Source organism: Ranitomeya variabilis, chromosome 2 (genome assembly GCF_051348905.1).
Source record: "Ranitomeya variabilis isolate aRanVar5 chromosome 2, aRanVar5.hap1, whole genome shotgun sequence".
NCBI lineage: Eukaryota > Metazoa > Chordata > Amphibia > Anura > Dendrobatidae > Ranitomeya > Ranitomeya variabilis.
The window spans coordinates 240,722,700-240,794,788 of NC_135233.1; the positions used below are offsets into that span (position 1 = coordinate 240,722,700).

The 72,089-nt window shown below is 44.2% G+C and overlaps 1 protein-coding gene across 1 annotated transcript; it reads left to right on the forward strand.

Annotated features, from left to right (window-relative positions):
- Positions 1-25,362: 25,362 nt before the first annotated feature.
- Positions 25,363-55,281, forward strand: ZBTB34 (zinc finger and BTB domain containing 34). The gene is made up of 2 exons (XM_077284300.1): positions 25,363-26,342; positions 48,521-55,281. Exon 2 carries the CDS (start codon positions 48,541-48,543, stop codon positions 50,008-50,010), a length of 1,470 nt encoding a protein of 489 aa, XP_077140415.1. The 5' UTR covers positions 25,363-26,342; positions 48,521-48,540; the 3' UTR covers positions 50,011-55,281.
- Positions 55,282-72,089: the final 16,808 nt, after the last annotated feature.

A 72,089-nucleotide genomic window follows, 5' to 3' on the forward strand; every position in this document is an offset into this window, starting at 1 on the left:
CGGCCACCGGGGGAGCCCAGAATCCAAATTCACAACACATCCCCCTGCTTAATTCGCACCAAATTATACGCCCCACGAAGATCAATCTTAGAGAACCACTTAGCCCCCCTTATGCGAGCAAACAAATCAGTCAGCAAAGGCAACGGATACTGATATTTGACTGTAATTTTATTCAGGAGTCGATAATCAATACAAGGCCTCAGAGAGCCATCCTTTTTAGAGACAAAGAAAAAACCGGCTCCTAAAGGTGATGAAGAAGGACGAATATGTCCCTTTTCCAGGGACTCCTTAATATACTCGCGCATAGCAGCATGTTCAGGTACAGATAGGTTAAACAAACGACCCTTTGGAAATTTACTGCCAGGAATCAGATCTATGGCGCAATCACAATCCCTGTGAGGAGGGAGTAAACCAATTTTAGGCTCTTCAAAAATATCACGATAATCAGACAAAAATGCCGGAATCTCAGATGGAATAGATGACGAAATGGACACCAAAGGAGTGTCCCCATGAGCCCCCCGACATCCCCAGCTTAACACAGACATAGCTTTCCAGTCAAGGACTGGGTTATGAGACTGTAACCATGGTAATCCAAGCACCAAAACATCATGTAAATTGTACAACACAAGGAAGCGAATCACCTCCTGATGGTCTGGAGTCATACGCATAGTCACTTGCGTCCAGAACTGTGGTTTATTACAAGCCAAAGGTGTAGAATCAATACCCTTCAGAGGTATAGGGACTTCCAGAGGCTCTAAATCAAACCCACAGCGCCTGGCAAAGGACCAGTCCATAAGACTCAGAGCGGCGCCAGAGTCCACATAGGCATCCACGGTAATAACTGATAATGAACAAATCAAGGTTACAGACAAAATAAATTTGGACTGTAAAGTGCCAATTGAAATAGACTTGTCAACCTTCCTAGTACGTTTAGAGCATGCCGATATATAACATGAGCAGAATCACCACAATAGAAGCATAACCCATTTTTACGCCTATAATTCTGCCGCTCGCTTCTGGACATAATTCTGTCACATTGCATTTTCTCTGGCGTCTCTTCAGAAGATACCGCCAAATGGTGCACGGGTTTGCGCTCCCGCAAACGCCGATCAATCTGAATTGCCATTGTCATGGACTCATTCAGACCTGTAGGCGCAGGGAAACCGACCATAACATCTTTAACGGCATCAGAAAGGCCCTCTCTGAATTTTGCCGCTAAGGCGCACTCATTCCACTGAGTAAGCACAGACCATTTACGAAATCTTTGGCAGTACATCTCAGCTTCATCTTGCCCTTGAGATAGGGCTATCAAAGCTTTTTCAGCTTGAATCTCCAAATTAGGTTCCTCATAAAGCAACCCTAAAGCCAGGAAAAAACGCATCCACATTGAGCAACGCAGGATCCCCTGGTGCCAATGAAAATGCCCAATTTTGAGGGTCACCTCGCAGCAAAGAAATTACAATCTTAACCTGCTGGACAGGATCTCCTGAGGAGTGAGGTCTGAGAGAAAGGAACAATTTACAATTATATTTGAAATTCAGAAACCGAGATCTATCTCCGGAAAACACCTCTGGTGTAGGGATTTTAGGTTCAGAAATAGGAGTATGCATAACAAAATCTTGTAAATTTTGAACCTTCGTAGCAAGATTATTTAAACCTGCAGCCAAACTCTGAGGATCCATCATTAAACAGGTGAGCTCAGAGCCATTCAAGGATTATAAGGAGAGAAAGGCAAAGGCAGTAATTAGAGCTGAAATACAACTGATTCAACTATGGAGCAAGCATAGGGAAAAAGAAAAAAAAAAAAAAAAATTTACAGACTTCTTTTTTCTCTCCTTTCTTCTGCCAATAAGTTTAACACTGGCCGGTCATACTGTCATGGTTCCCAATGGCAAGGGAACGTAAGAAACATATAAATAACGAACGAGCTCTCGGGTGATGGAAACTCGAGTTGACCATGAGCTAAATCTACCACACAACTAATAGTAGCCAGGGAGCATACCTACGGCTTCCTAAATGCCACGCGCCAGCCGGAGGACTAACTACGCCTGGTAGAGGAAGAAACAGACCTGGCTTACCTCTAGGGAAATACCCCAAAAGATGATAGCAGCCCCCCACATGTAATAACGGTGAATTAAGAGGAAAAGACATACACAGTATGAAAGTAGATTTAGCAAAGAGAGGTCCACTTACTAGATAGCAGAAGGATACAAAAGAGGACTTCACGGTCAACTGAAAACCCTTTCAAAAACCATCCTGAAATTACTTTAAGACTCCTGTGTCAACTCATGACACAGGAGTGGCAATTTCAGCCCGCAAGAGCTTCCAGCTACAGAGAATTCCAAAAACTGCAAACTGGACAAAAGATACAAAACAAAAGGACAAAGTCCACTTAGCTGATCAGCAGACTAGTAGCAGGAACATGCAACCGAAGGCTCTGGTTACAATGATGACCGGCAAGGAAATGACTGGAGAGCAAGGCTAAATAGGAAACTCCCAAACGCTGATGGAAGCAGGTGAACAGAAGCAGCAAAGTGCAAACAAGTCACCAATACCACCAGCAACCACCAGGGGAGCCCAAAAAGCGGATACACAACAGTAGGGTAGCTGTAGTCCGGCCGGCTGGGAGGCAATAGGAGATCCCTCTCCCAGGTGAGGTCCGTAAGCCTTTCCTACTTGCGCTGTTTAGTTGGTTAGGTCCCTGCCGCTTGAAGCTCAGTGCAAGTCCCCTCTCTCCTGTCCTAAGACAGATGTCTGTACGATAGGCAGTTCGAGCCTGTTTATAGGATCTTAGATGACCCGGCTCTTAAGGTCACTGCTTCACCTCAGACTTGTTACAGGCAATTGACATATAGTACTATGCCCTCCGGTTCTGTCGCGCGTCCTGTAGAACAGCACGACCTTGGGCTCCCGGTACTCGTTCTGCGCTCTGGCTCCCAGGGTGTCCTTTCGCTGTTCTCCTGCTGAGCCTCTTCCTCCTCTGTGCTTCTTCACTCTATGCTCCTCCACAATTCAACTCTCCTTCTGCTTCTCTTTCCAGGGGTAGCAGCTCCCTCGTGGCTGCTCGGCTCCCACGTCTGCTCCAGACTTCCTTCTACTCTCCTCTCCTCTCTCAGACTCACTACAAACTGACTGGCTCCTCCTCCAGACTAGGATACATAAAGTGTAAGGAAGCTCCCCTGAATCCGGGTCCTGAGCTCCCCCTCCTGGCCTAGATTCAAATGTGTTGAATGTGAGTGCCTTACCTGATAGAGAGAATCTCCCTTGCCTCCAAGCGTGACATCACCCTCCCCAAAAGGAAGGCAACATCACTGCAACAACAGGTTCACTGGGGTGTTGCAATAATAATGGTTAAAAGATAGAGTGGTCCATTCGGACCAGTCTGGCTTTATGCCTAATAAGTCCACTGTGGTCAATTTAAGAAGACTATATTTAAATATGCAAATCCCAGCTGAAAATACGGGTAAAAGAGTGGTGGTATCTCTAGATGTACACAAAGCTTTTGATAGTGTGGAATGGAGTTACCTGTGGTCCGTGCTGGATCGCTTAGGGCAGAGATCCCCAACGTTTCTGACCTTGAGAGCCACATTCAGCTCAGAGAGAGGGTCGGGAGCCACATCCAGTCTTGAGAGAGGGTCGCGAGCCACATTCAGCTCCCGCCCCCTCACAATAGTGGCAACCAAAGCCCCCATTACAGGCATAATGGTTAACCAAAGCTTTTCCACAAAAATCACGCCAAAGTAGTATACTAAGATCCATGGGTTCCCACAATACCCCCATTCAGTATTCTCCTATAAAGCACTCCCAAGAAACTGTCACATCCAGCTTCAAATATCTCCCCTGACAGGTGGTATCATCTTGTCTCCAGCGTACCATACTTAAATCATCTCAAAAACCCTAAGACCAGTATATGTGCCTCCAGATCTGCTCTTCTGTGCAGGGCTGCTCACAAAATTTACCATTTTCAGATTTGCTCTTCATACCTGTTTGCTAGAACTGGAGCTAATTCACCAAGCTGACAGACAGCCGCGAGCCACAATTCATGGGACCGCAAGCCACATGTGGCTCCCGAGCTACAGGTTGGGGACCCCTGGCTTAGGGTTTGGGCCAGTGTTTTGTTCGTGGGTGAGGCTGCTGTATTCCTCTCCAAAGGCTAAAATCAGAGTCAATAATAAACTCAGTTTTCCGCTGTCCAGAGGCATGAGACAGGGGTGTCGGTTGTCTCCGATGCTTTTTACCCTTGCTTTGTAGCCATTAGCTGCTAAAATAAGAGAAACTCAGGAGGTAAAAGGATTTATATATGGGTCAGTGGAAGAGAATGTGGCCCTCTATGCCGATGATATCCTGCTATTCTTGGGGGATTCGGGAAATCTTTGAGAAACGTAGTGGAATTGAGGGCTTTGGACAGATTTCGGGACTGAAGATCAATTGGGATACGTCGTGGGGAGGTGGAAACATATACCAAATTAAAGGTAGTTCAAAAATGTAAATACTTGGGGATCCACGTAGCTATTCCGCTAACTAGATTTGGGGAATTTAATTTAAGCCTGTTACTACAGAGACTACATATTAAAATTTCAGTTTGTGGAATAGGTTGCATCTGTCGGTGGTGGGTAGAATGAACCTCCTTAAAATGATTGTAATGCCGCAGTTATTATATATATTACATAATTCCACTATTTGGCTTCCATTGTGCAGGTTCCGTAGGATAAAGTCATTATTTGGTGATTTAGTGTGGGTGGGAAGAGTCCGAGACATAAGCAGGAAACACTGCAGAAGCCGAAGAATGAAGGGGGCTAGCACTCCCAAATCCCTAGATATATTTTGTATCTGCTCAATGTCAGCACCTTAAGGGATATGGGGAGATGTTAGGGGAAAAACGGGTAGCTAGTAGTTTGAGGTATTTAATTAAGTCATTGCCATTGAGTATGGATCTGGAGGTGGGACTATTCCAAAAGTTTGGGTCGCAGTATCATACTATTAATCTTATTCAGAAAGTATGGCAGAAAATTAAGCATATTAGGGGGTAACGGGTTTCACTAAGTTCTCGCCTATTTGGGATAACAGTTATCTCCAGGACTTTAGCCATGTGAAGGGGTTTAGTGATGGAAGGAGATGGGCATTAGGCTGTTAGGCCAATTGATTTTTCAGGGGAAGTTTAAATCATATGAGAGGCTACAAGAAGAATTTTTTTTCCCAGGGTTGAATCTTTATCAGTACAGAAGAGTCCAACATGCGTTTCAGTCCCAATGTAGAAGAGGACCCATAGAGATACAAACGGATATCCTGCTAGAGTTTGTTCTTAAAGATAGCGGTACAAAGAGGGCAATATTGGTAGTATATGGGGACCTGTTACACGCTTTTCTGAGAGATCATCCTATCAACTCTAAAAGGAAGTGGGAGACAGATGTGGGGGAGATAGATGATGATAGCTGGGATTCTATCCTAGAGTATATACCTAAGTTATCTATGAGTGAACCTGGGAGATTGTCACAATTATATGTGATCCATAGGGTGTATCGCACCCCTGATATGTTGTTCAGAGCGGGGCGCAAAGTCCAACTCAGACTGCCCAAGGTGTTCACAATCTCAGGCAGGTATGCTACATATGCTCTGGAGTTGTCCTAGTCTGTCAGCCTTTCGGATTGTAGTGCTGAAATGTATTGGAGTGGTGTATGGATGTGTGGTCCCTAGAGATCTGTTAGTATGTATTTTGGGGTACGTAGAGGAAATAACAACGGACAGTACTACTAAAATTGCAATTGCTAGAATATTGTTTGTCGCAAGGAAACTGATTGCAAAATACTGGATTAGTGAAGAGCCTCTGTCCAGACGGGAATTTGTTACTCAAACGGACCATTTAATTCTATTGGAAAGAAGAACAAGATGGAGATGTTCCACAAAATATGGCAGCCGTGGTTGGACAGTAATTTTTAAGGTTATACCAGTTTATTAAACTGTGGTGTTATGTTTATGGTTAACGCACTGAAGCATTAACTATGGTTACTATATCGTTTGCTCCTGGACTGGTCTCCAAAGGGAAAGGGAAGGGTTGGTTAGGGGTAATGTACTGAACTTTGCAAAAAGGAAAATGTAAAAGTAATATGGATCTTTGTTATTAGTTTCTAATGCTTTATGTTTAATAACAATTTATCTGATTTAAAGAAGAAAAAAGGAAGAACAAGAGGCACTCGACACTTTGGAAGAACTACATCATGAACAACAACCAACGGATCAAGATAAGTTTCCCATGCATCTGTTATAGATCAACCAAATGCCCTACCGTGACAAAAACATCTTTGAATGTGTAAAGAGTGACAACCTCACTCCAAAACAATGATGGGCCTTGTATGAACTTCAAAATTTAAAGATGTTGTGACTGAGCCATCTGACAAAGTGGACAATGCTGTCCTACGGCCGGCTAAAATGAATGAAAGAGAAATGCAAGGTGTGTTATAAAAGACAGACCTTTAACCCCATCTCTAAATTTAAGAGTGAATTTCAGGTTATTGTGTGTAGAGTATTTGAGAACGGGACTTTTTCCAAGAAAGAAACACTCTCCCAGTGTATGATCCAATGGTAGTCACCATATATTTACTTCCTAAACTGCATCAATACTTACTAAATCTTCCCCATGTCCGAACCCAACAGCCTTTGTAAAAGCCTATGCAAATGGATTGACCATATTTTCAAACCATTGGTTGAAGTTCTGCAAAATCTTGCCTTAAAGATACCTCGCTACATAAACGTGATGGCTTCCAACTAGAGGATATGGCCGTTATCACTTGTGATGTTGAGTTACCTTGCACCTCAATTCGACATGATGGACTTACAGCAGGTAATTACTTTCTATTTATCAGCAACTATGATTCTGGTCTTTGTAATTTTCTTTTCGAAGCCCTTATATTTGCTCTCTCTCTCTCATAATTTTTTTCTTCAAAGAGACCTTTTATTTCCAGCTCCAGCTCACGGCTATGGGGGCAGTCTACGTGCCATCATACGCCAACTTGTTCTTGGGACACTGGAAGAGGAGAATCTTCCTCATTAACCCTATTCAATATATCAATAAAGTCCTCCATTGATAACACTATATTGACGACATCATCTTCATTTGGCAGGATCCCAGACATGAATTGAATTTCTTCATACGATAACTGTTAACCATTGTAACATCAGAGAAAAAAACAAGCGTAGTTTCCGGCACAACCAACTGGATTAAAACTGTAAGTTTATTGATTCAAATTAAAAGTCCATAACAGTTAAAAATCTCAACACCTTACTCATTTCTGGCATACTAAGACGCCATTAATCATACGATAGCATGTAATGTAAATAAGCAAGTATGTATAGAAACAAGGGACCCATGACCATTGGGACAGATAGATTTCATTGGAGAAACGCAGCTGTGTTTGTCTATATATATAATTGTCTAAGGGGTACTTCCGTCTTTCTGTCGGCAACTTCCATCACGGATATTCATTCGCTGATTGGTCTCGCCAGCTGCCTGTCATGGCTGCCGCAACCAATCAGCGATGGGCACAGTCTGATTAGTCCCTCCCTACTCCCCTGCAGTCAGTGCCCTGCGCCCACTCCATACTCCCCGCAGTCACGGCTCACACAGGGTTAATGCCAGCGGTAACGGACCGCGTTATGCCGCGGGTAACTCACTCCGTTACTGCCGCTATTAACCCTGTGTGACCAAGTTTTTACTATTGAGGCTGCCTATGCAGCCTCAATAGTAAAAACATCTAATGTTAAAAATAATTAAAAAAAAATAACAAATCATTATATACTCACCTTCCGCCGCCTTTCCAACGCTCCGGTGACCGGTCCATGCAAGCGGCAGGTTCCGGTGCTAAGGTTGGTGTGCGACAAGGACCTGCCATGATGTCACAGTCATGTGACCGCGACGTCATCACAGGCCCTGCACGCCTGCGCGAGAAGGACCTGCCATGACGTCACAGTCATGTGACCGCGACGTCATCGCAGGCCCTGCGCGCCTGCGCGAGAAGGACCTGCCGTGACTCATGTGACCGCGACGTCATCACACCCTCAGACCGGAAGCTGCCACCTGAACCAAACACAGGCGACAGAACTACAAGGGGCCCCTTTGGAAGGTGAGTATATGTTTATTTTTTAACCTGTGACATACGTGACTGGGCAATATACTACGTGGCTGGGCAATATACTACGTGGCTCTGTGCTGTATACTACATTGCTGTGCAATATACTACGTGGCTCTGTGCTGTATACTACGTCACTGGGCAATATACTAAGTCACTGGGCAATATACTACGTCACTGGGCAATATACTACGTCGCTGGGCAATATACTACGTCGCTGGGCAATATACTACGTCACTGGGCAATATACTACGTCACTGGGCAATATACTACGTAACTGGTCAATATACTACGTGGCTGGGCAATATACTACGTCACTGGGCAATATACTACGTCACTGGGCAATATACTACGTCACTGGGCAATATACTACGTAACTGGGCAAAATACTACGTGGCTCTGTGCTGTATACTACGTCGCTGTGCAATATACTACGTGGCTCTGTGCTGTATACTACGTGGCTCTGTGCTGTATACTACGTAACTGGGCAATATACTACGTGGCTGTGCAATATACTATGTAACTGGGCAATATATATTACGTGGCTTGTTGTGTATCCGCTTTTTGGGCTCCCCTGGTGGTTGCTGGTGGCACTGGTGACTTGTTTGCACTTTGCTTTTTCTGTTCACCTGCTTCCATCAGTGTTTGGGAGTTTCCTATTTAGCCTTGCTCTCCAGTCATTTCCTTGCCGGTCATCATTGTAACCAGAGCCTTCGGTTGCATGTTCCTGCTACTAGTCTGCTGATCAGCTAAGTGGACTTTGTCCTTTTGCTTTGTACCTTTTGTCCAGTTTGCAGTTTTTGTAATTCTCTGTAGCTGGAAGCTCTTGCGGGCTGAAATTGCCACTCCTGTGTCATGAGTTGACACAGGAGTCTTAAAGTAATTTCAGGATGGTTTTTGAAAGGGTTTTCAGTTGACCGTGAAGTCCTCTTTTGTATCCTTCTGCTATCTAGTAAGTGGACCTCTCTTTGCTAAATCTACTTTCATACTGTGTATGTCTTTTCCTCTTAATTCACCGTTATTACATGTGGGGGGCTGCTATCATCTTTTGGGGTATTTCCCTAGAGGTAAGCCAGGTCTGTTTCTTCCTCTACCAGGCGTAGTTAGTCCTCCGGCTGGCGCGTGGCATAAAGGAAGCCGTAGGTATGCTCCCTGGCTACTGTTAGTTGTGTGGTAGATTTAGCTCACGGTCAACTCGAGTTTCCATCACCCGAGAGCTCGTTCGTTACTTATATGTTTCTTACGTTCCCTTGCCATTGGGAACCATGACAGTATGACCGGCCATGTGTTAAACTTATTGGCAGAAGAAAGGAGAGAAAAAAGAAGTCTGTAAATTTTTTTTTTTTCCCTTTTTCCTCTATGCTTGCTCCATAGTTGGATCTGTTGTATTTCAGCTTTAATTACAGCCTTTGCCTTTCTCTCCTTATAATCCTTGAATGGCTCTGAGCTCACCTGTTTAAAGATGGATCCTCAGAGTTTGGCTGCAGGTTTAAATAATCTTGCTACGAAGGTTCAAAATTTACAAGATTTTGTTATACATGCTCCTATTTCTGAACCTAAAATCCCTACACCTGAGGTGTTTTCCGGAGATAGATCTCGGTTTTTGAATTTCAAATATAATTGTAAATTATTCCTTTCTCTCAGACCTCACTCCTCAGGAGATCCTGTCCAGCAGGTTAAGATTGTAATCTCTTTGCTGCGAGGTGACCCTCAAAATTGGGCATTTTCATTGGCACCAGGGGATCCTGCGTTGCTCAATGTGGATGCGTTTTTCCTGGCGTTAGGGTTGCTTTATGAGGAACCTAATTTGGAGATTCAAGCTGAAAAAGCTTTGATAGCCCTATCTCAAGGGCAAGATGAAGCGGAGATATACTGCCAAAAATTTCGTAGGTGGTCTGTGCTTACTCAGTGGAATGAGTGCGCCTTAGCGGCAAATTTCAGAGAGGGCCTTTCTGATGCCGTTAAAGATGTTATGGTCGGGTTCCCTGCGCCTACAGGTCTGAATGAGTCCATGACAATGGCAATTCAGATTGATCGGCGTTTGCGGGAGCGCAAACCCGTGCACCATTTGGCGGTATCTTCTGAAGAGACGCCAGAGAAAATGCAATGTGACAGAGTTATGTCCAGAAGCGAGCGGCAGAATTATAGGCGTAAAAATGGGTTATGCTTCTATTGTGGTGATTCTGCTCATGTTATATCGGCATGCTCTAAGCGTACTAGGAAGGTTGACAAGTCCATTTCAATTGGCACTTTACAGTCCAAATTTATTTTGTCTGTAACCTTGATTTGTTCATTATCAGTTATTACCGTGGATGCCTATGTGGACTCTGGCGCCGCTCTGAGTCTTATGGACTGGTCCTTTGCCAGGCGCTGTGGGTTTGATTTAGAGCCTCTGGAAGTCCCTATACCTCTGAAGGGTATTGATTCTACACCTTTGGCTTGTAATAAACCACAGTTCTGGACGCAAGTGACTATGCGTATGACTCCAGACCATCAGGAGGTGATTCGCTTCCTTGTGTTGTACAATTTACATGATGTTTTGGTGCTTGGATTACCATGGTTACAGTCTCATAACCCAGTCCTTGACTGGAAGGCTATGTCTGTGTTAAGCTGGGGATGTCGGGGGGCTCATGGGGACACTTCTATGGTGTCCATTTCGTCATCTATTCCATCTGAGATTCCGGCATTTTTGTCTGATTATCGTGATATTTTTGAAGAGCCTAAGATTGGTTCACTCCCTCCTCACAGGGATTGTGATTGCGCCATAGATCTGATTCCTGGCAGTAAATTTCCAAAGGGTCGTTTGTTTAACCTATCTGTACCTGAACATGCTGCTATGCGCGAGTATATTAAGGAGTCCCTGGAAAAGGGACATATTCGTCCTTCTTCATCACCTTTAGGAGCCGGTTTTTTCTTTGTCTCTAAAAAGGATGGCTCTCTGAGGCCTTGTATTGATTATCGTCTCCTGAATAAAATTACAGTCAAATATCAGTATCCGTTGCCTTTGCTGACTGATTTGTTTGCTCGCATAAGGGGGGCTAAGTGGTTCTCTAAGATTGATCTTCGTGGGGCGTATAATTTGGTGCGAATTAAGCAGGGGGATGAGTGGAAGACCGCATTTAATACGCCTGAGGGCCATTTTGAGTATTTGGTAATGCCTTTCGGCCTTTCTAATGCACCTTCTGTCTTTCAGTCCTTAATGCATGATATTTTCCGTGAATATTTGGATAAATTTATGATTGTGTACTTGGATGATATTTTGATTTTTTCTGATGACTGGGAGTCTCATGTTCAGCAGGTCAGGAGGGTTTTTCAGGTTTTGCGGGAGAATTCTTTGTGTGTAAAGGGTTCAAAGTGTGTTTTTGGGGTTCAAAAAATTTCATTTTTGGGGTATATTTTTTCCCCTTCTTCTATTGAGATGGACCCTGTCAAGGTTCGGGCTATTTACGACTGGACGCAGCCTACTTCTCTGAAGAGTCTCCAGAAATTCTTGGGCTTTGCTAATTTTTATCGTCGATTTATAGCTGGTTTTTCTGGCGTTGCTAAACCTCTGACGGATTTGACTAAAAAGGGTGCTGATGTTGCCAATTGGTCCCCTGCTGCCGTGGAGGCCTTTCGGGAGCTTAAGCGCCGCTTTTTGTCTGCCCCTGTGTTGCGCCAGCCTGATGTTTCTCTTCCCTTTCAGGTTGAGGTCGATGCTTCCGAGATCGGAGCGGGGGCGGTTTTGTCGCAGAAAAGTTCCGACTGCTCAGTGATGAGACCTTGTGCGTTCTTTTCGCGAAAATTTTCGGCCGCCGAGCGAAACTATGATGTTGGTAATCGGGAGCTTTTGGCCATGAAGTGGGCATTTGAGGAGTGGCGTCATTGGCTTGAGGGTGCCAGACATCAGGTGGTAGTTTTGACTGATCACAAGAATTTAATTTATTTGGAGTCTGCCAGGCGCCTGAATCCTAGACAGGCACGTTGGTCGTTGTTCTTTTCCCGGTTTAATTTTGTGGTCTCGTACTTACCGGGTTCTAGGAATGTGAAAGCAGATGCTCTTTCTAGGAGTTTTGAGCCTGACTCTCCTGGGAATTCTGAACCTGCTGGTGTCCTTAAGGATGGAGTGGTTTTGTCTGCTGTCTCTCCAGATTTGCGACGTGCTTTGCAAGAATTTCAGGCGGATAGACCTGATCGTTGTCCGTCTGGTAGACTGTTTGTTCCTGACGAGTGGACCACTAGAGTCATCTCGGAAGTTCATTCTTCTACTCTGGCAGGTCATCCGGGAATTTTTGGCACCAGAGATTTGGTGGCTAGATCCTTCTGGTGGCCTTCCCTGTCTCGAGATGTGCTTGTTTTTGTGCAGTCTTGCGATGTGTGTGCTCGGGCCAAGCCTTGTTGTTCTAGGGCTAGTGGGTTGTTGTTGCCCTTGCCTATTCCGAAGAGGCCTTGGACGCACATCTCTATGGACTTTATCTCGGATCTCCCTGTTTCTCAGAAGATGTCTGTCATCTGGGTGGTGTGTGACCGTTTTTCTAAAATGGTTCATTTGGTGCCATTGCCTAAGTTGCCTTCCTCATCTGAGTTGGTCCCTCTGTTTTTTCAAAATGTGGTTCGCTTGCATGGTATTCCGGAAAACATCGTTTCTGACAGGGGTACCCAGTTCGTGTCTAGATTTTGGCGGGCAGTCTGTGCCAGGTTGGGCATTGATTTGTCCTTTTCGTCTGCATTCCATCCTCAGACCAATGGCCAGACGGAGCGAACTAATCAAACTTTGGAGACTTATTTGAGGTGTTTTGTGTCTGCGGATCAGGATGATTGGGTTGCCTTTCTGCCGTTGGCGGAGTTTGCTCTTAATAATCGGGCTAGTTCTGCCACTTTGGTTTCTACTTTCTTTTGCAATTCAGGGTTTCATCCGCGTTTTTCATCTGGTCAGGTTGAATCTTCGGATTGTCCTGGAGTGGATGCGGTGGTGGATCGGTTGCATCGGATTTGGGGACAAGTGGTGGATAATTTGGAATTGTCCCAGGAGAGGACTCAGCAGTTTGCTAACCGTCGTCGTCGTGTTGGTCCCCACCTTCGCGTTGGGGACTTGGTGTGGTTGTCTTCCCGTTTTGTCCCTATGAGGGTTTCTTCTCCCAAATTTAAGCCTCGGTTCATCGGTCCTTATAGGATTTTGGAGTTTCTTAACCCTGTTTCCTTTCGTTTGGACCTCCCGGCATCTTTCGCTATCCATAATGTGTTCCATCGGTCGTTGTTGCGGAGATATGAGGTACCGGTGGTTCCTTCTACTGAACCTCCTGCTCCTGTGCTGGTGGAGGGTGAATTGGAGTATGTCGTAGAGAAGATCTTGGACTCCCGTATTTCCAGACGGAGACTTCAATATCTGGTTAAATGGAAAGGCTATGGTCAGGAAGATAATTCTTGGGTAACTGCCTCTGATGTTCATGCCTCGGATTTGGTTCGTGCCTTTCATAGGGCTCATCCAGATCGCCCTGGCAGTTCTTGTGAGGGTTCGGTGCCCCCTCCTTAAGGGGAGGGTACTGTTGTGTATCCGCTTTTTGGGCTCCCCTGGTGGTTGCTGGTGGTACTGGTGACTTGTTTGCACTTTGCTTTTTCTGTTCACCTGCTTCCATCAGCGTTTGGGAGTTTCCTATTTAGCCTTGCTCTCCAGTCATTTCCTTGCCGGTCATCATTGTAACCAGAGCCTTCGGTTGCATGTTCCTGCTACTAGTCTGCTGATCAGCTAAGTGGACTTTGTCCTTTTGTTTTGTACCTTTTGTCCAGTTTGCAGTTTTTGTAATTCTCTGTAGCTGGAAGCTCTTGCGGGCTGAAATTGCCACTCCTGTGTCATGAGTTGACACAGGAGTCTTAAAGTAATTTCAGGATGGTTTTTGAAAGGGTTTTCAGTTGACCGTGAAGTCCTCTTTTGTATCCTTCTGCTATCTAGTAAGTGGACCTCTCTTTGCTAAATCTACTTTCATACTGTGTATGTCTTTTCCTCTTAATTCACCGTTATTACATGTGGGGGGCTGCTATCATCTTTTGGGGTATTTCCCTAGAGGTAAGCCAGGTCTGTTTCTTCCTCTACCAGGCGTAGTTAGTCCTCCGGCTGGCGTGTGGCATATAGGAAGCCGTAGGTATGCTCCCTGGCTACTGTTAGTTGTGTGGTAGATTTAGCTCACGGTCAACTCGAGTTTCCATCACCCGAGAGCTCGTTCGTTACTTATATGTTTCTTACGTTCCCTTGCCATTGGGAACCATGACAGTGGCTGTGCAATATACTACGTAACTGGGTAATATACTACGTGGCTGTGCAATATACGTCACTGGGCAATATACTACGTCACTGGGCAATATACACTCACTGGCCACTTTATTAGGTACACCTGTCCAACTTCTTGTTAACACTTAATTTCTAATCAGCCAATCACATGGCGGCAACTCAGTGCATTTAGGCATGTAGACATGGTCAAGACAATCTCCTGCAGTTCAAACCGAGCATCAGTATGGGGAAGAAAGGTGATTTGAGTGCCTTTGAACGTGGCATGGTTGTTGGTGCCAGAAGGGCTGGTCTGAGTATTTCAGAAACTGCTGATCTACTGGGATTTTCACGCACAACCATCTCTAGGGTTTACAGAGAATGGTCCGAAAAAGAAAAAAAATCCAGTGAGCGGCAGTTCTGTGGGCGGAAATGCCTTGTTGATGCCAGAGGTCAGAGGAGAATGGGCAGACTGGTTCGAGCTGATAGAAAGGCAACAGTGACTCAAATCGCCACCCGTTACAACCAAGGTAGGCCTAAGAGCATCTCTGAACGCACAGTGCGTCGAACTTTGAGGCAGATGGGCTACAGCAGCAGAAGACCACACCGGGTACCACTCCTTTCAGCTAAGAACAGGAAACTGAGGCTACAATTTGTACAAGCTCATCGAAATTGGACAGTAGAAGATTGGAAAAACGTTGCTTGGTCTGATGAGTCTCGATTTCTGCTGCGACATTCGGATGGTAGGGTCAGAATTTGGCGTAAACAACATGAAAGCATGGATCCATCCTGCCTTGTATGGAGCATCTTTGGGATGTGCAGCCGACAAATCTGCGGCAACTGTGTGATGCCATCATGTCAATATGGACCAAAATCTCTGAGGAATGCTTCCAGCACCTTGTTGAATCTATGCCACGAAGAATTGAGGCAGTTCTGAAGGCAAAAGGGGGTCCAACCCGTTACTAGCATGGTGTACCTAATAAAGTGGCCGGTGAGTGTACTACGTCACTGGGCAATATACTACGTGGCTGTGCAATATACTACGTCACTGGGCAATATACTACATGGCTGGGCAATATACTATGTCACTGGGCAATATACTACGTCGCTGGGCAATATACTACGTGGCTGTGCAATATACGTCACTGGGCAATATACTACGTCACTGGGCAATATACTTCGTGGCTGTGCAATATACTACGTCGCTGGGCAATATACTACATCACTGGGCAATATACTACGTGGACATGCATATTCTAGAATACCCGATGCGTTAGAATCGGGCCACCATCTAGTTCTCATATATTAATGCAATAGAGAAAAGTACCATACATTTGTTAATGCACTTAGGAAAAATGCAATGCATAAATGTTAATATAAAACATGATACAATCATGACATTAATGATTTATCAGAACCAAAAGCACATACTCCAAAACATATGCATTCAGGTCTTAAATAGTGTATACCATGACATTAGCTTTTCCCTACCCAAGATTGTTGTATCAAGTGAGTCAAATGAACATTGATTTCTGAGATCTCAAGATTTCTGTTGACCCACAAGGTTTTCTTTAAAAAATAGACTTAACCCCTTCATGACCGGAGTTTTTTTTCAGTTTTGCGTTTATCACTCCCCTCCTTCCCAGAGCCATAACTTTTTTATTTTTCAGTCAATATGGCCATGTGAGGGCTTATTTTTTGCAGGACGAGTTGTACTTTTGAACAACATCATTGGTTTTAGCATGTCATGTATTTGAAAACGGGAAAAAATTTCCAAGTGCGGTAAAATTGCAAAAAAAGTGCAATCCCACACTTGTTTTTTGTTTTGCTTTTTTGCTAGGTTCACTAAATGCTAAAATTAAACTGCCATTAGGATTCTCCAGGTCATTACGAGTTCATAGACTTCTAACATGTCTGGGTTTTTTTTTATCTAAGTGGTGAAAAAAAAATCCAAAGTTTGCTAAAAAAAGAAAAACATTGTGCCATTTTCCAATACCCGTAGCGTCTCCACTTTTCATGATCTCGGGTTAGTTGAGGGCTTATTTCTTGCATGCCGAGCTGACATTTTAATGACACCACTTTTGTGCAGATACGTTCTTTTCATCACCCGTTATTGCATTTTAATGCAATGTCGCGGCGACCAAAAAACGTTATTCTGGTATTTCCATTTTTTTTTTTCTCGCTATGCTGTTTAGCGATCAGGTTAATCCTTTTTTTTTTATTGATAGATCGGGCAATTCTGAACTCGGCGATACCAAATATGTGTATGTTTGATTTTTCTTTTTTTTTTTTTTTTTTGAATGGGGCGAAAGGGGGGTGATTTAAACTTTTATATATTATTTTTAAAACTTTTTTTTATTTTTTGCATGCTTCAAAAGCCTCCATGGGAGGCTAGAAGCTGCCACAACTTGATCGGCGCTGCCACAACTTGATCGGCTCTGCCACAACTTGATCGGCTCTGCCACAACTTGATCGGCTCTGCTACATAGAGGCGATGCTCAGATCGCCTCTATGTAGCAGAATTACTGCATTGCTATGAGTGGCGACCACAGGGTGGCGCTCATAGAAATCCGGCATCAACAACCATAGAGGTCTCAAGGGGACCTCTGGTTGTTATGCCGACGAACCGATGACCCCCGATCACGTAACGGGGGTCAGCGGTGCGCGTATTTCCTGCCCGATGGCCGGAACTGTGCATTAAATGCTGCTGTCAGAGTTTGACAGCGGCATTTAACTAGTTAATAGGTGCAGGTGGATTGCGATTCCACCCGCTCCTATTGCGTACTGTAGTGTGCAGGCATCGGGAAAGGTCAAAGAGGCCCAGCGCCTACGCACTGCAGTACTTTACTCTGCCCTTAACAGGGCAGACAAGTACGCCTGTGCAGGAGCGAGATGTCGGGGAGCGATGAAGAAGCAGGAGGGAGCATCGAAAGAAAATGGGAGGCGCCGGATCCGAACCTGCAACACCCATCGGACCAGACGGCTCCCCCCCCCCCCCCCTCCTCGTGAGCATAATAAAACTTATTTTTCTTATCTTGCAGGTCGGACTGGGGGCTTATCTACAGCATTATGGAATGCTGTAGATAAGCCCTGAAAGGCATTGGCTGTATCTTATATCGGCCAAAACTGCTGACAGGTTCGCTTTAAGCTGCGGGCATACGTTGCAGATATGGTGCTTTTTTTTCTGCTTGGATATGTTACAAAACTTGATGCCAGCAAAATGATGAGAAGCCTGAAGTGTCATGATCAGACTGAGTATTTTGAATTTTTGACTTGCATATGTATTTTAGGCAAGAAAAGTAAAAAAATTTAACATTTTAAAATTTTACTCAACGTGTGCACATAGCTTAAGCATAAGTTACACGTTGTGCTTTTTTTATGCCAAGTTTAAGCTGTGTTTAAGCGGCTTACCTAAAGGCAGATTTTGCTTAGTTTTTGCTGCATTTTTTCCTTAGGTTTTGCTGCATTTTTGTCAGGATACATTTGTCTCTTGTGCATGCTCATTAATGTTTAGTGCATAAAAAAAATCTGATTCATCTTCATCAGGTTTTGGCACCAAAAACGCCGCAAAACCTGATACCTGTTTTTTGCACTACCCATTGCTTTCAGTGGGTGAAAAATGGAGCAAAAATGCTGAAAGAAGTGACACGCTGCATTTTGCAAAAAACAAGCTTTTTTGACTAAAGAGTCAAGAAATAAAAAAACAAGGTGTGTGCATGAGATTTCTGAAATCTCATTGACTTTGCTGGTAATGTGAAACACAGCTGAAAATTTGCTGGGAAAAATACTCTCTATCATAAAACTGCCAACTGACATCTCACTCGGCAGCTTATCTTTAGAAGAATCCAAAATTGGTCATAACCAACCTACCTCTCCCCCGTCAGTCAGCTGGCACCCCCATAAACATCATAGTGTTGTCTGAACCCGTCTATATCAGCAGGTCCAGCCGACATTAGTCTAATGTGTTTGGTAGCCTTCAGAGTAGGTCATCCTGGGGATTGTACTATGTATAGTGGTCAGTTGTGTTGGGAGTTGTAGTGTTCTGTATATAAAAAGTATAACAGGATTGCATACCTCCCAACTTTTGAAGATGTGAAAGAGGGACAAAGTTTGCGGCGTGCAACGCGCGCCGCGGCAATTTTTAGGTCACGCCTCTGACCACACCCATTCATAACTAGCCACACCCATATCCACGTCCCAACCACACCCATGTAGCACTGCTGATCACACTGTTTCATAAATAATAATTATAAACAAAAAAATATGGCCACACAGTGCTCCATACTGTATAATGGCCACACATGATGCTCCATACTGTATAATGGCCACACATGATGCTCCATACTGTATAATGGCCACACATGATGCTCCATACTGTATAATGGCCCCACATGATGCTCCATACTGTATAATGGCCACACATGATGCTCCATACTGTATAATGGCCCTACATGATGATCCATAATGTATAATGGCCCCACATGATGCTCCATCTATATATATAATTGTCTAAGGGTTTAATTGTCTGTCTGTCCTTGAAATCCCGCGTCTCTGATTGGTCGAGGCCGCCTGGGCCTCGACCAATCAGCGACGGGCACAGTCTCTGATTGGTCGAGGCCAGCCGGCCTCGACCAATCAGCGACGGGCACAGTCTGCCGCGAATTCTGGAATCATCGTCAATTGCCGCCATTGTGTAGGGTGTGTGCCTGGGTCTCCCTGTATGAGCGGCATCTCCCTGTGTTTCTATCTTAGAATGGGTCACGGATATTCATTGGTCACGGCCTCTGTCTGTCATGGAATACAAGTCGCTAATTGGTCGTGGCAAAACGCCCACGACCATTGCCACGACCAATCAGCGACGCGCACAATCCGGAAGAAAATGGCCGCTCCTTACTCCCCGCACTCAGTGCCCGGCACCTGCATACACCCGCTCACACAGGGTGAATGCCGGTGGTAACGGACCGCGTTATGCCGCGGGTAACGCACTCCGTTACCGCCGCTAATAACCCTGTGTGACCAAGTTTTTACTATTGACGCAGCCTATGCAGCATCAATAGTAACAACATCTAATGTTAAAAATAATTTAAAAAATAAAAAATCATTAGATACTCACCTTCCGCCGCCTTTCCCGATCCTCGCGATGCTCCGGCCGGTCCATGCAAGCGGCACGTTCCGGTGGCAAGGATGGTCTGGGAGAAGGACCTGCCATGACGTCACGGTCATGTGACCGCGACGTCATCACAGGTCCTGCGCGCCTGTGCGAAAAGGACCTGCCATGACGTCATGGTCACGTGACCACGACGTCATCACACCCTGTGACCGGAAGCTGCCGTCTGCACCCCACACAGGCGATAGAAATACAAAGCGCCTGCGGAAGGTAAGTATGTTTATTTTTTTAACCTGTGACATACGTGGCTGGGCAATATACTACGTAGCTGGGCAATATACTACGTGACTGCCCAATATACTACGTGGCTGGGCAATATACTACGTGGCTCTGTGCTGTATACGTCACTTGGCAATATACTATGTCGCTGGGCAATATACTACGTGGCTGGGCAATATACTACGTGGCTGGGCAATATACTACGTGGCTCTGTGCTGTATACTACGTCGCTGGGCAATATACTACGTGGCTCTGCTGTATACTACGTCGCTGGGCAATATACTACGTGGCTGGGCAATATACTACGTGGCTGGGCAATATACTACGTAGCTGGGCAATATACTACGTAGCTGGGCAATATACTATGTGGCTCTGTGCTGTATACTACGTCACTGGGCAATATACATCGCTGGGCAATATACGTCGCTGGGCAACATACTACGTGGCTGGGCAATATACTCCGTGGCTGGGCAATATACTACGTGGCTGGGCAATATACTATGTGGCTGGGCAATATACTACGTCGCTGCGCAATATACTACGTAGCTGGGCAATATACTACGTGGCTGGGCAATATACTACGTGGCTGGGCAATATACTACGTCACTGGGCAATATACTACGTGGACATACATATTCTAGAATACCCGATGCGTTAGAATCGGGCCCCACATGATGCTCCATACTGTATAATGGCTCCACATGATGCTCCATACTGTACAATGGCCCCACATGATGCTCCATACTGTATATTGGCCGCACATGATGCTCCATATTGTATAATGGCCACACATGATGCTCCATACTGTATAATGGCCACACAGTGCTCCATACTGTATATTGGCCCCACATGATGCTCCATACTGTATAATGGCCCCACATGATGCTCCATACTGTATAATGGCCCCACATGATGCTCCATACTGTATAATGGCCACACATGATGCTCCATACTGTATAATGGCCGCACATGATGCTCATTACTGTATAATGGCTGCACATGATGCTCCATACTGTATAATGACTGCACATGATGCTCCATACTGTATAATGACCACACATGATGCTCTATACTGTATATTGGCCGCACATGATACTTCGTACCGTATAATGGCCACACATAGCTACTCCTACACACGCGGCTGCGCTCCGTACACACGCGCTCCATACACCTCGTACACACGTGGCTCCGCTCCGTACACCTCGTACACATTTAGCTCCGCTTCATACACCTCATACACACATGACTCCGCTCCGTACACCTCATACACACGGCTCCGCTCCGTACACCTCGTACACACACGGCTCCGCTCCATACATCTCGTATTCATTCAGCTCATCTCCATACACCTCATACACACACGGCTCCGCTCTATACACCTCATACACACACGGCTCCGCTCCATACACCTCGTACACATTCAGCTCCGCTCCATACACCTCGTACACACACGGCTCCGCTCCATACACCTCGTACACACACGGCTCCGCTCCATACACCTCATACACACACGGCTCCGCTCCATACACATCGTACACATTCAGCTCCGCTCCATACACCTCATACACACACGGCACCGCTCCATACACCTCATACACACACGGCTCCGCTCCATACACCTCATACACACACGGCTCCGCTCCATACACCTCATACACACACGGCTCCGCTCCATACACCTCGTACACATTCAACTCCGCTCCATACACCTCGTACACACATGGCTCCGCTCCATATACCTCATACACACACGGCTCCGCTCCATACACCTCGTACACACACGGCTCCTCTCCATACACCTCATACACACACGGCTCCGCTCCGTAAACCTTGTACACATTCAGCTCCGCTCCGTACACCTTGTACACACACCGCTCCGTATACCTCGTACACACACGACTCCGCTCCATACATCTCGTATTCATTCAGCTCATCTCCATACACCTCATACACACACGGCTCCGCTCCATACACCTCGTACACACACGGCTCCTCTCCATACACCTCATACACACACGGCTCCGCTCCGTAAACCTTGTACACATTCAGCTCCGCTCCGTACACCTTGTACACACACCGCTCCGTACACCTCGTACACACACGACTCCGCTCCATACATCTCGTATTCATTCAGCTCATCTCCATACACCTCATACACACACGGCTCCGCTCCATACACCTTGTACTCATTCAGCTCCGCTCCATACACCTCGTACACACATGGCTCCACTCCATACACCTCACACACACACGGCTCCGCTCCATACACCTCACACACACACACACAGCTCCGCTCCATACACCTCGCACACACACGGCTCCGCTCCATACACCTCACACACACACGGCTCCGCTCCATACACCTCACACACACACACGGCTCCGCTCCATACACCTCATGGCTCCGCTCCATACACCTCATACACACACGGCTCTGCTCCATACACCTCGCACACACACGGCTCCGCTCCATACACCTCGCACACACACGGCTCCGCTCCATACACCTCATGGCTCCGCTCCATACACCTCATACACACACTGCTCCGCTCCATACACCTCGCACACACATGGCTCTGCTACATCCACACTGTACACCTCCTGACCCCACACACGGCAGCTTACCTCCTGCAGTACCATGTGGCAAGTTGGCAACCAGCACAGCCGAGTCCTGCAATCCACGGAGGGTCCCGATCATGTGACCCCTGACTCCTCCCCTCCTGTAACCTCATCACAGGTCCTGTGCGCAGAAAGCAGGCAGCCATACGGAAGGGTAAGGGCCCGGGGCACGGCTTAACACAAGGGGGCGTGTCGGCTGCTTCTAATCTCCTGCTGTCTGCGGGATCAGAGCGTCCCGCGCTGGGCAGCGGGGCAAAGGCTGTAAACCGGGACAGTCCCGCACAATGAGGGATGGTTGGGAGCTATGGGATTGTACAGGAGTCCGGTCATGTTGGGAGTTGTAGTATTCTTTTTGTACGGTTCAATAGATCTTTCTTCTGGTTAGGCCGGGGTCACATTTGCGAGTGCAATGCGAGAAACACACGCAAGTCTCTCGCATTAATACCCAGCTGCCACCGGCACTTGGGACCAGAGTGTGCGGCTGTATGTATTTCTATGCAGCTCAACGCTCCGGTCCCGAGTGCCGACGCCAGTGCCAGGTATTAAGGCGAGAGACTCGTGTGAGATTCTCGCATTGCACTCGCAAGTGTGACCCCGGCCTAATTTGTAGTGTTATATGTATAGTGCATAATATTTCATTATGTTTAAAACCAGTGGACAAGACATGTTGAGAGTTGTAGTGCCCTATGTATACAGTTGTCCTATCATGTTTGTGGCAGGATGTATTCCGTGATTCAGATTCTGATAAGAAAGCTATTTCATTTATCTGTAATGACTTTCCACACCTGACTTGTCCTCACTTCACCTACAGTGTATACCGGCTCTCATTAGCTTATGTGTGTCGCAAGCAGAAAGATCCTGACTAATTAAACAGTGTTTTAATTATATGCCAGGGCCAAAGTATATACTTCTGCTGCCAAATACTCCACAGAGATGCTAACTTGGCAAACACAGGATTACTATGTGATGCACTACAGTCCACAAACATCACAAGCGTTTTGCAATATTCCACGATGTTCTCGAGTCGACACATTGCAGAGCCTTCACCCAAAGTCCAAAAATGTTTGTCAAAGCACCTAACTGTAAAAGCTGAGTAACGTGAGCTCTGTAATCAGGATCTGACTGCGAGCTATTGATTATACTGGTATCAAACAGCCTCCCAATGGCTACAAACTGGGAGAAACTAACTAAAGATCAGCAGCGCTCATGTTGTCTGTCCAGCGTGTTAACCCAAACTATGCAATTCCAGTGAATTGAGGTAATGGGTCATCATAGTCTGTCATCCCTTGGGGGTGCCTTCTGTAGTACACATCTAGTCAGACCTTAAGTATCACCATCTTCCAGCCACGACTCGTCTTGTCGCGATCATCACTGCAGCCCTGAAAATAACAAGCTCACATATATTATATATATATATATACATGTATCTCCCCCGGACTGCGCTCCTGACTACAGATATGGACCCACCATTAATGTGCTATTATCCATGCACCAGTCAATATATAAAGTGATATGCAGCACTGTGTCCCCCATTAACTATAATCTCTGCCGCCCAATGAATACAAATTATTCACTCTCTGTGTCTCTCCCCAATTAACTTTAAGGCTATGTGCACACACTATGTTTTTGTTATTGAATATATGCAAGGTTTTACAGTGAAAGCAAAGTGAATGTGATCCCTGAAGTCTCATGCACACGCTGCTTATTTTCCCTTGCAGATTTACAGCAAATTAAAATCTGCATAATGTCAATTATTGTAGTGTATTTCACTCTTACTAATGAGTGGGGAAAATACGCAACAAAAACATGGCAAAAATTTGTAAAAAAATATAATTTTACATGTTTTTCCTGCCAACACATTAGGATATGCAGCAGAATTTTCTCCTGCAAATCCTGAATGTGTGCACATAGCCCTAATCCCTGTCCTGTGTCCCCCCCCATTTATTAAAAGTTTTTGATAGCATCATAATGAATTTGGGGGTGGGAGAAGATGTTATCAGGTACTTAACAGCCTCCATCACCTCCCAATTCATTACAAGTCCCTGACAGCGTCTTCTCCCACCTTTCTTTCATTACAAAGTGTCCTATGCACCTTACCCCCTCCTCTCCCAATCCCCAACAAATTTTAAGTCACTGATAGCTTCCTCCTCCTTCCATCCTACAATTCATTATGAAGCTATCAGATACTTGGCACCCTCCTTCACCACCCAATTCATTTTACATCCATATCTAACGTCCTTCTCCCCCTACCCCTGTTCATAAGTCTATTATAAGTCCCCCTTACTCCTGTTCTAATCCCCCTCATCCCATCACTGTCCTCTCTCCCACATCCCATCACTGTCCTCTCCCCCACATACCATCATTGTGTTCTAACCTCACATCCTATCACTGTCCTCTCCCCCCACTCCCTTCATTGTCCTCTCCCCCACATACCATCATTGTGTTCTAACCTCACATCCTCTCCCCCACTCCCTTCATTGTTCTCTTCCCCACATACCATCATTGTGTTCTAACCTCTCATCCTATCATTGTCCTCTACCCCCACTTCCTTCATTGTCCTCTCCCCCACTTCCTTCATTGTCCTCTTCCCCCACCTTCCAATCCCCCTCATAATCCTCTTCCCCAGTGCATTGAAATTAAGAAACAAAAACACTCACCTCTCCGTTCATTGCTCCAAGGCATCGCTACTTCTTTCTTCTTTGCTGGCAACTTTCTAAATGACATACGCTGCATATGATGAGGGAAATCTAGCCTCCAGAGCTGGGGCCCCCGGAGCCTTGGGCTCCAACCCACAGGCAAGATTGCCCTCATTATTACCGCCCTGCAAGGGTCCCCCTCCAGCTATGGGCTCCGATGCAGATGCACTTGCTATATGTCCGCCCCTGACTCAGATGACATCTGAGTGCAGTCCGATGTTTTACACGCACCCACAGACTTGAATGGGTGTGCGTGCTCCGATTTGCGCAGCCATTTAGAGTATTATGCTATTCTTTTCTCAGGCTTAATCGTTAAGAAAAAAATTCTAGATCTGCACTGCTCCATAGTATAACACTGGGCCCAGTGTAATCTGATAGAACATCTGGGTTATACCCTAGTGGGAGCGAGCCCTAAAGGTATCTATGGAAACTGTAGAACAGCGCCATTATGGCCGTACCTTTACCATGAAACATCGTGAATGACAGGTTCTCTGTAAAACGTACACATATACATATTTACAAGTGTGTGCCGTGTTACTAGCCACAAACTGCCCCACACTTCTGACAGGATTGGGACGGTGGCAGCCCATCCTGTTAGGTGACCGCCGGGTGACTTCTCCGGACGCCGCACGGCTTGGAGGTGATTTTTTCATTTGATATGAGGGAATTTCGCATTTAAGGTGCTGTCCATTACCTGACAGCAGACAGATGGGCTTTCCTACTGCCAGCTGTGTGAAAATGAAAAATGTTGGCAGCCAGAAGGGGTTAACGATTTAACAGATCAACGGTGTGGCTCTCCAGTGGTTGTGAAACTGCAACTACAATTCCCAGCATGCCCTGACAGCCTGCTATGCTAGGAGTGGTAGTGTCACAGCAGCTGGAGAGCCCCAGGTTGGGTCTACACTATAGCTACACCTGGACACGTGACCACCATCATGGCTGCCCCCATTGTAAATGAAACCCATTTTAGAACACACACGCATACACCAAACTGCCAAGTATAACATGACCTCCATCACTGCTCGCGTAACGGAATCTCCATAAAGTTGTTCGGAAAAAAAATGACTCGCGAATTCCCTTGGTAGTGGTGACGAGGCGTGACCCGCAGAGCTGGGTGTGGCCTCCAGCGAGCGCGATGCCGACCCGGAAGTGGCCGCTGGGCGAGACCTGAGAGCGTTTCCGGCAGCTGAGGAGAGAGGAGCGCCGCGTTAGGCCCCGGCACAGGCCGAGCTCTCCGGAGCTATGTGAAGAGGAGAGAAACGGCTTATTCCCGGCAGGTGAGACCGAAACCAAACGTCAGGGAAAGGTAGAAGGGTCCCTGCGACATCTCCTCCCGGGGGCTCACCCCTCCCCCACTTTTCTTATGTGTCTAGCTGCCGGCGCCGCGTATTGAAATCCTACTATATCGCCCTCCGGTGGACACCCTCCGCTACTGCAGGCCACTTACAGAAAAGCACGGGGTTCCCCAAAGTTCCCCATTCTCTGCTACAACAGTGCTAGCTACCGCTAAACTTGTCCTCCTTCTACAGCCAGTGCCACTTACTAGAGTCCTGGGCTTGCATTTGCCCTCATTATCTTGTTTTATACCCAGTCCTATAGACCCTTCCCCCATGTCCCTATAAGTCCCCTTTCATCAGACACACCCTGTAGTTACACACTATTCCACTTTCAGCAGGACAGCTTCAGTGATGTCTGAATTCTGCATGCTGCTAGTAGGGCTTGCTTTTAATCCATCCATAGACTTGTCCACTGAAATGAGCAATTTTGCTTTTTTAAAGACATGCTTATCCTACAATATACTGATGTTTCATCTCAGATTATTTTTTTGATACCTATAGGGTGATCGCACGTCAAAGGGAAATCTCACGTATGTGTCAGCCCTAGAGCGCCACAACCTGTACAGATATTTGCCCAATCACTTTGCAGTCTAAATTATGTATGTAATTGGTCATATTACAGCAGCGCTGGGGTTCTGGGATCAAATCCCACCAAGGACAACATCTGCACGGAGTTTGTATGTTCTCCCTGTGTCTGTGTGGGTTTCCTCCGGATTTCTCCCACATTTCAAAGACATACTGATAGGGAATCTATATTGTGAGCCCCAATGGGGACAGTGATGATAATGTAAAGTGCTGCAGAATATATGATGGTGCTATATAAGCAAAGAATAATAAATATTGATATCTGCCAAGAAACTGATGGGAACTGGTGCTATCCTAACAAAATATTTGTTTATGTAGCGCTGCGTTACTCAGGCATGTTTCCAGCCCGATTGACAGTACGTTATCACTTGCTTAAATTCCCCTGATGCAAAATAGTGGGGTCGAAATATCCTTAATAGAGTTGTTTGGTCTCTATACTGTTTTGTTATTGTCGGCAGCACATCCTGTTATATGGGACAATGTGCTGCTGACAACCCATTAAGGATGCTGTCTTACATACACATTATAGATCCTCTTTTAAAAGATCCTTGAGGGCTGTGTCATGCATTTCAGGGTTTTGTCCAGGCCACTCTGGAAGTTGTAGTTTCATAACATCTGGAAGTTCACAGATTGGAGATTGATAGACTGACATATTACCCCAGGCTGGTGCTGCGCTAATATTTATCCTGTTCACACGTCTCACAAAGGAGTTACTGTCTCAACAACAATTTCCATGCGATTGCTGCTACTTCTGTCCTGCTTGACTGTACACAGCATGTATAAAAGGAAAAGAATCCAGCTCAACGATGCAGTGAAAGATCCGTAGCTTTATTTCACTTCAAAATAGCGTGTGAGGACAAAACATCAGCACATTAAAACCAAGATCAACGCGTTTCCGGTGACTGAGCACCCTTAATCATGATTAAGGGTGCTCAGTCACCGGAAACGCGTTGATCTTGGTTTTAATGTGCTGATGTTTTGTCCTCACACGCTATTTTGAAGTGAAATAAAGCTACGGATCTTTCACTGCATCGTTGAGCTGGATTCTTTTCCTTTTATGTTTGCCTACGCCCTGACACAGCGGTTCCGTGCTCCGAGCCTCCGGGAATGTCGATATGGTGAGCTGGACTTTGTTTTTTCTTACACAGCATGTATGCATTCACACTCTGTTTTGCAATTTCATTTCCATACCACAAGTGGATAGTCGTATTGTAGTGTCGCTCTGCTGTAATTTCACACACTGGAAGGAAACCTTGGTTTAGAGTGTACTTAAAGGAGTTGTCCACTTTAAAAATAGTAAACGCATTAAACGCTGAGGATTCGCTGATAAAAGCAGAAGAGATTTATATTGCGCCGCACTGTATAAAGCCCCCGCAGTTGGCTTTACTTTCTGGAAGGCACTGAACCTGGGTAGGGGTGGGGACACCCAATGATATGCTAAAACCATGTGACTGACGCAAACTTCTGTGTATGGATTTGGAAAGGGGCATATTCAGGTACTTTTTGAAGCATAATATCAGTGATTAATGCAAATGCATTATCTGATTTTTGGCAACCTGTCTGATGGAAATTCACCTTGTTCAGGAAAACTTATGGACGCGTCATTCATGATGGTGGTTCATAGCCTTTGTAATTGTTTGCGCCTGCTCCCAAGAAGCTGACTTTGGGCCAACGCTTAGCACCTCCGATCACAACCATTGTTTGTGTCTATATTATTAATCATCCCCGTGAGGGTGAATTCACAGGCAGCAGATTGATTACAGGAATTTGTGCAAAAGTCCTGTCCCTATGTGTCTGTATGAAAGCTTGCATAAATTAATACACTACTCAGATGTATGTAATGGACTTTTATGCACATAGACCAGTGCAAAAAATAACAAGATTCCATATGTTTTAGGCCTATTGCCTATGTCCCATTACATTTCCTTTCACATTTTTTTAAAGGCCATTTGGAAAATGGCAGCAAACTGTTTGCTCAGGTCAACTGCTCCCCTTTCCTCTAAATGTGTGTTCGATCATTTTATTTGCTTCACAGTTAAACAGTTTCAAACACAACAGTCATAAGTAGCAGCGTTAACAATAATATAATGATTAAAGCAAAATAAAACAATCCTGCTCGTGAGAGCTTACAATCTACAGTGAGGTGGGGGAGATACAAAGCACAGGTGTGTATTTACAATGATGGTCCAGCCATCTTCAGGGGGTTGGGGATAGATGGAGATAGTGAATGGGCTACACACACACACTTACGCATAAAATTACTTTGATTAGGGAACATGATAGACCGCTCTGAACAAATGTGTTTTGAGGGAGCGCCTAAAACTGTGCAAGTTGTGGTTGGTCCTAATTTCTTGGGGTAGAGCATTCCAGAGGACTGGCGCTGCGCTGGAGAAGTCTTGGAGTCGGGAGTGGGAGGTACGGATTACTGCAGAGGTTAGTCAAAAGTCGTTTACAGAGCCCAATGATCGGCTTGACTAATAGACAGAAATGAGGGAGGAGATGTAAGGGGGTGCCGCACTGTGGAGAGCTTTGTGGGTAAGAACAAGTACTTTGATTTGGATCCTATAATGAATGGGCAGCCAGTCCGAGTAATGATTAGCCAGGTGGACAACCCTGGCTGCTGCATTAAGGATAGACTGGAGAGGGGAAAGTTGAGTAACGGGGGAGGCCAATTAATAGAGCGTTATATTAATCCAGGTGGGAGTGGATCAGGACGCCTGTGAGGGTTTTTGTTTCCATGGTGAGAAAAGGGCCGATTCTAGAGATATTCTTTAGGTGTAAGCGGCACGAGCGGGCAAGAGATTGTATATGGGGAGTGAAGGAGAGATCGGAGTCAAATATAACACCCAGACAGCGCGCCTGCTGCCGGGGTATTATTATGGTGCCACCCACGGAGAGGGAAATGTCAGATTTAGAGAGGTTAGTAGATGGCGGGAATAGAACAAGTTCTGTTTTGGAAAGGTTGAGAATTCTGCACACAAGCTTTTTTCATTTTGTAACTTCGTAGTAAAACGTATTTATTTTTCCTAGATGTGGCAAGAGGGGGCTACATTGGATGAAATCTCCCATGTGAGGGGCTGCACCATTATTATTATTATTATTACTACGGTATTATTTATTTATTTATATAGCACCATTAATTCCATGGATGGTGCTGTACATGTGAAAAGGGGTTACATACAGGGTTATAGATATCGTTACAGTAAACAAATTTACAATGACAGACTGGTACAGAGGGCAGAGGACCCTGTCCTTGCAGACTTACATTCTTTGGGATAATGGGGAAGAGACAGGAGGTCGGTGTGCTGCAGCTCTGGTGGTGGTGAGGCGGCAGCCCGGTTGGTTGGTGAGACGGCAGCTCCGGTGGTTAGTGAGGTGGCAGCTCTGGCGGTGGCGACACGGCTGCTCGGGTGGTTGGTGACGTGGCTGCAGCTCGGGTGGTTGGTGAGGCGGCAGCTCGGGTGGTTGGTGAGGTGGCAGAATGGTTACCCCGAGGCAGTGAATTTCAGGTGCGGGAGAGAGCGTGATGCCGTTTACCATAATAGATAGATCAGGTAGGGGGGATATGCGAGATGGAGGAAAGATGATGAATTCTTGTCTACATTGAGTTTTAGGAAGCGAGAGATGAAGGAGGAGGATATGGCTGACACCATGCACCATGATATTGGCTCACAAAATGTCTGATGTGGTGAGGTTTTTTTTTTTGTTTTGCTTTTTTTTGTTTTCAGCATTAGCAAAACTGCCTAAAAATTGTTTTGGGTCATTTAACATTGAGAAGGTAGTAATGCCGCGAATAGCTAAACAATGGCTTGTGGCTCCAGTCTTAAGGTGCACATACTTGGCTCGATATATCTGGGTCGTCATTGTTCCTGGTAATGAGATGGTCCACCAAAACACGACGCATCAGTCGCACGACGGATGCGACGTGTGGCCATACATCGCAATGCGTCGCTAATGCAAGCCTATGGAGAAAAACCGCATCCTGCGGGCAACTTTGCAAGATGCATTTTTTTCTCCAAAACGACGCATTGCAACGTACAGCAAGCAACGCTAGTGTGAAAGTAGCCTTAGCCAGCCTGGCTACCTTTGAAATGCCAGATAGTTGAGCGTGAAAGTTCCTCCCCCCACCACCACCAAAAAGACAAAAATAAACTTTCTATCAGATCTCCGATCATTTCCTACTGATAGTTTTTACTTTAACTGCACCCATCCATCCATTATTTTTGTTACCTTTCGGGCAGTAGGTCGTGCTCTGTTATTTGGTGCACGTTTCCAGGCGGCTATTACACTTTCATCTTGGGTGCGCGTTCTCAGCCACTGTGCTCATTTGATCCATGTGCTCTTTGAAGTTTATCCTTTTACTTCTTTTACTTCAAAGTAGCTTTTGCATTTAGTATAGCTGTTTACCAGACGTGTGCTACTTCGACCACATGTGCCGAGTGTTTGTGCTGGGTGGGGAATAGTTTGAAGATCGTTGTATGGCCCCATCTGAGAATTGATAACATGCTCTGTAGCGTTCCTCGTTTTTTTGTTTTGTTTTGGTTTTTTTTAAGATAGTTGGCCTTCCACAGGCACATGTGGTTGCTCAAGAAATGTACTTAGTACCTCCAACCCATCCCCCATCCTTGGAATTTCAGCTCCCTGGTATGAAGGATTGTTGTTCCCCTGCTGGGAGTGTAGCACCTTTTACACTAACCTTCCCCCACAGTTGGTGACACTATTTGCATCCAAGGACACACATGGTAATCATGTGGTTTGTGAATTGGCAGATTGGTTGGCCTTTCTCTATCGCCTAAATATCCAATACCCTTGTGCTTATGTTAGTCATCCAGATAGCTGTGGGGACCTTAGATATTTGTCCACAGACTGTCCCTATGCTTAATAGGTGTTAAAAGGGTATTCTTATTTCATGTGCCATCACTCTGGTGTGGTCTAACCCTGGACCCTCTCCAATCATGATACTAAAGGGGTTGCAGTGCTGATTCAGCCATGTGACAGTGCTTTTACCTGCACAGCTGCACTCTTGGCTTCCTGGCTGTGTGGGGAACTGCAGCTGCATTCACTTGAAAGGAGGATTTTCTGGATCGGTGGGGTACCAGATGTTCAACTCATAAAATGATGTCAGATCCCTTCACTTTGAGACGAACATACTCCAGTCTTACCAGGATTTCTAAGTCATGTCAGTCCTCATGATATTGTTAGACTATGTCCGTCTGTCCTTATGAAGATTCCTACATTAAGGGGCCCATACACATTTCATAAGTTAGCTGAACCTATTTTGTTAGGTTTAGTAGACCATCTAATTGGATAGGGGCTCCCGGCTCTGCGTCAAGATTATGATGGAATTTCTATGTCCGATTATTTGATTTTCAGGGAGATAAGTCACTTTATCTTTCCCTCCCATTGAAAACAAAGCCAACAGCAATCTAATGTGTTTGGCTAGGTTTTTGTGATCTTCCTTTAGCCGCTCTTTACAGTGATTTTGGGTGGCGAGCATTTACACCACAGAGATGCTTGAAGACATAAGACCGACTCACACATTTGATCCTTGCAATCAACTGTACATTGTATCCGTAAACCTGATGCTTGTTCAGTCGCTACTACGTGGTCCTTGATGAGAATAGCCCTGGGAACAATCAGGCAGCCTATTTAGCCTTCAGCTTTATGGAACCTGTTTTAAGGTCCTTTTGATCTTAAGTGTTCTTCAGCACCTTAAATTCACTTTTTTTTTCCCTAAAGGAATTGGCTACCTTTGTCCTACTGCACTTAAAGCATCCGCATTAACCCCTTCATGACCCAGCCTATTTTGACCTTAATGACCTGGCCGTTTTTTGCAAATCTGACCAGTGTCCCTTTATGAGGTAATAACTCAGGAACGCTTCAACGGATCCTAGCGATTCTGAGATTGTTTTTTTCGTGACATATTGGGCTTCATGTTAGTGGTAAATTTAGGTCGATAATTTTTCCGTTTATTTGTGAAAAAAATGGAAATTTGGCTAAAATTTTGAAGATTTTAAAATTTTGAATTTTTATTCTGTTAAACGAGAGAGTTATGTGACACAAAATAGTTAATAAATAACATTACCCACATGTCTACTTTACATCAGCACAGTTTTGGAAACAAAATTTTTTTTTGCTAGGAAGTTATAAGGGTTAAAATTTGTCCTGAGTATGCTGGTACCCCATATGTGGGGGTAAACCACTGTTTGGGCGCAGGTTGGGGCTTGGAAGGGAGTGAGCACCATTTGACTTTTTGAACGCAAGATTGGCTGGAATCAATGGTGGCGCCATGTTGCGTTTGGAGACCCCTGATGTGCCTAAACAGTGGAAACCCCTCAATTCTAACTCCAACACTAACCCCAACATACCCCTAACCACAACCCTAATCCCAACCTTAATCCTAATCCCAACCCTAACCACAACCCTAACCCCAACACACCCCTAATCCTAACACTAATCCCAACCCTAACCCCAACACACCCCTAACCACAGCCTAATCTTAACCCTAATTCCAACCCCAGCCCTAATTCCAACCCCAGCCCTAATTCCAACCCTAACCCTAAGGCTATGTGCCCACGTTACGGATTCGTGTGAGATTTTTCCGCACCATTTTTGAAAAATCCGCAAGTAAAAGGCACTGCGTTTTACCTGCGGATTTACAGCGGATTTACAGTGGTTTTTGTGCGGATTTCACCTGTGGATTCCTATTAAGGAACAGGTGTAAAACGCTGCGGAATCCGCACAAAGAATTGACGACATGCTGCGGAAAATACAACACCGCGTTTCCGCGCAGTATTTTCCGCACCATGGGCACAGCGGATTTGGTTTTCCATAGGTTTACTTGGTACTGTAAACCTGATGGAAAACTGCTACGAATCAGCAGCGGCCAATCCGCTGCGGATCCACAGCCAAATCCGCACCGTGTGCACATAGCCTAATTCTAACCCTAACCCTAGTTCTAGCCCTAACCCTAGTGGAAAAAAATATATATATATTTTCTTTATTTTATTATTGTCCCTACCTATGGGGGTGATAAAGGGGGGGTTTATTTATTATTTTTTTTATTTTGATCGCTGTGATAGAACCTATCACAGCGATCAAAATGTACCTGTAACGAATCTGCCGGTCGGCAGATTCGGCGGGCGCACTGCGTATGCGCCCGCCATTTTGGAAGATGGCGGCGCCCATGGAGGAGACGGACGGACACCGGGAGGGACACCGGAGCTCGGTAAGTATGCGGGGGTGGGATCTGACAGCGGGGGGGTAGATTGGAGCACGGGCGGAGCGGACAGGAGGACGGAGGGCAGCGGAGGACAGCAGATGACAGGACGGAGGGGAGGAGATCGGTGGCGGGGGCAGATCGCGGTCTCCAGCCATGGCTGAAGCTATTGCAGCATCGGCCATGGCTGGATTGTAATATTTCACCAATTTTCATTGGTGACCCCCCCCCCCCCCCCTGGGCTCAAGTACCACTCCCCCTGTCCCTGCAGGTCGGGTGAAATTACAGTTAACCCTTTCACCCGGCCTGCAGGAGCGCGATCCGACCATGACGCATATGCTGTGTCACAGGCCGGATTGGCACAGGTTTTCATGACGCGTACACTGCATCAAAGGTCGGGAAGGGGTTAACATGTTAGAACTGCAGTCAGAGGCGCAATACTGTTCACTGTACATCTCAGGAATGTCGTCACAGTGTAGTAGTTTTAGGCTATGTGCACACGTTGCGGATTAGGCTTAGGAATTTCTGGTGCGTATTCTCTCTCCTGGCAGAAAACGCACCTGCGGTTTTTTGTGCGGTTCCGCAGCATTTTTTTGTGCGTTTTTGCTGCGGTTTTCTTGTGGATTTGCTGCGTTTTTTACCCGTGCGGTTTTCTATAATGGAATGGGTACAAAAACGCTGCAGATTCACAAAAAAGTGACATGCTACTTCTTTTAAACCGCAGCGTTTCCGCAGCGGATTTTCCGCAAAGTGTGCACAGCATTTTTTTTTTCTCATTGATTTACATTGTACTGTAAATCAATTGCGTTTCTGCACTGCAAAAAACGCTGTGGATCCGCAGAGAATCCAAAACGTGTGCACATACCCTTAAGCGTACTAGAATCTCTTTGTGATAAGTCCACAGTTTTAGGCACAAATCCATGAGTGGCTGTGCAGTTTTCAGGATTAAAACATGATTTTACTGTTAAAATGTTGCTCCCCAGGTGTGGTTTTGCCCTCTTGCTTGCTCCATATTTTGAAAATGTCTTCAGTCACATAGGAATAAGCCTTATCTGCTAGTGCAGCTTTTATTGGGAATGTCTGAAGTCTTTACAAGAAATAACGTCCTTTTTGTCCACAGGTGGTGTCTAATATTGTATCTCTCTTTAGTGACTGATCCAAGATCCTTACAGCCTATGCTGTAATACAGATGTGTTCCCAAGTAATCCATAGGTTTAATAGACAACCTTACACAGCAAAAAATGGCAAAAGTGTTAATTCAGCTCAACACTCCTGTCACAGAGATAACTATCCCAGGAAACTTCCATCATAGACAGACTGTGGTCTGGGTGTGGTGCACAGGTTATGCACTAGTCTGACTTCCAGGTCAAATAGCTCTCAATGGTCCAATAGGGGGTGTTCCCCAGCCCTAAAGGAAATGTGTCAGAAACACACATGCTATTCCACATTTGGATTTTTCATGGATCTTCAATAACGATGATATTTTAAGGATCCCTGTCTGGGATAACGGCACGGGGGAATGCGCCGAATCCACCAATTTGTCAAGGAGAACACCGTAGATCACGCAGATCCTACTGCTGCCACCAATTTGTCAGGGGATGCAGCACTGCGGTCCAATCACGCTATTGTCTGACAATTGGTGGAAGATGCTGTGACTGTCTCCACCACTAGGCTAGTTATTGGGGAACTCACAGTGAGCGTGTAGTACGGGTGCCAGAAGCCATACAGGCATAGTCCAATCCTCCAATTATTAAAAAAAATATTGAAGTCATCATACCATTTGAGAAAAATAGAAATAGTGGTTTAATATAGCATAGGGGCTCAGCGACATTTCGGTACAGCTGAGAACCTTATTAAAATGTATATATTACAGATACACACCGATACGATCACTACCTGCCACCATTAATTGTTTATACAGATGGATTGGACATCAGTTATGGGTAGTATATGGTTTTAAGGGTATGGTTTACAGAGTATGAAGAACGGAGCTATTACATTTTATACATTCAATCTGGAAAGGTAGCCTGTGTGTGTGTGTGTATATATACACAGACACCCACCCACACAGACAACCACCCACCCACGCAGATACCCACCCACCCACACAGACGCCCACCCACACCCACAGACAGACGCCCACCCACGGCACACAAAAAAATAGAAAAAAGTGGGCTTTTAATGCCTGAACGGTGTGGCAATGTTTCGGATATGGTATCCTTTTTCAAGCTTTTAAGGCATTCAAAGCCCACTTTTTTTCTATTTTTTGTGTGTGCTGTATTCCTTTTTTATTCTTATGATTGAAGCCATTGGACCATTGGTTTGGGAAGCTTTGCACCACTATTGCGGTAGTATTGATGCTGTTCCTATTTTGTTATATATATAGATAGAGATATATATATATATATATATATATATATATATATATATATATATATATATATATATATATATATACCGTATATACTCGAGTATAAGCTGAGATTTTCAGCCCACTTTTTTGGACTGAAAGTGACCCTGTCGGCTTATACTCGAGTCAGGGTCGGCGGGTGAGGGGGAGTGGTGCGGTGACATACTTACCTGCTCCTGGCGCTGTCCCTGCATGTCCCATGGTCTCCAGGTAGCTCTTCCTGTGTTCGGCGGTCACGTGGTACCGCTCATTAAAGTAATGAATATGCATGCATATTCATTACTGTAATGAGCGGTACATGACCGCTGAACAAGGAAGATGCCGCCGGCTCTCGGAGACCATCTGACAGTGAGACACTGCCAGGGACTGTGCCCGGGAGCAGGTGAGTATATCGGGGGAGGTGAGCATTGTGCAATAGTCACCTTCCTCGTTCCACCGCTGCGCGCTGCTCTGTCTTCCGTCCTCTGGCTGTGACTATTCAGATCAGAGGGCGCGATGACGCGATTAGTGTGCGCGCCGCCCTCTGCCTGAACAGTCAGTGCAGAGGATGGAAGACAGAGCAGCGCATGGAACGAGGAAGGTGACTATCGCTGGTGCCGGGGGCCTGAGCGAAGAGAGGTGAGTATGTGATTTTTTATTTTTTTTTAATCGCAGCAACAGCAAATGGGGCATAATGTGTGGAGCATCTCATGGGGCCATAATGTGTGGAGCATCTCATGGGGCCATAATGTGTGGAGCATCTCATGGGGCCATAATGTGTGGAACATCATATGGGGCCACAATGTATGGAGCATCTCATGGGGCCACAATGTGTGGAGCATTTTATGGGGCCATAATGTGTGGAGCATCTTATGGGGCCATAATGTGTGGAGCATCGTATGGGGCCACAATGTGTGGAGCATCGTATGGGGCCACAATGTGTGGAGCATCTTATGGGTCCATAATGTTTGGAGCATCTTATGGGGCATAATGTGTGGAGTATCTCATGGGTTATAATGTGTGGAGCATCTCATGGGGCCACAATGTATGGAGCATCTCATGGGGCCACAATGTATGGAGCATCTCATGGGGCCTCAATGTATGGAGCATCTTATGGGGCCATAATGTATGGAGTATCTTATGGGGCATAATGTGTGGAGTATCTCATGGGGCATAATGTGTGGAGTATCTCATGGGGCATAATGTGTGGGGCATCTCATGGGGCCACAATGTATGGAGCATCTCATGGGGCCACAATGTATGGAGCATCTATTGGGGCCTCAATGTATGGAGCATCTTATGGGGCCGTAATGTATGGAGTATCTTATGGGGCATAATGTGTTGAGCATCTTATGGGGCATAATGTGTTGAGCATCTTATGGGGCATAATGTGTGGAGCATCTTATGGGGCATAATGTGCGGAGCATCTTATTGGGCCATAATATGTGGAGCATCTTATGGGGCCATTATTAACCTTTGTGCAGCATTATATGGGGCATATTTTAATATGGAGCATTATATGGAGCGTATTTTGTATGGAGCATCTTATGGGGCCCATCATGAACAGTATGAAGCATTATATGGGGCTCCTGATTCAATATGGATATTCAAAAACACTTAAACTACTGATGTCTCAATTAATTTTACTTTTATTGGTATCTATTTTTATTTTTGACATTTACCGGTAGCTGCTGCATTTTCCACCCTAGGCTTATACTCGAGTCATTAAGTTTTCTCAGTTTTTTGTGGCAAAATTAGGGGGGGTCGGCTTATACTCGGGTCGGCTTATACTCGAGTAGTTACGGTATATACTAGATGGTGGCCCGATTCTAACGTGTCGGGTATTCTAGAATATGTATGTATGTATATAGCAGCCACACAGTATATAGCACAGGCCACGTAGTATATAGGAGCCATGTAGTATATAGCAGACAAATACTACGTGGCCTGTGCTATATACTATGTGGCTGCTATATACATACATATTGTAGAATACCCGATGCGCTAATACAGCCCAAACAGTATATAACAGCCCACGCAGTATATAGCAGCCACGCAGTATATAACACAGGTGACGTAGTATATAACACAGCCCACGCAGTATATAACATTGCCCACATAGTATGTAGCGCAGCCCACGCAGTGTGCAGCAGCCCCCACGCAGTGTGCAGCAGCCCCCACGCAGTGTGCAGCAGCCCCCACGCAGTGTGCAGCAGCCCCCACGCAGTGTGCAGCAGCCCCCACGCAGTGTGCAGCAGCCCCCACGCAGTGTGCAGCAGCCCCCACGCAGTGTGCAGCAGCCCCCACGCAGTGTGCAGCAGCCCCCACGCAGTGTGCAGCAGCCCCCACGCAGTGTGCAGCAGCCCCCACGCAGTGTGCAGCAGCCCCCACGCAGTGTGCAGCAGCCCCCACGCAGTGTGCAGCAGCCCCCACGCAGTGTGCAGCAGCCCCCACGCAGTGTGCAGCAGCCCCCACGCAGTGTGCAGCAGCCCCCACGCAGTGTGCAGCAGTGTGGGGCACCATATCCCTGTTAAAAAAAATAATAATAATAATTAAAATAAAAAATAATAATAATAATAATAATAATAATTTTATTTATATAGCGCCAACATATTCCGCAGCGCTTTACAACTTATAGAGGGGACTTCTACAGACAACAGACATTACAGCATAACAGAAATCACAGTTCAAAACAGATACCAGGAGGAATGAGGGCCCTGCTGCTCGCAAGCTTACAATCTATGAGGAAAAGGGGAGACACAAGAGGTGGATGGTAACAATTGCTTTAGTTATTTGGACCAGCCATAGTGTAAGGCTCGGGTTACCGTGGAGACTCACCCTAAGGCTCGGGTGTTCATGTAAAGCTGCATGAACCAGTTAACTGCCTAAGTATGTAACAGTACAGACACAGAGGCTATTAACTGCATAAAGTGTATGAGAACATGATGGAGGAACGTGATTATGTTGTTGTTTTTTATTAATAGGCCACACAGGGATAATTAGGTTAATGCGTTGAGGCGGTAGGCCAATCTGAACAAATGAGTTATATACTCACCCGCAGGGATCCAGCGAAGTCCTGGCAATGCGCGCCCGCCGCCATCTTCCGTTCCCAGGATGCATTGCGAAATTACCCAGAAGACTTAGCGGTCTCGTTAGACCGCTAAGTCTTCTGGGTAATTTCGCAATGGATCTCTGGGAACGGAAGATGGCGGCGGGCGCGAACGCATCGTCCGACGATGGAAGGTGAGAATAGCCGTTTTTTTGTTTTTTTTATTATTATTTTTAACATTACATCTTTTTACTATTGATGCCGCATAGGGAGCATCAATAGTAAAAAGTTGGGGACACACAGGGTTAATAGCAGCGGTAACGGAGTGCATTACCCGCACCATAACGCGGTCCGTTACCGCTGGTATTAACCCCGTGTTTGTGGTGACTGGAGGGGAGTATGCTGGCGCCGGGCAGTGACTGCAGGGGAGTAGGGAGGGACTAATCGGACTGTGCCCGTCGCTGCATAATATGAGAGAGAAAAAACGTGTTGTATACAATCACATCATCTAAAAGGGATAACAAAAGGAAAGTACTAAACCTATGTGCAAAAACTAATAGAATTATAGCAAGCTCTACCTTCCAGCATTAACAAGACCAAAACTGATTTTTATTAGATTAAGGTTACATCCACATACCTCCCTTGGTGAGCTCATATGGGGGCTTATCATGGAATGTGTGAGGTCTTTCAGAATTTGATGAGATATCCAATTTTCAGGATATCTTCGCCCCTATAAATACCTGGCTGACGTTATCGTTGTCATGTTTCCTATCACAATTTTACCTTTCTATAGAGATGGCACATGGCATGGATAGCATCATCCATCTTTTTCGATATTAATAAGTTGGAGGCATTCGGCTAGCCTAACAATTATGTGAATGAATGTGTTATGTTTGTCCCTTCGCTATGCCACCAAAAATATGTCTCGCATAAATATCGGATCAATGCAAAGCCCAATATTCAACAGTGGTTCCAGAGATAGAGATAATTCCTTTGAACAGAGGAAGCCTATGTTCTTCTCTGCCTCTGAGTATACGAATCCCAGACTTGCTGATTCTCAGCAGATCCCTTTTGTAATTACGTATTCACGGCAGGAGGTCCTACTTCAATGGAGGTTGAAGTGTTCGCTCTTTCTGACTTCCCCAGTTATAATTAAACCCATATGTTGAATGTAAGGGTGATATGTAACCTCTCCAGAGATGTCTTCATGGATTTTACAATTTTTCTGTATGTCACCTCCCCCTTTTAGAGGTGGTATGGGAGACTGACTTACAAATCATCTCCCAAGCCCCTCTTACAGCACAACCTCCCTGGATCCCACAATACCCTTTCCTTCTTGGACTTAGTGATGGGCTTCTATGGGTAGCTGAGTCTGAAACTCCTGGTTTCAGGTAGCCAGAAGTGACGTTATGGCCCTAACTTTATGGAAACCCTCCGGGACCTGTTTTGAGTCAGTAACTGGTCCTGTTATCTCACTGAATGATGAGGAGCCAGAAGGCAGTGTTGTTACCGGTGTTCTGGGAACTCCTACTGCGGATAACAGCTATGTTGGCTGTCTCCGCGAGGGATAACAACACTTTCCCGGTCCTGACAGGCTGTGGGTACCACTTTTCCATCACCCTCACAGGCTGTAGGTAACATTCTTCCCTCAGACAAGCTGTGGGACTCACTTTCTCGCAACCATGACAGTCTGTGGGTAATGCTCTTTCCCATCACCCTGACAGGTGGTGAGTAATGCTTTCCCATCACCCTGACAGTCCCTGCCTTCCCTGATACTTCAGGAGCAGTGCTAATAATGGGATCGCTACTGCAGGCCATGTCACAGTCCTTTGGGACACTGGTCAGCTGCACTTAACCACCTACTTCATGATCCCTGTGCCTACTCCCATTACCCAGCGCACTGATGCTCTCTCCTTTTAGGGGATCCTCAGCAACATCACCCACATCATTACATAGCTGATTTTTCCTGTACAATGAAACACATTATCATCATGTATAACATTGAAATCCACATTATCGACATTTGAATCAGATGAAATGCCAGATCTGGGAGGTTTGTTGGAAGCATATTGAGCGATCAACTGTCCCAGATCAGTCCCCAATAAAACATGTGGGGAGATTCTCGGAAGCCCTCACTTTACTCAACCCCCTCCCGGCACCCCAGTCTAGGAAAGCCCGGGCCATTGGTAAAGGTCATCGAACACTTCCGGTGACAGAGTCTTCCCATGGATATGTTCTTCAAGGAACACAAATTCAGGGTGGATGAGGGTTCGTTCTCCACCGGTGTCCTTGAGCCCTACAGTTACTGTCTCCCACAGGAATAGGTTGCAAGCTTTTATGGTCCCTCCCAACCGTCCCACCCACAAAAAAGGACTGCCAGATCAGGCCCCTGGGCCTCTGATGTGGAGTTTATCCTCTGTCTGTCTGGGCATTTGATGCTATTATGTCAAGGTCAGTCGCAAGTATAGCACTGGTGGAAATCAGATGCAGGTTGGGTGCTTGAACATGGGGCAAGACCGCTCGGGTACCGGCTGGCAGGGGCATTGGTAGAGCAAAACAAGAAAAAAATCCAGCTTCCAAAAATAATCCAATTTATTGAGAGTAAAATGCAAAGTCCAAAAAACGTGGTGAACAAGAGAGTGAGTAGCAGCAGGCTACGCGTTTCGAACAGTGTGTTCTTTTTCAAAGCTTTGAAACTGCACGGTATCTGAGCTTCCCCACAGCACATGCCTAGCAGGTGAGCTGGTTTCATTTTTTTTTTCTTTCTTCAGGGGCATTGGTAGTCTGCTTACCCCCTTTCCTGCTGGCACCTCAGGTTTATGGTTTGTGTCATAGGTATCGGTGGCCTTTGCTCCTCATTTGGCTCTATGTCCTTCACGGACTGTAGCACCGTCACAAGCCAAAGATGAAGAAATTGATCCTACCCCATCAGGTCCTTTAAGCCCTTGAAGGTGGCAACTGATAGTCCCTGGATCAACTGCTCGAATATGATTGAGTCCACCACATAACTGTAGCAGTCGAAGCACTTTGAAGGGTCCTGAACTTTTTTCGGGACGCTTCAGGATTCTGTTGATATTTCTTAATCAGGTCCTGTTTAATGGCCTCAAATTTTCCATCTTGTTCTTGAGGGAGGGCAGCGAACACCTCCAGAACTTTTGACTCATAGCCCTGGGGTTAACTATTGAGCCCACTGGTCATCAGGCAACTGGTACTGTCTGGAGACCTTTTCACACTGCTTCAAAAATGTGTCCAGGTCCTTGTCCATGACAGGAAAATGCTCAGTATGGGGTGTAAGTGTGTTGGCATTACTAGACTCGCTATTCAGTGGGATATTGTTCCTTCCTGGAGTCAGATTAACGCCAGCTGGTGGTCTCTCTCAGCTTGTCGCTCTCGCTCGCCTTGGGCCTGTCTCTCAGCTAATTCACGGTTTGCGTTATTGTAGCACAAGCTGCATCCACATTTGAGTTATATCATCCCATTTGCTGCTGAATGAATGGCAAGCAAGAGTCCATTCCACTCTGGGAGCTATGGCTGCTGCTGGCCCTCTGTCAGACAGTTTTGGAACCGGATCCACAACTGGGGCAACCTGGTGCTCCATTGGTCTTGGGCTCTGATGCCACATTGTGTTGGTACCTTGCATCATCCTCAACCATTTGGTTTTGTCTTTTTTTTTATTTATTTTTTAATTGGTTTTGTCTGACCAATAAAGACCTCGTTTATCGCTTAAACTGATCAGCACAACTTTCTCGTTCTTATAAGCAGCTGTCATCTTAGCAGTCACTCGCCAAATAAAAGATAGAACAGAAAAAAGGAGGAGGCAAGGTTGTAATTGCTACACATACAGTTTTGTCCCAGGTTTACTTAAATACTGGGTCTGATCCACAAAAGTCCTCACAGAATCCTTGCAGGGATCATTCAGGTTTTTGACAGGAATGATTGCTCTAACCGGATCACTAATGCTCTCTGATCCCACCACTTGCCACCAATTTGTCAGGAAGAACACCAAAGAGATTACGCAAAACCCACCGCTGCCACCAACTTGTCAGGGAGTGCAACTCCATCCTGGTACGGTCACTGCCATCTCCACAGTAACAAGAGGGACTACTAGCTACCCAGGGCTGTGGAGTCTGAGTCAGTGTCCATTATGGTGGAGTTGGAGTCGGTATAAAATGGACCCACTCCGACTCCTAAAATATATATATAAAAAAAAATTGGGCTTAGTAGTTCAGTGCAGGGTGTGCTATAAGTGTTTTCATAATAATTTGGAAAAGTTCTGAAAAGTTCTGTTCCTGATTTAAGGATCTGGGCTTTTAGTTGAGATGAATCTGTGCTGCACTTCATGTACATGTTCAGTAGTGACCAGCGCTGTGGAGTCGGAGTGAGGGAAATTGAGGCGTCTTGAGTCGGTGGTTTGGCTTACCGACTCCACAGTTCTACAGCTGCCGCCATCAGTCGTTTATACAGGTTAATTGGTCACCCGTTACAGGTAGTGTATGTCATCAGGGGTATGGTTTACAGAGCTATTAATTTTTATAATTTAATCTGCAAAGATAGGCAATTTTTTTTAAAAAAAGAAAAAAATGAAAAACAAAATGCAGGAACAGGTAATTACAATGGAGGTTGAAGTGTCCGCTCTTTCTCACATCTCCAGATATAATTAATCATATATGTTCAATGTGAGGATATGTCCCCTCTCCAGAGATGTCTTTATGAATTTTATTTTTGCTCTAGGACATTGATATATTCTGTTATTTGGCTCACAGTTGAATATCTTGTTTGGTAGTATTAGTGTACGGAAATGGTTACGCTCGTTAAATGGGATCAGTAGATGGTTCAACCTTTCATCAGCTGTGTCGCCAGCTGACTTCTCACTGCTCCCTGACTGACTTCTTCTACCTGCTTCGATCCCTTAGGGTATGTGTCCATGTTCAGGTTTGCTTCAGGCTTTGGTCAGGATTTTATGCAGGTAAAATCCTGACCAAAAATGCACCTGAGGTCACTGGCAGGTCACCTGCATTGTTCCTGCGTGTTTTGCTCATTGTAGCAACATGCTGCGTTCTGAAAAAACGCAACGCATGTGCATTTTTGCGGGAAAAACGCATGCGTTTTTTAATGCACAGTGGAGACGGGATTTCATTAAATCCCCTCCACTATGCTGTAACATCTGGACGCTGCGTTTTTGACGCTGCGGCTCAGCGCTGCGTCAAAAACACAGCGTTTCCTGAACGTGGACACATACCCTTAGAGTGTCTAGATAGGGAGATACCTCTTGGTCACCTGGACTGAGGCAGGGAGGTGCTGTCTTTGGACCTGCCTTTAAGTAGTCATTCAAGACATACCGTCATTTTCTTCCAGCTTTTCGAAGGTGTTTCAGAGTAATTCATACTTGGCTGCAGTTGCACATCCAGTGACTGATTCATTCTGCCTTGGTTCAGGCAGCATGAATCTGATGACTGGTTCCTTTTTAAAAGGGTTGGCTTATCACAGACAAATCTTTTTGATATGGCAGCCTTCACAAGCTGATTTTGCTGTGTCAAATTGCTGTTGGCTGGTTGTGTTTCTGCAAGAAAATTTAGTGTTTCGTCCATCTATTCTTGGACAATCCTTGTTTACAGGAACCACTGACCCAAGATGGAGAACTCCTTCTCTAATCTCCATTTGCCCAAATATCTTAAAGGGAACATGTCACCCCGTTTTTTCAAGATGAGATAAAAATAGCGTTAAATAGGAGCAGAGCTGTGCTTTACATTAGTGTATTTTTTGTGCCTTTATTCCCCACCTATGCTGCCGAAATACCTTTGTAAAGTCGCCGTTTTGGGCTGTCACTCACGCTGGTCTGGTCATATGGGCGTGGTGACATCGCTGTTTCTCCCCCAGATCTTGCTCAGCTTTCCGTTGGTGGCGTAGTGGTGTGCGCATGCCCAACAGGCGAATCCACTGCGCAGCTGAAGGAAAAGAGTGCGATCTGCGATATTCAGCGGTTTATCGGTGGGCGCGGCCATCTTCCTGAGGCCGCGCGTGCGCAGATGGTAGTGCTCGGCTTCCCGCGGCAATGCGGCGGCCATTTTCCTGAAGCCCCGGGAAGCCGAGCACTACCATCTGCGCACGCGCGGCCTCAGGAAGATGGCCGCGCCCACCGATAAACCGCTGAATAGCGCAGATCGCGCTCTTTTCCTTCAGCTGCGCAGTGGATTCGCCTGTTGGGCATGCGCACACCACTACGCCACCAACGGAAAGATGAGCAAGATCTGGGGGAGAAACAGCGATGTCACCACGCCCATATGACCAGACCAGCGTGAGTGACAGCCCAAAACGGCGACTTTACAAAGGTATTTCGGCAGCATAGGTGGGGAATAAAGGCACAAAAAATACACTAATGTAAAGCACAGCTCTGCCCCTATTTAACGCTATTTTTATCTCATCTTGAAAAAACGGGGTGACAGGTCCCCTTTAACTAAAGGGTTGTGCAGAAAAAAAAAACAAAAAAACGCAACCCACTTTGGGGAGGAGGGATCATCTTGTCGCTCAGTTCTAAATCATACTGCTTGGTAAAGAATGGTTGACTACATAATATGTGAGAGACACTTTGCAGCTGATTGAGGGAGATTGGGGTGAGGGATGTTCCTCTAGAACATTTGTAAGAAAAGTTATTGCTGCTGAATGTTTCATATAAAGAAATGTGCTTCACACTTTGATAGCAGGTAATACCTGGGGTGTGAAGGCTGCGGTAAGCTTTAGTAATATGTACTTTTATATAAAGCATCCTGCAGTGATAGATATGATGCAATTGTATTCTAAGTAGGAGTAGAAGGGAAATTCCACGTATTTCTTATAAATAGTGGCGTTCATTTTATACGGCTTCACTGCTGTAAATATGGCGATCTTCATTCTGTCACTACAGCATTGTTTGTTTCCTACATTTTGCAGAAATCTGTCTTTCCAGGCTTTGAACATAATACGCAGCAGATGAAAATGACTTTTTCAGATCTATGCAAATACATTAATGCAGCGAGAACATCTGAATTTAAATATATTCTCCATGAATATCAATATCTGTTTAGAGAAGCACTGAAAGAAAAAAAATCTCCGTCTCCCACCCTGTTAACCTACTTTACTGCAGAAACCCAAATATTCTTGCACACGTCAGTGGATTTGCAAGCACTCGTCTTAGTTAGAAAATCCCAAGGGCAATTAGTTTTTGTTTAGGGGGAAATAAAAGAAATGTGGAAGAAAAGCCATTGTGCGCTTATTTAACCATTCTCGTGCTGTGCCTTCTGATTGTCACTACGCGCACACACACATGAAGGAATATTAGTCATTAGGCTCAATAACAATATTCTTTATATCAGTGTTGCTGGACGACGGAAATAAGATTCCTCGACTTCTGATTAAGGCTACGTTCACATTTGCGTTGTGCGCCGCAGCGTCGGCGCCGCAACGCACAACGCAAACAAAAACGCAGCAAAACGCATGCACAACGCTGCGTTTTGCGCCGCATGCGTCCTTTTTTTGATTGATTTTGGACGCAGCAAAAATGCAACTTTCTGCGCCCGGACGCAGGCGCCGCAGGGACGCCTGCGGCGCAAAACGCAAGTGCGACGCATGTCCATGCGCCCCCATGTTAAATATAGGGGCGCATGACGCATGCGGCGACGCTGCGGCGCCGACCGCAAATGTGAACGTAGACTTACCGTGGTGTGATATTGCGTTATCCGCTGAATCTTGTAATTGTGCCACCACCAATCTGCCTGATAATTTTCTGGATGATAAGTGGCTTCAATTCCGTCTGGTTAGCGCTCCATACACTGCAGCTTCTGAACATTGCTGTATCTACATTGCAAAAAAGAGTCCATAGGTCAGCAGATATGTCATGCTTCTTCTATGTGTTGGCACTTGCAAAAAATAAAAAATAAATCTGAAAAAGCTCTGGGGCGTGGCAGGAAAACGTTAAATAGTCGAATAGCACAGCTGCAATAAGCATGACATCTACAGAGTAGAATTTCAGATAATTGAGTACTACATTGATCACTAGTGCGGTGAGGACTTGGTGTCCCGTACAATCATGGGGCCCCCAATGTTCAGATCTTCATCACCTATCTGGTGGACAAGTACTAAACATTGATTGTAGTGAAAACCTTTAAAAAAATGCTTGTACATTTTCCATAGCTGAAAAGTTAGAAAGTGTGTGTCTTTTATTATGGTTAGTAACCATTGTGAAAATAGCAAGATTTCAGGGTTTTGTTTTTTCTTTAAATATGGACAATGAACTTTTCCAAAAATACATTGAACGTAAATTAAATGGGTTGTTCAGGTCTGGGATGAACCCGATCTGATTGGTAGACTATTGAATCTTCACAGCATGCACACCACACGCTGTCAGGATTTTCCGGTGCCGGCGGCGAGAGCAGGCGATCATGACGTGACCACAAATGTATTCAATTTTCATACAAGTGGTTACTTGCGGACTAGTCTTCGGTCTCACTCAGTTCACTTGTGTTCAATTGGCGATGATACGTCTAGTCGGAATGTAGCCAGAAGTATGCAGCAACTGACAGTGTGCGGTGCACACACTGTGAGATTTCAGAAGCCTGCAGTCACATATTGATTGCAGACTTTCATCCCAAACTGAGACAACCTCTTTTAGACAGTCACTTTCTGATTGCACACTTTCTGTAGAGTTCTTGTCTTATGTTTACTTTTTGCAAGGTGATGTTAACCCGGCTGCGTGACCCCTTTTAAGAGAGACCGCTTTTTTTGAGGCTTGTGAAAACCTTTTTGCATCTGTTTAGTGGTAGTAAGCATGTATTTCTTATCTATATACTGGTTCAGTTCTGTACTTTAATGAAGAGTAACGTTTTGCTTTTTGTCATTTTTAGAAACTTGTGCAGCAGACAAGATGGACAGCAACAGCTTCATCCAGTTTGAGGTGCCGGAGTACAGTAGTACAGTCCTAAGCCAGCTCAATGAGCTTCGGCTGCAGGGGAAATTGTGCGACATAATCGTCCACATCCAAGGTCAACCTTTCCGCGCCCACAAGGCAGTCCTTGCTGCCAGCTCTCCATATTTCCGTGACCATTCAGCTCTAAGTACCATGAGTGGCTTAACGATATCGGTTATCAAAAATCCTAATGTTTTTGAACAATTACTGTCATTTTGCTACACTGGAAGAATGTCCGTACAGCTGAAGGATGTCGTGAGCTTCCTAACTGCAGCCAGCTTTCTCCAAATGCAATGTGTCATTGACAAGTGCACTCAAATTCTAGAGAGCATCCACTCAAAAATTAACGTTGTAGAAGTAGGCGGAGAAGATGATCAAAATAACCATAATGGTATCAAGGATGATAGCTACTTTGCAAACCCCGTGGATATATCTCCACCATACAGCGGGCATGTGCGACAGTCAATTGTAAGTAATGAATTAAAGATGGATGGTATGGCCAGCAAAAGTCTAAAAATCCGTCCTCAAGAAGAGGGGCAGTCAGACAGGGGCAGCAGTGGAAGCAATTCAGAACATGAAATTCAGATAGAGGGAGAAGCCGAACACGGCGACACAGCAAGAGAGAGTCAAATAACAGAAGTCAAAGTCAAAACCGAAAAGTCGGATCGGCCAAGCTGTTCCGATAGCTCCTCACTCGGTGATGACGGCTACCACACTGAAATGGTTGATGGAGAGCAAGTGGTGACATTGAATGTAGGTTCCTACGGGTCTGTTTTGCAACATGCATATTCGTTTTCACAAGCTGCTTCCCAAAATGCCAACATATCCGAGCCCTATGGAAGCTTAAGCAACTCTAGTCCTTCCAGGTCCATGCTTAGCTGCTATCGAGGGGGCCGGGTGCGCCCAAAGCGAGCATCAAACCTAACAAGCGAGGTGCCAAACGTCATCCAAAGTTCTGAAAATGAAACTGTCGTGAGCACGCCAGCTTACGAGAGCAGCCCACGCGAAAGGTCAAATCGAGGCTACTGGCATCCCTACAATGAGAGACTCATCTGTATCTACTGCGGCAAGACTTTTAACCAGAAGGGGAGTCTTGACCGTCACATGCGTCTTCATATGGGCATCACACCTTTTGTATGCAAGTATTGTGGCAAGAAATACACACGCAAAGACCAACTGGAATACCATATACGGGGGCATACGGATGACAAGCCTTTCCGGTGTGAAGTGTGTGGCAAATGCTTCCCTTTCCAGGGCACTCTCAATCAGCATTTACGGAAAAACCACCCAGGGGTTGCCGAGGTGAGAAACCGAATGGAATCGCCAGAGAGAACAGAGGCTTTCGTAGACCAAAGTGATGTTTCAGTATCAGAAGTGAACATGGACTCGAATATTGAGATTCACGCAGTCACTACCACACCCGAATAACTACACGCCGCTGCACACTGTATAAAGCACACAGCGTTAACTAATGCCTATTTTTACTGCTTATTTGGTAATCTCTTTAATACAGCAAATGCTACCCATTTGTCTTTGTGGAATGCTTCTTGATAATGCTGAGACTTTATATAAGATATTTGGGTGATACACTAAATGTATGTTTTACATTGGCAATTTTTTTTGCTTTTTTAAGGAGACAGGGTACATTTGCACTCCTGAAGAAGCATATAGTTAGAGGTGAAAAGTGGAAATTTTCATTTCTTCCTTTTGTGAATTCTATTTTATTGTAATGAAAGTGTTTTATCAAGAAATTCTATCTATAAAGCTTTGATTTTTTTTTTCTCTCAATTAGCTTCGCTACTAGGTTTAATTGAGAACCGGAGATTTTGTCCCGTAGGAACAATTCGATTTACTGAAATCTACTGTAACTTTTTTTCAGTAAACTTGTTTATCTCCCAATTTATTTTGTGTGGAAGTTCACCTTGGCTATGGACTGCATTACTCTGTCCTGACATAGAGGCATACATGTTGGGGGAAAAAAAGTGTTTGCAGCAAATCCTTATGGTACAGTGCATTTACTTTTTTTAGGGTCTCAAGGTTTTAACACTTCCTTTTCTTTGTTCTTTTTTTACCCAAATTATACACTTTTATGTTTGCATTTTTGCCTTTAATAATTTTCCACGGAGCAAAGTAGCCAACGTGCCTAAACAATTTTTTTTTTCAATTGAATGCAAGGCTACTAAATATATATTTGACAAACTTTGTAAGTCTGCAGTAATTTGTATATTCCATAGTCTAGATCTCTGCATATTTTCCTTTTGATAATAAGCTCAAACCCAAAACAATTCTTGGAGCCCCTGAATTGATTTGATAAAAGGGCCCCAGAGGGTGCTGTTTTGGGTGTCTCTAAAAAAAAAAAAAAAAAAAATGTAATAGATGATTGAAGTCCAAACTGAAAAACTGCAATTTAGAATTCACCATCTTCTATAATTTTTTTTTTTTTTTTTTAAAGCACAACTGACTTTTTTTTTTCTTTTATTTCACTGCTGGAGTGCTATCACTAATGTCTGTTCTCTGTCTGTAGTACAATGCATGCTAGCTGCGGTCTTCTGCTTTTCTCAGCTCCACTCTGGTCCCGTTCTGCAAACATGTGACCGCAGCTAATGACTTAGGCTGGGTTCACATTACGTTATAGGTGTCCGTTAGACGGACTACGTTATGCCACGGCATAACGCGGTGTAACGTAGTCCTTTAACGCTGCCATTAAGTCCTATGTTGGACGCATCGCTAGCGCACGCCCACAATGGGGTTTGCAGCGTTTCTGGGTTTGTCACTGCTAGCGCAGATAGAGCAATCTGCTAGCTATATCTGCGCTAGCGCAATGACATATCGGCACTTGCGTTAACAGCAGCCCGTTAACGCATGTGTTGAACGGGTTGCTGTTAACGCAATGTGAACCTAGCCTTACAGAAGTCGGAGCTAATGATCACAAGCTCTGAATGTAATTCTATGCGAGCCTGGTTCTCTTTCTCATAGACTTACTTTTGGTAACTGGAGTGATCCGACAGTTCACAACTAGACTACTGAAGCGGTGCGAGAACTGAATATGGCAGATGATGAGTACCGTATATTACAAAGGGCACAGAACATGAGTGGTGCTTTAAGGTAGCATGTTTGTCTCTTGTCACTCAACACAATATAGATGACAAACATCTAGATGGAAATCTCTGAAAGTGTTTCATCCCATCACCTTCAGTCATAGCTGAAATGTTTGGTGCTTTTGTTTTTGTCCTTTTTACTTTTTTTTAAACGTATTTACAGTCTTAAGCGTTTTTACTTAGATCTGAATTAAGCTGCACTGTGCAGTGATTTTCTCTCCAATTTAACCTAAAATAATCCCTATGGTTGAGCATAAGAGACTGTTTATGTATGAATAATACCTCTCTTCCATTTTTCTTCCTTTTGAATTGAGAACTATTGGCATTTTTGGATAAATATGGATATTGCAGATTTGCTTTGTCAATGGTTAATGTTCTCCAAATTTAGTCTTTCTGAAAATAACTAAATACAGATAGGTGCTACATATTTAATTAGTTTACCCTCCAAAAGCAACTGCCATCTCCGACCCTTATTACTTATTTATTTTTATGATTAGTGCCAGTAAAAAAGACTTTGAAATGTATGCACTGTAACACTAGAATTTCTTTCTCCTCAATTCTTATGAATTGAATGTCCAATTATAAGTAATCACAAAGCAAAAAGGAGGCAAACATTTTTTTTCCCCATTAATTTGAAAGTCAAAAATCTACATTCAAGTATGTCTGCCTAGTAACTTTTACATATATTACTACCTTTTTAAAAACATTTCCAGCAGACAGTCTATTATTTTGTAGAGTTTTTTTCATATCGCCACAATTGCTATCCACTACACGGTAGAAACTTTATTCCTTTTATGGTCTTTACAAGTGATGTCATCAATCGGTGCGTGTAAAACGTTAAACACTAGTTACTTTTTTTTTTTACATTTCTTTAGTCAACACTCTCTGAGAGAACTCTTACTATTGGAAACCTGTAAGTTTGTAGGTACTCCTCATGACTTCGTCCTGGTGGTGCTGTTAGACATAGGTCTATTTTTATACATGTGACGACTGCTGATATCAGAATTTCCTTAAACCTCATCTAACCATTAACTTGCTGTATACAGATTTTTTTTTTCTATCCCGCTTATTTTACAATTGTTTTGATCTTATTAAACCGGTGCCATAAAATATATTTTCTTCCAGCCCTTCCCCATTCTCTTTTGTAATATTTGGGATGGTTTAAACAGGGTTAGGAAAGAACAGCAGTAAGTGGATGCTGTCAGACCATTTGGCATTTCCAAACCGTTTTATGTGAAGCCTTTACAGCTGAAGACTGGCTTTTCAGGGAGATTTTTTTTTTGGCTGGGCCTTCTTAGAATTGGCTACAGTATTAACACAATTTTCAAGCCATATTGCAGTACTGTATGCTTTTATTTTTATTAAGATACATTTGACCTTTTTTGCTTGTCAATCGTCTCAATTTTTAGAATTTTTTTTTTTTTTTTTGCTTTGCTGTTATATATCTATAATTATTCTTCATTATTGAGATATGGTCTTTATTGGCTTTGAGGATATATATATATTTTTTTTTAATGGCAACCCGTTACATCAACGTGGTCATGTGACTTTATCCTTAGTACACTTTTTATAAACCCTTCCATTAATCTTTTATACTGCCTCATTCTAGAGTAAATAATGGAATATTAGGACACTTGTATTCTTTTTGCAATATTGTGCCTTGCTGCATAAAAATAAATAGCAGCACGCTTAAGTTTAGTGGTTTTTTTTCTTGTATTTAAATCCATAAAAAAGGCCGCCTCTGAGTAACGGGCACACTAGCTTTTATTATTTTATTTTTTCTTGTATATCATTTTTTTTTTTTACAGTGTTTTAACAGATAAATACCTCTTGGTACATGAATCATTTCTGTACAGTATTACGTTTGGGTACAGTACTGTTACACAACTACTTTACAATAACCACAGGCCTAGGTGAATTTTATAAGTTAGTGATTTTTCAGCGGGACAGTTATTGTTTGAAGCCGCATATCTACTACTTTATGTTGTGTCCATTGAGAGAAATGTGAAAATGGTGATTTTTTTTTTTCTCTCTTCTTGCTCCCTCACAAATGTTTAACCTGTAATGACAGACTGTGAAATCAGATATTTTATACTCTTTTACTATATATAGTTTGTGATTTTTAAAATTTTTAGTTTTCTTAAGCAATTCAATATTCAACATCTTATTACTTCTATGTATATAGGTATACTTTGAGATTAATATTTTTTTTGTAAATACACAATCTAATTTCAGACCTCTGGTCTCGCACTCTCCAGGGCCGTGTAAGGCCTCCGTCAGACTCTTCCTGTTTCTGTGCATCAGCCGCAGCAACGTCACCTCTGTGAAAAGTATGGTTAAACTTGAGCCTGCAGTTCTACTGTAAGCCGAGCTGCTGAATCTGACTTAATAACTTAATAGTTCTGCCTAAAAGAAAAGAATGCAGGCAAAAATAAAAAAAATATATATATAAATATATAATCCAAGGGCTGGGGGATAGAGCTGTATCACAAGCTTTACTTTAAAAGAAGAAAAAAAAAAAAACATTTAATTTTTTTCCTTTTAATTTTTATAAATATATTGACTGTGATATGCTTAGTGTCATTATTTTAAAGGTGGTTTTTTTTTTTTCCAAGTATAAAAAAAAATAAAAAAAAAAAAAACCCGACAGAAAGGGACTCAAATATGCAACCCCTAATCTATTTTCTAAGGGATTCTTGCCCTTTTTATGGTGCTCTTTTGACTGGTCAGGATTATTTATTAAATTTTATATATAAGAATAAAGAAAGTATTTGGAGATTTTACTTGTTGTAAATTCTTTATATAATGTCAGTTAATAAAAACCATATATTTCATATTACTTAGCGACTGAGTAGATGTTCAGTATCAAGTCATTCAGAATATTCAAGGATATGCTGACCTAGGAGGGTTATGAGTTTTTTCCCCCAGCGTTCTTCTATTGTACTTCCATTACCCTCCTGTTGGCTTTAGAATAAATGTGATCATATTAGTAGGAGGGGGATCTAGAGTATTGCATTGTAGATGGTTTGAAGGATGTTGAAACCTGTTTCCTGTCATTTTTTTTTTTGCAAACTTTTCAGAAATTCCGAGTTACAAAAGTCTGTACACCTTACGCTAATTCTTTTTTTTTAAAAATTGACCATTTCATTTGAGGAAATACATTTGTCAGGTGGAATTTAGCAACATTGTTTTGTGATCGAAAACTGATCATGATCTTCTGAAAAGTTGGCATTCTTATTGTTGTTTTTTTGTCTGATTTAATCTCTCCATAGAATAAAAAATAGCCTTAGAAATAGTTTTCAATTTGAGTTTGCTTGACCAGGTTGAATAGCTGTAATAGCCAGTATGGGTTAAAATGCAGGCAGATGTGTTGGCAAAATGAGTGTTCCCTCCATGTTTTTTTGGGTGGGGGAGAGAGTGGAAGGCCTTTACAAAAAACATCTTGTTTTTTAATTAAATCCATTTTTTTTATTGAGAAGCCATGATCTGATGATTTCATACTTGAGTAGATATTTGCAATCTTAAAGGGAACCTATCACCCTGTTTTTTAAAGATTAGATAAAAATAGTGTGAAATAGGGGCAGAGCTGATCTTTACATTAGTGCCTTTTTGGTGCCTTTACACCCCCGTTAGGCTGCCGAAATACCTTTGTGAAGTGGCCGTTTTGTCCTGTCACTCAAGTTGGTCAGGTCGGATGGGCGTGGTCACAGCGCTGTTTCTCCCCCAGAATCCTGCTCATCATTACGTTGGTGGCGTAGTGGTGTGCGCATGTCCAAAGAGAAGATCCACTGCCCAGGAGATTCAAAACAGCGCGGTCTTCGCTATTCGCCGTTTACCGGTGGGCGCGGCCATCTTTCCTTTGGCCGCGCGTGCGCAGATGGAGCGCTCTGCTGCCCGGGGCTTCAGGAAAATGGCCGCCGCGATCTCCATCTGCGCACGCGCGGAATCCCGCGGCCATTTTCCTGAAGCCCCGGGCAGCAGAGCGCTCCATCTGCGCACGCGCGGCCACAGGAAAGATGGCCGCGCCCACCGGTAAACGGCGAATAGCGAAGACCGCGCTGTTTTGAATCTCCTGGGCAGTGGATCTTCTCTTTGGACATGCGCACACCACTACGCCACCAACGTAATGATGAGCCTGATCTGGGGGAGAAACAGCGCTGTGACCACGCCCATCCGACCTGACCAACTTGAGTGACAGGACAAAACGGCCACTTCACAAAGGTATTTCGGCAGCCTAACGGGGGTGTAAAGGCACCAAAAAGGCACTAATGTAAAGCCCAGCTCTGCCCCTATTTCACACTATTTTTATCTAATCTTTAAAAAACGGGGTGATGGGTTCCCTTTAAGTACACAGGGTTTTATTGTGATTGGGATATGATGGTTCTGGACTTAACCAGGCTTCCAAAATTTAGTTGTGCAAGTTTACAAAATTTAGTTTTTGTAAAATGATCTGTGACTTTAAAGAAAATGATTGGATGAAAAAATTAAAAAAATGGGCTATAGAAATGTTGCATACTTAAATTTGGGCTCTTAAAGTAGCAATTAGAGATGGCAATGATCCCTCAACCTTGATATATTTTTTTGCCATTGCTATGTAAGACATTTATGAAGCTTTGGGAATAGCCACAGTTTAAGCCAGATGCATAAAAAAAACCTCCTATTTTAATATGTAACCCTCCTTTAGCCAACAGGGTCAGGAAATGCTTAAATATTCAAAATGACTCCGTATTAACGCCACCTCTCCGGCGATCGTGCTGGCCGCGGTTGGCGTTACCTTGCAATATAAACCAGTAACCTCACAACTCCACACTTCTGTATGAAGTAACACAAGCTAGCTATCAATAAAAAAAAAAAATGCTGTAACGACTAATAACTTGCCATTAAGGATTATTTTATAGCATGAATTTAAAAAAAAAATATTTATTCAAATGATATTTTACTCTTGTATTGTTTTAATTTTTTTTATTTTGCTTTTTTTTATTTTTAGATTTTGTGATATGACTTTCAGTGCTGCTTAATTTTGTCCAGATGAATTTTGGCTTGTAAAACTGCATTTTTTTAATGGTATAAATAAAGTCAATGGGGATTGCTGTTTGTTTGTAAATAAAAATGCTGCTAAAGCAAAAAAAAAAAGGTTGTTTCTGAACAGTTTGTGCACAGATTGGGGTCAAGCAGACCTATATTCTTACTACAGTACCACTTGCTAAGTGTGAGTGAAAATTGGGATGTTGGTTTTCGCCCTGTTCCCATAGGCCATATGCATCCACTATTGCAAAGTTTTCATTACAGCATATATAGTGCCCAATGATCCTTGCCGAATGTCTCTATGGTTCTCAGACTTGTCTTCTGGGAGGTAAGGTCAGAAGTATTAGCATTTTTCAAGGTTTCATTTCTCCTTTTTGTAATTACAAAACCAAAGAATTTGAAGATTTTTTTTAAGTTTGATTTTAATTCTAATTTTTCTACTTATATGCATGCATTTGAGGCTAAAATCATTTCAACTAATTTTTCACCATTTGGCTTTTACAAGTCCTTTGTTTCACTGTGCATTTAGGATTGTCATTTATTTAGTGAGAGGAGATCCTCAAACAGATACATTATCCCTCCTGCAGAACAAACTCACTGATTCTCCCTCCGTTCACTCATTCTGCGGGCCAGCAATGGACAATGCATCACAGGGGATATAGAAGGGAAATGGTGCAGAATTTTTAATGAAATTCAATTGCAACAATTTTTAACCCCAAATGCTTACATTTAAGGAAGAAAGAAATGTATCCTTTTAATGTGAACAAGCAAGTTGGGAATACAACTTCTATCAACTATTCACAAGATGAGTGACAGTTTGCTGATTTATGGGGGTCTTGATTGAAACCCCCAGAGAATGATGTTCTTTTTAGAATAGCTCAGTGCACTCCACCTTTTGAATTTATTGCTTAGGGTATGTGTCCACGTTCAGGATTGCATCAGGATTTGGTCAGGATTTTTCATCAGTATTTGTAAGCCAAAACCAGGAGTAGAACAATTAGAGGAAAAGTATAATAGAAACATATGCTCCACTTTTGCATTTATCACCCACTCCTGGTTTTGGCTTACAAATACTGATGAAAAATCCTGACCAAATCCTGATGCAATCCTGAACGTGGACACATACCCTTATAGCACCGGAATGGGACAGAGTCCCATAGACAATGAAAGGAGCATTGACCAATGGAGTTGGGCACTAAGTGAACTACAACTTTGAAATGTTAAAGTGGTAAGTCATCACCAGATGTCAGTGAGCCACTTACTGTAAATGCATGCTCAGGTAAACTGAGCATGCACTTGGGGACTTGAGAGATATAGCCATTCAGCTGACAGCTGTTGCTTGTGTCACTAACTTGTATAATCTTCTATAACAATTGGGGATTTCAAGTTTTTGTTTTAAAACTATTACGTGTGTCAGAACATGCTCTTCCTAAAACTCGATGTACAGTCATGGCCAAAAGTATTGAGAATGACAGCAAAATTATATTTTCACATGATCTGCTGCCCTCTGGTTTTTATTAGTGTTTGTCTGATGTTTAGATCACATACAGAAATATAATTGCAATCATATTAGGAGTACCAATAGGTTATATTAACAGTTAGAATGAGTTAATGCAGCAAGTCAATATTTGCAGTGTTGACCCTTCTTCAAGACCTCTGCAATTCTCCCTGGCATGCTCTCAATCAACTTCTGGACCAAATCCCGACTGATAGCAGTCCATTCTTGCATAATCAATGCTTGCATTTTGCCAGAATTTGTTGGTTTTTGTTTGTCCACCCGTCTCTTGATGATTGACCACAAGTTCTCAATGGGATTAAGATCTGGGGAGTTTCCAGGCCATGGACCCAAAATCTCTATGTGTTGTTCCATGAGCCATTTAGTTATCACCTTTGCTTTATGGCAAGGTGCTCCATCATGCTGGAAAAGGCATTGTTGGGCGCCAAACTGCTCTTGGACGGTTGGGAGAAGTTGCTCTTGGAGGACATTCTGGTACCATTCTTTATTCATGGTTGTGTTTTTAGGCAAGACTGTGAGTGAGTCGATTCCCTTGGCTGAGAAGCAACCCCACACATGAATGGTTTCAGGATGCTTTACAGTTGGCATGAGACAAGACTGGTGGTAGCGCTCGCCTCTTCTTCTCCGAATAAGCTGTTTTCCAGATGTCCCAAACAATCGAAAAGGGGATTCATCAGAGAAAATTACTTTTCACCAGTCCTCAGCAGTCCACTCCCTGTACCTTTTGCAGAATATCAGTCGGTCCCTGATGTTTTTTCTGGAGAGAAGTGGCTTCTTTGCTGCCCTCCTTGAAACAAGGCCTTGCTCAAAGAGTCTCCGCCTCACAGTGCGTGCAGAAGCACTCACACCAGCCTGCTGCCATTCCTGAGCAAGCTCGGCACTGCTGGTAGTCCGATCCCGCAGCTGAAACAGTTCTAAGATACGGTCCTGGCGCTTGCTGGTCTTTCTTGGGCGCCCTGGAGCCTTTTTGACAACAATGGAAGCTCTCCTTGAAGCTCTTGATGATGCGATAGATTGTTGACTGAGGTGCAATCTTTGTAGCTGCGATACTCTTCCCTGTTAGGCCATTTTTGTGCAGTGCAATGATGGCTGCACGTGGTTCTTTAGAGATAACCATGGTTAACTGAAGAGAAACAATGATACCAAGCACCAGCCTCCTTTTAAAGTGTCCAGTGATGTCATTTTTACTTAATCATGACTGATTGGTCGCCAGCCCTGTCCTCATCAACACCCACACCTGTGTTAATGGATCAATCACTAAAACGATGTTAGCTGCTCCTTTTAAGGCAGGACTGCAATGATGTTGAAATATGTTTTGGGGGTTAAAGTTCTTTTTCTGGGCAAATATTGACTTTGCAAGTACAGTAATTGCTGTTAAGCTGATCACTCTGACATTCAGGAGTATATGCAAATTGCCAAGAAAAAATGAAGCAGTAGACTTTGGAAAAATTAATATTTGTCTCATTCTCAAAACTTTTGTCCATGACTGTAGACAAAACCGAACTCATCATCTTTCCCCCATCTCGCGTATCCCCCCTACCTGATCTATCTATTACTGTCAACGGCATCACGCTCTCTCCTGCACCTGAAATTCACTGCCTCGGGGTAACTCTCTATTCTGCCTGGTCCTTCAAACCTCACGTCCAAACTCTTACCACCTCCAGTCACTTCCAACTCAAAAATATTGCCAGAATCCGTCCCTTCCTCAGCCCACAATCTAAAACTCTTGTGCATGCCCTCATCATCTCCCGCCTTGATTACTGCAACACCCTCCTCTGTGGCCTCCCCGCTAACTGTCTTGCATCGCTCCAGTCTGTTCTCATCTCTGCTGCCTGGCTAATCCACCTCTCGCTACTCCCCTGCTTCTCCCCTCTGCAAATCCCTCCACTGGCTCCCAATTCCCCGACGAATCCAGTTCAAACTACTAACACTGATCTACAAAGCCATCCACAACCTGTCCCCTCCCTATATCTCTGAACTAATCTCCAACTATCTTCCCTCACGTAATCTTCGAGCCTCCCGAGACCTCCTACTCTCTCCACACTTATTAGTTCCTCACACAACCGCCTCCAAGATTTCTCCCGAATATCCCCCATCCTCTGGAACACCACACCTCAACACGTCCGATTATCTACCACCCTCGGATCCTTCAGACGGCACCTGAAAACCCATCTCTTCAGGAAAACCTACAACCTGCAATAACCATTCTGCCGTGTCACTAACCGCCAGAGCTGCCGCCTCACCACCGCCAGAGCTGCCGCTCCCCCGACCTTCTGTCTCCTCCCCATTATCCCGTAGATTGTAAGTACGCAAGGATAGGGTCCTCTCCCCTCTGCATCAGTCGGTCATTGTAAATTTGTTTACTGCAAACGTTATCTATAACCCTGTACGTAACCCCTTTTCTCATGTACAGCACCATGGAATTAATGGTGCTATATAACTAATAATAAATGCTCAAATTTTTTTTAATTGTTTTTCCAAAATTGTTAGTTTCATTTTTATGCCCTCTGACAAACAGGAGGTAACCATATGTTTACACTGATTTACTACCTATATTCCAAGAAACCACTCCAGTGTTTGCATACAGGAAGTTTACATAGGTTTCTTGGAAAAGAGGCGAAATGTAATAAAACTACCTTGGATGCTTCTATGAACTGAAGCATCTAGTGATGACACTGGCGTGGCTAGCAAACACTTCGTAATAGGCTTGCGATACCAGATGACTGTTTACTAGGTGTTCACAATAACCACTGTAACTTATGAGCACAAGTTTTATAATAGCTAACTAGGCTACTTTGTAGGCTTTCCAGTTGGTCCATGTTGCGTAGCTTTGTCTGAAACTACTGAAGTACCAAAATACTAATACGAAGGTCCTGATTAGTCAATTTAAGTTTAATAAAGGGGAATGTATATTAAGTAATCTGCTAAAACTTAACATACGTAAAACCTTAAAGGAAAGCACAATTTCCAGACCTAAACTGCTTTTGGGAATCATTAATTTGCTTTGAGGTCAGTGTCAGTCTGCAGGAACAAAAAAAAAAACCACTGTATCATCATGTTAAAGTTCTGAGAAGAGCAATACATGTTAGGAAATATCTACTTACACTGGCACATCTCTTCATTCTGTACTTTATAGTTTATCATTGTTCTACTTTATTTGCATAAAGTTGCAAAATATGTATAGTGAATGTAGTCATAATGTATGTTTTTCCAGTTTTTTTTTTTCTTTTTCTAAAGCTTCTGCTTCGTCCTACTATTGGCTCAAGACAAAAAAAAAGTCCACTTTCAGCAGCTTTCGTTTGAGGCCAAAGGTAATTGCCTAACAAAGCTACAGTAAAGTTAGTTGCATGTGAACATATAATGGGACCTGCTGCCGGAATAGATCGCAGAGTCCATGAGTACTGTAGGAGACACCATTGCTCAATCAACCTTTAGACATTTTACTTTTAAGCGCTGTACTTTTAATACCTAGGTTTTGTGTCACCATGGTTTTGTTAGTGGGGAAAAAATACAATTAAGGAATTAATATACTGTAGGAAGGTGAGTTTCACCGATCGGCTATTAACCCCCTCACGCCATGGCCATTTTCCATGTTTTTGTTTTTTCCTCCCCTTCTTCAAAAATCCATAACTTTTTTTTATATTTTCATCAGTATAGCCCTTTGAGGACTTGTTTTTGCAGGACGAGTTGTACTTTTGAATAGCACCATTGATTTTGCCATATAATGTATTGGAAAATGTGAAAAAAATTCCAAGTACGGTGAAATTGCAAAAAAAAAAGTGCAATTCCATAATTGTTTTTGGGTCTTTTATTCATTTTGGGGTATATGTTTTGATTGCATTAAAGGGCGATGTCGCGGCAAAAAAAAACCTTATTCTGGTGTTTTAGTTTTTCTTGGTACACTGAGTTATTTTTGATTTGATAGTTCAGGCATTTATGAACACTGATACTACTGATAGTAAATGTGTGGGTTTTTTTTTTTTGTAGTGGGGCGGGGGGATTTGAACTTTTTGTTAAAAAAAAAATATATATATATATTTATTATACATACACACACATACAGGCAACCCCCACATGTGCTCAGGCTGGCTGGCAGCTGTAAATCATGCAGATGCGTCAACAAAAAAAAAATCTCCGAGCAGTCACAAATACTCGGAGACCACCCGATCGTGCTCAGGAAAACGAGTATACTCACTCATCACTAGTAGGCAGCGTTTATATATAAAAAAAATCACATACAATTTTGGGGGGAATGTTTAGGGTATGTGCACACGTTGCAGATTTTGTTGTGGATCTGCAGCGTTTTTGGACACATGGAATTGCACCAAATCCGCAATGTAGTGCGCAACCAATGTTATGTGAATCTAGAATTGGTGTGCACATGCTGCGGAAAAATCTGTGCAGATTTGCAGCGTTTTATTTTCCGCAGCATGTCAATTCTTTTTGCGGATATGCAGCGTTTCTGTATCCATTGAGTCAGTCAAATCCGCAGCAAAACCGCAGGTGTAAAAAGATTTGCGGATTTGCTGCTGATGTGCGTGCGAAAGACGCAGAAAGGCAGGAGGAAGAGTGTGTGTGGAGATGAAGTGTGTGTGTGTGTGTAGGCAGGCATAGTCCGATGTGACTACTAGTCCCATCTGGCTATGTCTGCTGTCACGTAAAAAAAAAAAAAAACATTAACATATACAAACTCAGTACATACATATACACACAGTACATACATATACACATACAGTATATACTCAAACAGCTAATCCCCGACGCCCTCGATCGCCTGCAAAAAAATAAAATAAACCAACTCAATACTCCCTGTTCCAATGAGATCCATTTAATAACTAGTGTCCCACGACTATCTCCCTTGTAGAACTGTCACATCAGGAAATATGACCGCTCTACAGGGGCCCCGGTGATAGTGACAGGAGGTATCCTCCCGCACTGAATCACTCCGCTGCCTAGAGGTCACTGGAGTTCGACAGCTCTACATGGGAGATCTTCGTGGGACAGTCATTAAATGGATTACATCGGAACAGGGAGTATTTATGTTGGTCTATTTTTTTTTGCAGTAGAACAAGGGTATCGCAGGAATTAGGCGTATAATAAATATGGGAAACTGGTGTTTTATTTCATTAAAATACTTTATTCTGGCTGTGTATTTAACATGTAACAACTATAGGATTAGTAATCGATAGTTGTCTTATTGACTCCTCTCCATTACTGAGCCGTGGGCTTGATGTCACCTTACAATACAAAGGTGACATCAACCCCACAACTATTAACTCACTTGCCACCGCTACAGGGCAAATGGGAAGAGAGGCTAAATGCCGGAATCTTAGAGATGTGCCATTTCTGGGCCGGCTAAGCTGGTGTTTGTAGCCAGGGCGGGGCCATTATCCAAGGCCCCTTCCTGGGCTATTAAAATCAGCCAGCAGTTGTCTGCATAGCCTTTTCTGGTTATTATTGGGTGACCCCCATTTTAATAACCAGTAAAGGCTAAGCATACAGCTGTGAGCTTCCATTAACAGCCTGGGAAGCTCTATGGGTATTACCCCTTTCCCAGGCTATAAACAGCCCCCAGTTGCTGGCTTTTCCTCTATGGTTTGGGAAATTGCACAGGAGCCCACAACATTTTTTTTTTTTAAATTAAACATTGCGTTTAAGGCCGGGGGTCACACTTGCAAGAAACTCGCACGAGTCTCACATCAATACCCGGCACTGCCGCCGGCACTCGGGACCGGAGTGTGCAGCTGCATGTATTTTTAACGCAGATTTTTTGTGTCTTTACTTAACTCTTTATGTACCATTTTATTATGTTTATTACTAAACATTGGGCTTGGTATTATCTCTATCTATAGATATATCTATATGTGTGTGTAAACATTCTTCAATGGAGTATGTAAAAGAAGAGGTTGGACAAGGAAATTACATCACAATTATTATTTTTTGTTAAATATATCTTAGTTTAGCTTACAAAAACGCATGAAAATCCGCATAAAAAATGCATCAAATCAGCACTGATTTTCAACTGCGTTTTCTGAGAAGAGGAAGAATCCACGCAGAAAATTCCACAGGCAAATCTGCAACATGTGACATACCCTTAACATATTTTTATTACTTACTACAAAGTCAAAAGTTTACATACATTATATTAGTATTTGGTAACTGTGGTGACAGCTGGAAACATTTGACACCTCCTAGCTCTTTGAAGAGAGATGTCAATTACAGCCTGACACTATCTGTGGGAAGCTTTACACAAAGCATCTCAGAGAAAATAATATATTGGGAGCGTGGCCGTGGTCCAATCAAAAACAAGATATTAGATTATCAACTCGAGGGGCTGGTCTAGAAATCTGACCTCCAGGGTGACTCTCTAAATTTGGCTTGAATACATTCAAAATTGTTCACATAATGGGGGCAGCCGAGCTGATGTGATCCAGTCTACATTCATCCTACCCTCAGGGAGCAGAAGCAGACTACAAGTTAGCTATTTCTGTAAGTTTTTTCCTGTTTATTTTATACGGTTTTGCATACCTGTATGTCTTTGTATTACCATATTTTTATATTCTTTTTTTTACTATAAGCACTGAACCTTTTTTGTATTGAAGCATAAAACTTTAACAAGGTGAACCTCGTATGTTCTAAAAAATTGTAAGTTGCCTTGCTGGCACTGGCCTTTTCAGCTTTGCTCATAAATTTTGAATGGATTGAGATTAGGGCTTTGTGATCGCCACTCCAAAACATAGACTTTGTTATCCCTAAGCCACTTTGTTACTATTGTGGCAGTATTCTTCGGGTCAGTGTCCATTTGGGACACCCAAACTTTTAACTTCCTGGCTGATGTCTTGAGATGTTGCTTCAGTATTGCCACATAATCTTCTTTTCTCATGATGCAATCTATTTTGTGAAGTGCACCAGTCCCTCCTGCAGCAAAACAACACAACATGATGCTGCCACCCCCGTGTTTTACAGTTGGGATGGTGTTCTTAGTCTTCCAAGCTTCTTCCTTTTTCCTCCAAATGTAACAATGGTCATTATACCCAAAAAGTTCAATTTTAGCTTCATCAGACCACAGGACATGTCTACAAAAATGTAAGGTCTGTGTGCATTTGAAAACATGAATCTCTTTTTTTGATTCTTTTGGAGTAATGGCTTCTTCCTGGCAGAGTGGCCTTTCAGCCCATGTTGATACGGGACTTGTTTCACTATAGATATTGACACAAACTAACCAGCTTCTGCCATCATCTTCACAAGCTATTTTGCTTTTTTCCTTGGGTTGATATACACATGTCGGACCAAAGCACATTCATCTCTGGGACACAGAACCTGTCTCCTTCCTGAGCGATATGATGGCTGGACATTCCCATCTTGTTTGTACTTTGTTTGTACACATGTAAGAGGCACCTTCACCCGTGATGATGTAGCGGTCTCGCGAGACCGCTACGTCATCATCTCGCTAGACCGCTACGTGATCTCGAGTCATTGCCGCAATGCATTCTTGGTACTGGAGCATCGCGAGGATCGGGAAAGGCTGCCGCGGACGCCGGAAGGTGAGAATATAATGATTTGGGGTTTTTTTATATAATTTTTAACATTATATGTTTTTCCTATTGATGCTGCATAGGCATCCCGCCCCAATATCGGGATTTCCGCGACAGACAGACGGAAGTTACAAACAGACGGAAGTACCCCTTAGACATATATATATATATATATATATATATATATATATATATATATATATATGTGTAAACTTCTAGATTCACGTGTGTATGTGTGTAAAATATACTGTATATATATACACATATACAGTATTTTTCGGACTACAAGACGCACTTTTTCCCCCCAAAAAAAGGGGGGAAAATGGGGGGTGCGTCTAATAGTCGCAATGCAGGCTTACCGTGGCGGCAGAGGTGCGGTGGCAGACGTGCGGGGATGAGGAGGCGCAGTGAGCGGGTCCCTTTCCCCGGTGAGGTGATGCAGCAGCCCGGTAAGCAGCAGAGCCGGGTGAATCCTGTTGTTAGCGGTGGTGGCGGCGGCCATCTTCCGGAGGCCGCGCGTGCGCAGATGGAGCGCTCTGCTTCCCGGTGCTTCAGGAAAATGGCCGCGGGATGCCGCGCGTGCGTAGATGGGGATCGCGGCGGCCATTTTCCTGAAGTTCTTGGCTTCAGGAAAATGGCCGCCGCGATCTCCATCTGCGCACGCGCGGCCTCCCGCAGCCATTTTCCTGAAGCCCCGGGAAGCAGAGCGCTTCATCTGCGCACGCGCGGCCTCGGGAAGATGGCCGCCACCACCGCTAACAACAGGATTCACCCAGCTCTGCTGCTTACCGGGCTGCTGCATCACCTCACCGGGGAAAGGGACCCCTCTGACGCCACACCTCTCACTGCACCTCCTCATCCCAGCAACTCCTCATCCCAGCAACTCCTCATCCCAGCAACTCCTCATCCCAGCAACTCCTCATCCCAGCAACTCCTCATCCCAGCAACTCCTCATCCCAGCAACTCCTCATCCCAGCACCTCCTCATCCCAGCACCTCTGCCGGTAACCACTGCTGCAACCCTCCCATGGACACCAGGCCGTGGCGTCGCCCACCTAAGCAGGAAGGGACCCTGCTCAGGTGCACGCCGTACCGCATCACCCCACCTCTGCCGACACCATGCCTCCTGTGACCCTGCTCTGCCACCGCCAGCCCTCAGGTAAGATACTGTAAATTCGGACAAGAAGACGGACCCCCATCTTATAAAAAATCTTTTTTTCTGCAATTTTCACCCCAAATTTGGGGTGCGCCTTATGGTCCGGTGCGTCTTATAGTCCGAAAAATACGGTATATAGCAAACAAAAAGGGAAACAGCACAAAAAGCTGTTTCTCAAGCCTTGAGAAAGGATTTGTTTTATCTGAAACGTTGCCACGCCACAGGGCATTAAATTCCCTTTTTTTTTTTTTTTTTTTTTTTTTTTTTTTTTTACATCTTTTTGTGCTGTTTCCCTTGTTGTTTACTGTCTCGAAGGCCATTGGAATGCTGGTCAGGGAAACGTGCACGCTTTAAGGTATTTCTTTCTGGTGCTGTTCCTATATAAATATATATATATATATATATATATAAAAATGGAACAGCACAATGCTCACCAATGGTGGGTGCCTGGCCCCCTGGATAGAATGGTCCACACATCTATCCAACATGTATATCAAATAACAAAAAAGGAAGGCAGCACTCCAAGGATTTCAGGTGAAAAAAAATGTGAAGTTTTAATCGACCCACATCACTGTGCTTTGATGTGGGTCGATTAAAACTTCACGTTTTTTTCACCTGAAATCCTTGGAGTGCTGCCTTCCTTTTTTGTTATTTGATATATATATATATATAATACGCCTTGCGAAAGTATTCGGCTACTTGGAACTTTTCAACCTTTCAAACTTGTGGGGTTGAACATTTGTCACCATACAGGGGGCCCCCGACAGGGCATCAGAATTTCCCTGTGACTTCCTCGCCTGATGTTCCACTGAGAAACTAAAGTTTTGTAGGGACAGGAGCCATCTGGTGACTCGAGCATTCCTCTCTTGCGTTTTTCATCCAGACGAGGGGTGAATGGTCCGTTACTAAACAAAACTGAAGCCTGAGCAAATAGTAACTTAGGGATTTCAAGGCCCACTTAATCACCAAGCACTCCTCCACTAGGCTATAATTTTTCTCTGCTGAGGTCAGTTTCCTGCTCAACTAGGTGACTGGATGCTCATCCCCATTCGCCTCTTGCGACAGCACCACTCTTAGGCCTACTTTTGAGGCATCTATTTGCACAATAAAGGTTTCCTTGAAGTTGGGGCTGATGAGAACAGGCTGTCCACACAGCACTGACTTCAGGGACTGGAATGCTTCCTCCACTTGATGATTCCACTGTACCATCACAGACTTCTTACTTATTAACAGCTCAGTTATGTGTGCTGATTTCCCAGCAAAATTGGGTATAAACCGGTGGTAGTACCCAGTGATGCCAAGGAATGCCCTCACCTGTTTGGTACTTAACGGCTTGGGCCAGTTTTGAATTACCTCAATCTTGTTTACTTGGGGTTTGATAACCTCGCGGCCGATCATGTAACCTAAGTACCGGGCTTCAGTGAGTCTTATCGCACATTTCTTTGGGTTTGCTGTTAACCCTGCGAGTCTGAGTCTGAGGCTCCAGCACTGCTTGTACCTGGGTCAAGTGGGTGTTCCAATCTGCACTAAAGATGACTGTCATCTAAATATGCAGACGCGTATTTCCGATGTGGCTCTTAACACTATGTCCATCAGCCACTGGAATGTAGCCAAATCCCCATGTAACCGAAAAGGCAAGACAACATATTTATAGAGACCTTCTGGTGTTATAAAAGCGGTCTTTTCTTTTGCCGACTCTGTTAATGGGATCTGCCAGTAACCTTTTGTGAGATCGAGCGTGGTGAAGTACTGGGCGTCCCACAGCCTCTCAATTAGCTCATCCACCTGTGGCATGGGATAGAGATCAAATTTTGACACCTCATTTAATTTTCTGAAATTATTCCAAAAGCGTAATGACCCGTCTGGTTTTGGCATTAGCACAATGGGTCTGGCCAACTCACTCCGGGACTCCTCAGTGACTCCCAACTGAAGCATTTGCTTCCCTTTGGCCGCGATGGCTTGCCTTTGGGCTTCTGGCACTCGGTATGGTTTCATTCGTACCCTTACCTGGGGCTCGGTGACAATGTTATGCTGTATCACAGAGGTTCATACTGGCAGCTTTAAGAATACATCTGTATTCCGCTGCACCAGAACCCAAGAATCCCAATGCTGCTATTTTGTGAGAGCATCATTTAATTTGACCTCACCCCTCGGCCGTGTCCTTGCCCAGTGACAGAGGATTCCCCATTGGTACGACTGGAGTCGCCTCTGTGACCAAACATTGCCGATCCTTCCAGGCTTTTAGTAGGTTGACATGGTACAATTGTTCCGGTTTCCACTTTCCGGGTGGGTACACCCTATAATTTACTTCTCCCACCTTCCCCCTGTATCTCATATAGCCCTTGTCACTTGGCCATGAGCTTACTCTCTGTGGTGGGCACTAGTACCAACACCCAGTCCCCTTCTTTAAAGGTCCTGACCGTGGCTCTTTTATTATACCCGTGGCTTTGTGCCTGGGCATCCATCAGATGCTCCTTTACTATGGGCCATACTGCCGCAATCCGGTCCTGCATGCTTGCCACGTGCTCAATGACACTCTTATGTGGAGTGGGCTCCTGTTCCCACATCTACTTGGCTACGTCCAACAGTTCCCTCGGGTGCATGCCATATAATAGCTCAAATGGGGAGAATCCTGTGGACACTTGCGGCACCTCACAGATAGCAAACATTAGATAGGGCAGTAACATGTCCCAATCCCTCCCGTCCTTGGCGACCACCTTTTTTTAGCATGTACTTGAGGGTCTTATTAAATCTCTCCACCAACCCGTCGGTTTGTAGGTGGTACACTGACATACGTAGTTGTTTGATCTGGAGCAGCTTACATAGCTCCCTGGTCACCTTGGATATAAAAGGAGTCCCGTGATCTGTAAGGATCTCCTTTGTCAGCCCAATGCGACAAAACATTGCAAACAGCTTGCGTGTGATTATTTTGGCCGAGGAGTGGCAAAGTGGTATCACCTCTATGTACTGGCTATTATTTTGCATAAATGGTGCCCCCGCTCCTCGATGGCTTTCCCCACTGAATCCCTACTCTGATAGATTTGAGGATTGCTTTCAATGTAAGGTGCTTTGGTGCCTCAATGTGCAACGATGGATACCGTGCTACTGGAGTCTTCCAAAGTCCTATTATATGGGTCTCTCAAGTGTACACTCACACATCACTCAGAAGTAGAGAGAGCCCCAAATAAATCTATATTTTATTCAATTAGTTTAACAGATATTCAATTGTTATTCCCATATCCAATACCAGTAGCTAGTTCAACAACACCACAAATTTCAGAAGTATATCCATACCAACTCCATAAGTATGTCCACAACTCAACGCGTTTCCCCTCTACACATGAGGTTCATCAGGAGTAAATAAATACCACATGTGGGACTACTTAGCTTGTCCTTAAAAGATGTGCGGTATCATCCTCAGCACGTTAGGGCCAGTCCCCTCTCAGTGTAGTGCCCTGCACATATGTATTAACCCCCAGTCGGGCAAGGATCTCACCTTTCAGCTTCTCATAGTCCAGGGCATCGTCCCGACTGAGGTCCAGGTAGGCCTTCTGGACATCTATCAAGAAAAGGGCCACCACTTCAGCCAACTGGTTCATCGGCACGCTCTACCGTTCTGCTGTGCCTTCAAACATGGTGAGAAAGGCCTCCGTATTGTCCTCAGGAATCATCTTCCTTAACCCCTGGAGCTTTTTTGGTTTTGCATTTTCGTTTTTCGCTCCCCTCCTTCCCAGAGCCATAACTTTTTTTTATCTTTCCGTCAATATGACCATGTGAGGGCTTATTTTTTTCAGGACGAGTTGTAATTTTGAACGACACCATTGGTTTTACCATATCATGTACTAGAAAACGGGAAAAAATTCCAAGTGCGGTGAAATTGCAAAAAAAAGTGCAATCCCACACTTGATTTTTGTTTGGCTTTTTTGCTAGGTTCACTAAATGCTAAAATTGACCTGCCATTACGATTCTCCAGGTCATTACAAGTTCATAACACCAAACATGTCTAGGTTCTTTATTATCGAAGTGATGGAAAAAAATTCCAAACTTTGCTAAAAGAAACTTTAAAAAATTGTGCAATTTTCCGATACCCGTAGTGTCTCCATTTTTCGTGATCTGGGGTCGGGTGAGGGCTTATTTTTTTTGTGTGTGTGCCGAGCTGACTGTTTTAGTGATACCATTTTGGTGCAGATACGATCTTTTGATTGCCCGTTATTGCATTTTAATGTCGCTGCGACCAAAAAAACATAATTCTGGCGGTTTTAATTTTTTTTTTTTATCTCTACACCGTTTAGCGATCAGGTTAATCCTTTTTTTACTGATAGATGGGGTGATTCTGAACATGGCAATACCAAATATGTGTAGGTATGATTTTTTTTTTTTTTTTTGAATGGGGCGAAAGGGGGTGATTTGAACTTTTATATTTTTTTAATTTTTTCAAAAACATTTTTTTTTCTTACTTTTGCCATGCTTCAATAGCCTCCATGGGAGGCTAGAAGCTAGCACAACTCGATTGGCTCTGCTACATAGAGGCAATGCTCAGTGCGCGCCTCTATATAGTAGAATTACAGCATTGCTATGAGTGCCGACCACAGGGTGGCGCTCACAGCAATCCAGCATCAACAACCACAGGTTTCAAGGAGACCTCTTGTTGTCATGCGCCGATGACCCCCGATCACATAACTAGGGTCACCGGTGCGCGCAGTGTCGGACTGGAGTGCCAAGGGCCCACCAGTAACATTGACTGTGGGGGCCCACTTTTCACCTGCATACAAATATTACACGACCCTGGTTAACAAATATATAATAATAAACTGGGCAGTTTGGGTAATGAATGATGAGATGCTGCTTTATTGTGAAAAGAGTGAATTATGACAAGTACTGCCCATACAGTATGGTTGGGGGCCCTGATTTGCACAGGGGCCCTGATTTGCACAGGGGCCCATCGGGGGATTTCCCTGTACCCCTATGGGCCAGTCCGAGCCTGGGTGCGCTCATTTCTGGCAGGATGGCCGGAAGCGCTTGTTAAATGCTGCTGTTAGTTTGACAGCGGCATTTAACTAGCTAATAGGTGCTGGCGGATCGCGATTCCGCCCGCCCCTATTGTGGGCACATGTCAGCTGTTCGAAACAGCTAACATGTCCCAGCTTTGATGCAGGCTCACCGCCGGAGCCCACATCA

What these genes read in the sequence shown, in the direction of transcription:
- ZBTB34 (XM_077284300.1), top strand. Translation starts at nt 48,541, where the DNA reads ATGGACAGCAACAGCTTCATCCAGTTTGAGGTGCCGGAGTACAGTAGT.